Genomic DNA, 70,334 nt, shown 5'->3' on the forward strand with positions numbered 1-70,334 from the left:
GCTGGAGTCACAGGCCACAGCTTAACACAACTGCACCACAGCACCAGCCCCCAAACATAGCTCCTGACTCAGCAGGTTGGGACAGAGGCCAAGAGTCTGCATTTCCAACCAGCTCCCGGATGCTGACATCTGTGACACCTGGGAACTTTACTGCCCGCCTTCTCAGAAGGGTGGAACCTTGCTTAAAATAGTCCTGCTTTGCACCTGGGAACCTTGAGACCACGAAGGCCTCGGTCTGCAAAGGCAACGGAGTCAGTGGCTCCTGGGTGAGCACCCTTTCCACGCAGTGACTGACTGGACAGCCGCCTCAGCTGCTGAGCACAGGGTCCATGAGAGCCCACGATCACACAAGTCCTCCTCTCAGCTCTCCCAGGCCAACAGGCTCCTCCAAATGCAGAGATCGCAAGGGCTCAGCCCATGCACCAGGCTGTTTGCTGCTCCGTAGCCCTGCTGTACGGCTCAGAGCTCAATGGGTGCTGCCTGGAACATCCCCGGCTGTCCTACGCTGTGGCTCATGAACATCAGCACATTTAGGGGTCCAGTGACATCGTCTACCTTGACACATCTTGAAAAATGAGATGGGGGAGCCTGGGGAGTGGAAGAGCTGAACAGAACGGAGACACAACTTGACCTCCATGTTCCCAAAACTTCTTCGGCTGCAGGAAGACAAGAGGAGCGAAGCACGCATGAGTGATGACAGTGTGGGCCAGCACAGGTGGAGAGCAATAGGCAGATTCTGCCTACATGTTGCAGATGGAGTCGACAGGAACTGCTATCAGATTGGAAGTGAGGTGTGAGGGAGAGGAAGGCAAAGCTGGGCTCTTGTCTTCTGGCCTGAGGAACTGGGAGCCCGGAGTTGCCATCAGCGGAGCCAGGGAAGGCTTTGGGTGAAGGGTGAGGTCAGGGATTCAGTGAAGGACGTGTGGCCTCGGAGCCACTGTGCCTGAGACCTCCAACTGGAGAAGTCTGGTGGGCAGCTGGATCTGTGAGTCGGGTGTGGGAGAGTTTCAAGCTGGCAATGCACAACTGGAGTGGGTCGGCACGAGTGAGTCTCAAGATCAGATGAAAGCATCGAGAACAGTGAGCACAGGCGGAGGAGAGGTGCTCCAGAGAACGGGTTAGGTGGAAGAGGAAGAACATGCCAAGGAGACCAAGGAGAAACGGCCGGTGGACAAAAAGCAAGAGGCGGCAGCATCCTGGAAGCCAATGAAAGGACATGTAACGAGGAAATGGGAGTGATCGCTGCGCAAATGCTGCACGGAGGTCAAGTTCAAAAGACTGAGAACAGCCACTGGACCTTGCAAGAGGAGGCCACTGGCGATCTTGAGATCGGTGGTGCTGGTGGAGTGCAGGGAAAGCGCCTTTGGAGCAGTTGAAAGAGAAAGAAAGGGGGCGGTGCCATGACGTAGTAGGCTAAGCCTCCACCTGTGGTGCCGGCATCCCACATGGGAGCTTGTTCGAATCCCAGCTGCTCCTCTTCCCATCCAGCTCTCTGCTAACGGCCTGGGAAAGCAGTGGAGGGTGGCCCAAGTGCTCTGGCCCCTATACCCACTTCACAACAGTGACCCAAAGAGGCACCGAGAGAGAGATCCGCTTCTATTCCTGGGAAGGATACCCAGCCGCTTCAGTCAACCAAGAACGAAATCTCATCGTAGTGCGGAGGGGGCACAGGGCACTTGCCATGGTAAGGAATGGCAGCCCGATAGCCCGACAGGCGTTCTGTAGACGAGCACTGTGCCAGCCGCCTTATCCCGAGATCCTGCACTTCGTTCTAGTCCTCGAGCTCCTTAGGAGAGGCGTACAGCTGTCTCGTTCACAGGCGGGACAGCTGGACTAAAGCAGCTCATTTGCTCAGAAGCATGCACAAGGGGGCGGTGTGGTGGTGCAGCGCGTTAAGCCGCTTGCTTGCCACCCTGGAGCCCCTTATGGGAGTTGCTGGTTCAAGTCCAAGCTGCTCCGCTTCTGATCTAGCTCCCTGCCAATGAAGCCTGGAGAAAGCAGTGGAAGATGGCCAAGTGTATAGGCCCCTGCCACCCATGTGGGAGACCCAGATGAAGCTCCTGGCTCCTGGCTTCTGTCCGGCCCAGCCCTGGCAGTTGTTGCCATTTGGAGAGTGAACCAGTGAATGGAAGGTCTCTCTCTTTCTGTCTCTACCTCTCTCTCTGCCTTTCAAATCAACCAATGCTTTAAAAATGTTTTAAAGGCGCACAAAGAACCCGAGTGTACCCAGCATCAAGGGCCTGTGCCTGTCTCACCTGCTTCGTCTTTGGCTCGTGCAGGAAGGAGAGACCCTCACGGCCACTGGCGGGCTCCTCCTCCGCTTTGGTCTGGTAAGAACCAAGGTCATGGTGCTCTAAGAGGTGGGCACAAAGGTGACAACTTACAGTGCTCTCAGCACGACTTCAGCAAACACAGGAAACGAGACAAACGAGTCTTTCTTTTCTTTATTAAGGAGTCGAGATACACAAAGACTTAATAAAAAGTTACAGAAAAGGCTCAAGCATCATTGAGATCTTCAGGCATCACCCTCGTTTCACAACGGCCACCTGTCAATACTGCGTAACAGAGGCTGGGCACCCAGGGGTGCTCCATAATTCAAGTATCTTTCCTTCTAAGCAAACCCAACGTGGGATTTCAAAACCCAACGGGCTGCTAATGGGGGAAACTGGTTCTGATCGTCCTGTCACAGGCCTCAGGGGCCTCGGAGTTAGAATAGCCACGTGTTAGTGGGCCACGTAGGCCAACCAAGCACTCTCCCCAGCACGTGCCAGGAGAAGGTGCCCGGCAAAGCCCTAATGAAAGCATCTACGCATCCCCTGGGGGCAAAGTGCATGGGCAGTAAGTGGCCATGGCCCCATGGTGGGGACTCCCCCTGGGGAGAAAGGGAGCCCTCTGAGCAGGGTGCCAGAACGGGGAGGGGATCCGAGAGCACACCACGCAGGGCATGGGGTGAGGGGACTGCAGGTAGGGTGTGTTTCAGGGTCATGTGAAGCCTGCACTATTCCCTGGGAAACCAGTGGGCATGCGAGGATGTCACCACGGCCACAGGTCCCAGTGGGACCCAGAGCAGCTGTCGCAGCCTGGCCCTGCCAGGTGACGAGGGAGAGGCTGTATGGGGTGTGTATGCCCCAGGGTACACTCTACCTTCGCCCATCCAGAAGCCACCTCTGTCACTAGGACTCATGTCTGAAAATCAACTCACCTAACCTACAGGGAAAACAGGAGAAACGGGAGACGAAAGCTCCCCATTGGTCCAAAAGCGGAGGCTGCAGGTCAGTTGTCGATCGGTTTCTCCCTTGGGCACAGTGGAACTGAGCTGTGGGCCAATGCAGGATCCATGCGCTGGAAGATGGGCCGGCAGGGGGCGGGGGGCAGACCAGCAGCGCTGTGAGCCCTTGAGTGCAGCGCATTATCTGCTCCAGGTCAACGACCTACCTCCACTGCCGGGAGCAGCTGCTGGTGCCATCGTCCCGTGAGCGGGGCTTCTTGTCTCCTCCGTCTCTGTCAGTGCAAAGCGTCTCCTTCCTCACCTCTCCTGGCCCGCACCCCCAGCTGGCAGCTGCCATCACACACGGGGCTGCGAAGCTGGTGGCTCGGAGAAGTCTAAGGCTTGGAAACAGCTTTGTCCTCCTGCGGTTCAGAATGCCTGTTAGCAGTACAGGACTGGGGGGACTCTGAAGGGCCTCATCTGGAATGTTCTCTCTCATCCTCCCATGCAGAAATACAGGGCCATGTAGACTGCTAACTGTGACCTCCGACTAGCCAGAGTCCCAAGCCTCCTCTTGCGGCAGAATCATCCTCCAGCCGGCGAGCTCGCCGGGTTGGGGACTGTCAGAGGACCCAGGCGCCCCGACGGACAGTAGGCGCTCGTCTTCCCTGGGGCTCTTTCTCCTAAGAGTGGCCAGGCAGCCTGCTGCGGGTGCCCTCGTTGGTTTGGTGGCCTCATATGTGACATCTGGGAAATAAGGGCACCAGCTGTGGCCCTCCCTTCGGGGGCGTGCGTGCTGCTGCCCCTCCCCCCGCCTGGCTGCTGGCACCGGCACGTCGGCCAGACCCGCCTTTCTTCTCTGGTGATGGAGTCCAGTCAAGAGCCAAGAGGTTGCTAAAAGGATGTTCCAAGGCAGCCGAATTGCTCAGTCTTCAAATTCCAGAAAGGGCTTGCTCACCGACTGTCCTTCTGGAGTAGGAAAATGGCTTCCGGTCCGGGTGCTGTTTCACTGACGACAGCACTGAATCGGTCTGGGTGAAGATTCAGCACGAACCAGTTTTCCAGATGGTGTCTGCGCGCTTAGGTCAGAAAGGCAGCAGGCAGCCCACGGGATGGACAGTGCAGGAGGCGACGGGTCTGAGCCGGCCAGCGCCCTCTCACACATCCGCGAGCACACTGCTGACCCCACCCTCCCTGAAAACCCAGCACACACTTTTGCAAAGCCGATCAACTTACTGCATACATTTGCTGGACAATGAAAACTCCTCTTAGAACTGGCACGCTTGTGCCAGCCACTGCCCTCGGCAAAGTAAAACCCCCTCTTCTAACATCTGCAGCCTCAACCTGCAAAGCCCTGGCAGTCAGCACTTCCCGTCTCTCCCGTCCAGGCCACGAGTAGGGCCGCACCCCTCCCCTCCCAGCTGGACCCACAGTCCAGGGCCCCAAGCCACAGTTCCCACTGACACCGGTCCTCTCCGACACTCTACTTTCTTATCGGGTTCAGTTTGGGCACCGCTGGGAGAACAGAGTATACAATAACAACAACATCTCAGACCTGTGATTGGGAGGTTAGGGGGCTCTGTAGCAGTGGGCACAGACCCCTTTAGGAAAACAACAATCATTAAAATAATTTAAAAATCTACAAAAGACGCCCAAGCTCAGACACCGAGGAGCTGCGGGCAAGGGCGGAAGCTTGCTCAGGGCTTGTTCTGTATGTGTAGGTGGACAGACATTTCCACGCCCATGAGGTGAGAGAAACAGCACACCTCCGAGGAGGCGGCTCAGCAGGCTCAACAGGGGCTTCCTCATCTCCTGGGGGAAAGGAGGAAGCCCTGGCCCCCGGGCAAGGCCCGCCCCTGCCGGCTCCCTGCCCTCCCTCCCTGTCTCCCTTCCTGTGCGAGGCCTAGGGCCACGGGTGGTGGTTAGAAAGAGTGCTCAGTGCGGTTAGGTGGTGGAGGGGTCCTGAGGGCTGGCCGGGTCGTGGTCACTGCACCCCGGACCTCAGGCCCGTCACAAGATCACGCACTGCAGTTTGTGGGTGCCAGTGGCCCGGTCTCCCCGCCATTTGGTTTTCTTCTTCTTCTTCTGGCTTTTTTCGGGGATCTGTTGCCTTTTGGAACAATGAAGGACAAACAAGTCAGATTGGCCTCTGCTTCTCCTGGCCCCTCCTCCCTCACCCGCCCCCGGGCCTGTGCAGGTGCTGGGTGGCTGGGCCAGCCGGGGACAAACCGTGGGCGGCTGCTGACCTGGCCACAGGAGGGGGCCCTGGCAGGGTGGTGTCTGTCTCTGGAGGCCTAGACACTGGGGAGGGAGAGGCAGGGAACTCAAAGTCTCCCCCGCTCGGGGGACCTGCCAACACCGTGCTGCGGCTGCTTACATTCACGCCTCAGTGAGGTCGGGTTTCGTGGCGTGTTGCCATTGACATCCGTGTTTCGCATTCTAAGTGAGCCAGCAGGGCAGCTTAGTGAGGGCAAAGGCGTGCTGACACGCTTTCTGTTGGCTTTTCCCAGGTCTGCAGCTGCCCTGGGAACCACAGGTCCCCACTGAGGGTATCAACGCAAGCTTCCCGGCAGGAGCTTCTCCCAGCTGCAGGCAAGGTGCCCCAGGGCAGCTCATCCCGAGAGCACACACCCGGCATCGAAGCCCTGGTGTGCAGGCCCTGCTCTGCCCGTGACGCTGGGCGATGGACATGTGGGGTGTGGACAGCGCGGGGCAGAGGGGATGACAGGCACGCACACTGCTGGAGCCCCGGGTCTGGGTTCACCTGTGCAAAGGCGAACTTGGTGCTCAGTACCCGAGACTCGCTGGCGAGAGGGGGTGGGGTGGAGACAGTGATGGGGAGCGCAGCCAGGGGGTCCTCCCAGCCTCCTGAGCACTGGTGATTAGGGTCTGGGCCGTGAGGGTACGAAGGACTATTCTAGAGGCTCCCGGGTACTGCTGACGACACAGGAGACCCACAGTGCCCCGCCTTCTCTACAAAGCAGACACACGCGGCTCCAGGCCCTGAGCCCTGGAATCAGAATGTGGGGCGTGCAGAGAGGGCTCTGCTCTGGGGGCAGGGGAGAGGCGAGGGCCTCACTTCTCACCACGATGCAAGCTTCTGGATCAAGGCTGCTGGGCTGCAGGGAGCCGCCCTCCAGGGGCCTGAGACTGAAGGGGTCTGCAGCCAGGGGGAGGGCAGGGGCGGGTGGAAAAGGCAGGGGAAAGACACGGAAGGGGGAACAGGAGACGCAGAAGCAGACCCAGAACAGCCAGCCTCGGCCTCAGAGCCAGGGCCGTTGGCAGAGCCCATGGCTACAGCCAGGTGCCCACTGCACGGCACTGCTAGGGAAGTGGGAGGCGCTCACCTAATTACTCTAACGAGGTCATGGAAGGCTTTGTCCACGTTGAGAGGGGGGTCCTTGGCACTCGTTTCTATGTACGGAATCTGGAAGGCAAAGCTCAACTTGGTCAAAGCAACACTGAGATGCCCAAAGCCCTGTCCCCCTTAATAGTATAAACTCTCGGAGGGTCCGAGGGTCCTATAGGCTTTTTTTTTTTTTAATATTTATTTGAAAGTCACAGTTACAGAGAGAGAGAAGGAGAGAGAGAGATCTTCCTTCCATTGGTTTACTCCTCACATGGCTGCAACAGCTGGGGCTTGGCCAGAACCTAGCCAGGAGCCAGGAGCTTCTTTGGGATCTCCCATGTGGATGCAGGGGCCCAAACACTTGGGCCATCCTCTGCTGCTTTCCCAGGTGCACTAACAGGGAGCTGGATTGGAAGTGGAGCAGCTGGGATTCGAACCTGCACCCACATGAGATGCCAGCGCTGCGGATGGCAGCTTTACCTGCTATGCCACAGCACCAGCCCTCCATGTGCTTTTCAAGTCCCTGGCCCTAAGCGTCAAGCTTCCTTGGAGGGCTCTCGCTCTGTGAGGCTGGGACATTTCACTGATGGCTTTGCCAGTCTCCTCCCCCTCCCTAGTCTCAGAGAGGGTTAACAGTTCCCCAAAATAGAATCTCCATGACTTTGTCAGACACTTGAAGACTAACACTGGGTTCATTTTCCAGACTAAAACACTTGCTGGGGGCCAGCACTGTAGTGCAGCATGCCACCCCATATGGGCGCCGGTTCGAGTCCCAGATGCTCCACTTCCAATCAAGCTCCCTGCTAATGAGCCTGGGAAAGCAGAGAAAGATGGCCCAAGGGAAAGCAGAGGAAGATGGCTCAAGTGCTTGGGCCCCTGTACCCAGGTGGCAGACCCGGATGAAGCTCTTGGCCTTGGCCACGGCCTGGCCCAGGTCCAGCCATTGTGGCCATTTGGGGAGTAAACCAGCAGATGGAAGCTCTGTCTCTCCCTCTTTCTGTCACTCTGCCTTTCAAATAAATAAAATAGACCTTAAAAAAAAGAAAAAGCCACACACATTCTGATTCTATGCTTTTTCTTTCCAAGCTCTGTCTCTCTACCTTGGGGGTGATTCCTGCCTGTGTCTCTGGGGCCCGCTGTGACTCTGGTGATTGTGGTGAGTTGTGCCCGCCCCCACCCCCAGCCCAGCAAGCCTCGCCAGCCCGGCTCTTATTTGGACTGTCTGTGAGCCAGGAGCCCAGCCACGTGTATGCAAGGTTTCTGCTGGGGGATCAGCAGCAAGCGGCATGTGGGAGATGCGGCCGAGGGGAGCCCACAGGCTGGGTCTCCGGGGCCAGCATCTACACAACGTCTGGGGCTGGCAGGAGACAGCAAGGGTTCTGCAGCCAGGACACACACCAGTGTCCTCATCTACAGCAGGGACCCACAAAGGCAGGAAGTGCTCGCCCGGGCGTGTGCGGCATCCAGGGGCCACACACAGGCCTCCCTTGATGAGAGGGGAGTAAGCCGACTTATTTGTCATGACTTGTTTCTGATGACAAACTTCACGCCTTTCCATAGAAGACAGGTGCAAAGGAAAAGCATGTGGGGAGAGAAGTGACTGACACTTTGCATGGGGGGGTGGAGGCGGAGGGTTCACAGGAATAAGGCTCAGAGTACAGCCCGACAGCATCTTCCCGAGGTCATGGTCGCCTGGGGTCAGAGGGCTCGTTACAGCTGACTGCTGGCCCAGGGCAGACTGCGACCTTGAAATCCTTTGACCACACTGGGAACCCCTGGTGAGACTGAAAGAAACCTGCCAGGGGTGCTGAAGCAGCTGCAATGCCTCTTCCAGGCTGGACACCATGTCCAGAGGGGAGCAGGGTGCCACCTGATAGATACCTGAGAGAGCCCTAAGGGCCCCTGAGCCAGAAGAGCCCAAGGTGCTGCCCTGGGCACGCCCTGAAGGCAAGCGGGAGAGCACCTGCACCTTCTTCACCTCCCGTCCTCCTGCCAGCACAGGTGGCCCTGGGCCTGGGGGTCTCAGCCCTGCTGCCTGTGCCACACCCAGCTGCGTTGTCCTGCCAGGTCCTCCCACACCGTCTACCTGGCTGGTGGGCCCTGCTCAGGTCAGCAAGTCCTGAAATGAGGGAAAGCCTGGGCAACAGCAGTGCCACTGCCCGCCCCCACACAGCCAGGAAAGGCCCCTGATGGCGTTCCTCACTCTGCACCTCCCAGGGCAGAAGTGCCCCAGCCTCAGTCCTGGCCCATCTCCAGCCAGGCACTTGGGCTCCTGGCCTCAAGGCCTGACACGCCAGTGACTGCCCACACTCGCCTCGGGCCTGACACGGCTGACTCTGCCTGCTTGGTTCCTCCAAGCCCCCTCAAATCTGAAAGACCCGGGACCAATTTCTCAGGGCCTTCCCCGCACACCTACTCCCACCGTCTTCCCGGCACGGCCTGCATCCCTGGTCTTCTGATGATCTCGCACCTTGGACTCATCCTCAATGCCTTTCCTTCCCTCCCTCCGTATCCAGTCTGTGAGCGAATCCTGCCTGCTCTTGGAGACACAGCGGACTCCACTGACTTCTCGTCATCTTTGTGAGCTCCACAGGGCCCAAGTCATCAACCCATACTGGCCTCCCCGCTCGCTCACACCCTTGACCCCTACCGGCTGCTCCCAGCACACAGCTGTCACATTCCCTCTCCTCTTCCCGGTCTGATTCGCTGTGGTGACTGGCCATCTCCCATCTCTGGAAGTTGGCACCAGGGGGTAGGGACCGTTGTTTCCCAGGGCCTAGAGGCACTACTGGAGGAACAAGTGAATGAAAACACGACAGAGGCTCCTCCCTCAGTCTGCAGAGCTGGGCCGCCCGGTGGAGGGGCGGGGCATCTCTACAGCAGGCAGAGGGGACTTGTGTATGATGAAGCCTTTTGAGGGGGAGCCCGGAGACCCCATCAGCACCGTCCAGAGCGCAGAAGGCCAGGCAGCCCAGTGACGGGCCTGTGTGCTCCCTCATCTGGTGGGGACAATGGGGCCTGCTGCAAGGTGTGCCAGTGAGGAGGAGATGACGAGGGGCACAGTGCCGGCCCACAGCAGGCCAGCAGCTGAGCCTGGGCGCTCAGCACAAGCAGGGGCTGACTCGGAGAGGCGGACAGAACCAGCCCTTCTGCCACAGCTCAGTGATGAATCTGTTCTGCCTTGGGGGGTGCTGACCATGGCCTCCAGGCCACCCTGAAGGTGCCTGGTCCTGACCTTAGGGTCTCTAACGACCAAGGGAGGCTGCGTTCTCTCTGGTCCGCTGTCTTACACCAAACTCCCCCACCACGGATGCTCTAGGAGGCCTCTCTGTGGAATGCAGCTGGCCACCCAGGAGGCCACGTTCCATCTGCAGAGGCCAGGGCTGCTGGAGCGATGGGGCGTTAACCCCCCCACACACACACACACATGCACACTCACTCACACACCCACACACCTACATTGTGTTTGGTCGCCATTTCTTTTCCTTGCTCCCTGGTGATTTTCCTCAAGTGCATCAGATCGACCTTATTGGCCACCAGGATCATCGGGAAGGACTCCCTAGGAAATGAAGAAACAGCAGCGCTGTGAAGTCTGTCTTCCCGTTAAGGCTGCGCAACAACACCTGAGGCCTGACACAGCCCCGGCGCCTCCCCATCCTTCCTCCTCCTCCCTTTCCAGAAAGAGGTGAGGGCCTGGGTGGGAGGGGCCTGTTGCAAGGCCAGCAGTGAGGCCCGAGGGGCTGCAGGCCCAGGTAGCGGCTCCCTGCCTCGGGCCCCATCGTGCTGATGTACCAGCCCTGCAGGGCTGCCGGGGCCAGCAGCCACGACTGGTGAGGAGCTCCGGGGACAGGGTCCCACACAGCTGGCACTGCGTAACTGGCAGCTGCAGAATCAGGACAGCTCCCAGGGGAGGGATCGAGAGGCCTTAAAGACTTCCTGACCTCGTGACCAGATCCTTGTCCCAAAGGGAGGGACCATCAGTCTCACGGCCTCTTTGGCAGCATGGCGTATTTTCATTCAAAATACTGTCGTCTGCTGAGTGAAAACACATCCTTCCACTGCTGTGATCCCTAAGGACGCTGCCTGTGTTCCCACGTCTGTCACTCGCATCTTCTCTCTTCAGAGTCCTGTGCTCCTATGTTCAGGATGGTCTGCATCTATCTATTGGAGCTGTGTATACGTATGTGTGCCCATGTGCAAGCACGTGTGTGTGCATATAGGTGCACTGTGTGGGTGCATGAGTGTGTGCGTGTGTGTGTTCGTGCACACCCCTATACCAGGTAAAGGTATTAAAACCAGACCTTTGGTGCTGATGCTGTGGTGTAGTGGGCTAATCCTCTGCCTGTAGTGCTGGCATCCCATATGGACTGGTTCAAATCCCGGCTGCTCTACTTCCAATCCAACTCTCTGCCATGGCCTGGGAAAGCAGTGGAGGATGGCCCAAGTCCTTGAGCCCCTGCTCCTGGCTCCTGGCTTCAGATTGGCCCAGCTCTAGCAGTGGCAGCCATATGGGGAGTGAACCAGCGGATAGAAGACCTTTCTGTCTCTCCTGTTCTCCGTCTGTAACTCTACCTCTCAAAAAAATAAAATAAAATCTTAAAAAAAAAAAGAAACAGGCCTTCAGGTCAGGCCTTCAATGGATTTTTTCAACCTTACTGGGACTTACTTAGTTTTCTATTTTCCTGTTAGTCTTTTTATTTTCTTTATGTTCCTTCTTTGAGATCCAATTAACTGACAACTTGGGCCTAAAACAGACTCCAAATTATTCAACTACTATACATGATGCTCAGGGGAAGAAATGAGCCTGTAATTAGGGGTTTAGAAACCCCAGAGTCACATGTGATTTAACCAAGTATAGTACACACTGGAGAGAACCTCTGCTTTCTCTTTGATCATAACATAATTGGGAAAACAGAGATGTCGCCCACTGGTGATTCCTTGACTGAGGGATGGGAGGGAGCTGAGCCTGGAAGCCTTGGAAGCAGTGTGGCCTGGCAGAAAGAACTAGGGAGTCACAGAGGAACGAATAGGGAGGTCAGTGGGGCAGGACAGGAGTCAGCTCGGCCCCACTGTGCTGCAGCTGCCTCTGAAAATCAGAGAGGCCGACAGAGAAAAGGGATGGGGGACAGAGAGGGAGAGAGAGAAGACAGAGGCCCTGCCGAGCCAGAGCAGGGGGCCCTGGCTGCTGCCCTCACCTGTCCTTGACACGCAGGATGAGCTGGTGGAAGCGGTCCACGTGCTCGAAGCTGGCCTTGTCGGTGACCGAGTAGACGATGAGGAAGCCATCCCCTGTGCGCATGTACTGCTCCCGCATGGCGCTGAACTCCTCCTGCCCGGCTGTGTCCAGAACTAGGGAAGAATAAGGCCACTCAGGAGCTGTCACCAGTCTCCCAGGCTGCTGCTGTCCCCTCTGAGGCTGGGCACGAGCTGTTCCCGTGGCGGGAGGTGGGGGGGTGGGGTGCTGCACAAGCTCCCTGAGACTGATCATGGTTGCATCCAGATGCTGACGTAAGAACACTCAAGGTATACACACATGTACGCACACAGCTAACTGCCAAACAGAAACAAAACCCCAAATTCCCTAATCAATGGAAGAAAAAAACCAGAATAAAGTAAGTGGGACCAAGCCAACAAAAGGCAAAAATACACCTAATAAAAATAAGCAAGTGCAATAAAAAGTAGACATGAAATAAGATGGCAGAAGTAAATCTAATCACAACAAATGCAAATGGCTTAAACTTACCTCTTAAAAGCAGATATTTAATCAAAATTCATCTACTAATACAAAAGACACACATGTAAAACAAAACAACCTGAAAAGGATAAAAGTAAAAGAATAAAAAATAGTATGCCGGAAACAGGCTAACTAAGAGAAAAGAAGGGAATCAAATCAGAAGTCCAGGCCAGGTCATTAAACAGGAAAGGGTTCAAGCACCAAGATGTGGCCAAGTTAATGAATCCCAAGCATCTGAGAACACTGTCTTAAAATATAGACGCATAAAAAATCAATCTTGAAGAAAACGTAGAAAGTGACACATCCCACAGCCACTGAGGGACATCTGAAACCCAGAACAAAAGGCTCCCCCAAACTAATGAGCTCTCCTTCAACAACACGATTTAAAAACTTAATCTGAGAGGGGGAACAAACTTCACCCACCAGCAGTGAATAAGCGCTTCTCAAACACACATGGCCATAGGTTAGGCTGTAAACAAAAATTTCAGCAAATTACAAAGAGGAAAAAATCATACAGGCCAGATTTTGCCTATAATATAGTAAGATTTGAACAGAAACAAGAGTACAAAAGAATCTACCCACTGGAAAATTTTAAAAGCTACATCGCTTTAGAACCCTCTAGTCAAAAAAGAAAAGCAGGCCGGCGCTGCGGCTCACTAGGCTAATCCTCCGCCTGCGGCGCCGGCACACCGGGTTCTAGTCCTGGTCGGGGCACCGGATTCTGTCCCGGTTGCCCCTCTTCCAGGCCAGCTCTCTGCTGTGGCCCGGGAGTGCAGTGGAGGATGGCCCAAGTCCTTGGGTCCTGCACCCCATGGGAGACCAGAAGCACCTGGCTCCTGGCTTCGGATCAGCGCGGTGCACCGGCCGCAGTGCGCCGGCTGTGGTGGCCGTTGGAGGGTGAACCAACGGCAAAGGAAGACCTTTCTCTCCGTCTCTCTCACTATCCACTCTGTCAAAAAAAAAAAAAAAAGAAAAGCAAAGCAGAAATTACAACCAATGTAGAAGTGAAAGACAACGGACAGTAATAAAAGCAAAGCGGTACTTGGAGGAAAATTAAGTTTTAAATGCATGTCAGAAAACAAAACTGAAAGTTAACTCGGCATTTGAATTACAAGTTTAAAAAAAGAAGCATAAAACCAAAGAAAAGAAATCACCAATAAAGATAGAAATTACCAAAAAATGAAAGGACAGTGAATGTAGTTGATATCCAAAAACCCATTGTCTGAAAGGACTGTTACAACAAAAGAAAACAACCTTTAGCGATTCTTATCAGAGAAGACAAGAGAAACACCTGGAATGAGAAAAGGCCTATGCCTGTCGTTACAGATACATATTTCACTATGAGAAGAAACTATGCAGTTTGATAAAAATAGTTTTTCCACTCTGGATGATTTAAGAAATTATAAATGATCAAAGTTGGCTGAAAAAAATATAAAATCTGAATATGCCAATCACTGTGGTTGAAACTGAGAGACAGCCTCTATCCCACGAAAGTCGCTGGGCTCCAGGACAGCAGGTGCAACGGGGATGAGGGACTGGGATCCATCTCGTGTCCACCCCTGCCCTCCGCACACAGACCCTGGGGTGCCTTGGTCACAGGCTCTCATCAGCTCTGCTTCTGCAGCACTGCCCCAGGGAGGCTGCAGACGAAGGGCAAAGCTGTGCTTTGAAGGCATCAGGATTCGGCCGCTCACGACAGGAAGGTCGGAGGACAGCAGAGACAGAAAGTGGTAGTCACCCTGGAGAAGAGGAGCTGCGCCAGGGTGTGGAGGTGAGAAGGGGAACGCGAGGGCCAGAGCCAGCCTGGGACGGGAGGGCAGAAGGAAGCAGACTGTGGAGACAGTCAGTGCTGCGCACATGCACCTGCCCTGCCCAGCCAGGGGCCGGCACCGCAGAGCGGGCATGCAGCAGAGACCCTGGGGCAGTTGGATCCCAGGGACTTTGGAAGCTGAGCCGCACAGTGGGGTCCCAGGCAGATTGCAGCCAGCATCGATCCAGCACCAGCCTGAGTCCTAACTGACTGTCTGTAGAGACCTGCCCCTTGCCCTCTGTTCAGGTTCCCCTGCTAATGAGCAGTGGAGGCGGGATGTGGGCTTACGCCCCCTGAGTGGAAGTCTTGCTCTGCTGTTCACCCCAGCCTGGATCTGAGCCGGGAGCTGGCAGCAGGGTCCCCAGGGCCCGTGGAGAGGAGCAGGTCTAACGGGGGGTTGGGGCGCTTTCCCACGGGCCGCAGAGTTGGAAGATGAGGCCTAAAGGCTGTGCTCCCAGCCCCAGCACCGGCCCCGGTCCCACCTGCCTATGCCAACCTCCTTCCACTCCGCATCTGCACCTGGGCAGCCCCAGGCAGGGGCAAACAGGGGCTGTGCGGGCGTGGGTCCCTTTAAGTCCTGAGCGCCAACTTCCAGGGCCTTCAGAGAATCCCCGCTGTTCTGAACTTTCCTAGTCGCCCTCCCACTCCCTCCGGGACTGCAGCCCACGCTTCCGTACTCTTCGGGCCTGCATCACAGCTTTGGAACTGAAACAGGCCCACCGGGAGACAAACCTCACAGCCTGCCCCCGCCACCCTGGCTGCTTCGCTGCCACTGCCGTTGCTGGGGAAAAGCATTTGCCACGTCCTCCAAGTGTTCCACATAGTGTCACTCCATGGCCTCCATGGCTGTACACCCAGGAGCACTGGAACACTCAGCCATAGACAGACTTGCCCAGGCACGGACCCAGAGCAGAGAACCCAAGTGTCCATCGACTGATGGGGGAAGAAAAGAACTATGATGCAGCTGAAAACTAGAACACTGATCACACTTGAAAAGGAGTGAAACACCACACACACTACACCACGATGAACCTTGGCAACTAAGCAAAAGGCACCAGTCACAAAAGACTACGTGTTGTGTGCGTCCATGCCCATGAAATGTCCAGGTTAGGCAAATCCAGAAAGGCAGCGGTTACTGGGTGCAGAGGCTGGCAGAGGTGGAGGGAACGGGGTGGGGGCGATGGCTCCTGGGGACAGGTGGCTCTGGAGGGGGTGATGAGAGTGTGAGAATGGGGGTTCCAGTCCCCAGTTCGTGGCTGCACAATGCTGGATACAATAAAACCATTACATCCTGATTTAAAAAGCTGTGAGAAAACAGTCTGCCCACTGCTCTTTCTCAGAAACAGGTGTTCCACCTGCCTCTGGCTGCAGCTGGCCGACGGCCTGGCCCCGTTGCTGTTTGAGGCCGCTCACCCATGTTCTGCCCCGTCCCCAGCAGTCCCCTGGCCCCTTGCTATTGGTTTTTATTGCCACCAGGATGGGATCCTGCTATCACTTTTCTCATCTTAAAACATCAAATAGAACCCAAAACAGGGAGCCCCCCACCCCGCTTTGGCCCTGCGTCTCCCTGCAGCTGCCCACCATGTCTCGCCTCCTCTTTGCCAACCTTCCTTGCCTTGTCTGTTCTCATGGTCTGCACGCCACTCCTTCTTGATCACCCTCTAAGCGGCCTGCAACTCCCAGCCATTCCATCAAGCGGCTCTTTCAAGCCACCGGGGACCTCCACCGACCTAAACCCCATGGGCACGGCCCCCTCGGTTCTCCTCCCATAGCAACAGGCTCTGCTCACCTCTCTCGGCCTCTGGACACCAGGCTTTCCCTCTCTCAGCACACTCACCTCCGCAGCTCACCTCCTGGTTTTGCCTGTCAAGTCTCAGCCTCGCATCTGCAGCCCACGCCTCTCCCCTGGCCCAGGCCCCTGACTTTCGTTGGTACGGGTGGCACAGAAGGCAGCTCAGGTGTAATATGACCAACACTAGACTCCTGGTTTCTTCTCCAAAGCGTGCTGTTCACCAGGCTTCCCAATCTTCATAAATGAAACTCTATTCCACCAGGAGGGCCAGGCCAAAGACTCTTCCTGCCCTGTGTCCCACAGGATTCTGTCCGCTCCATCAACCAATCCTGGGGTTTCCTCCTTCAAAACACCTACACCCTCCCACTGCTTCCGGGCACCAATGGCCTAGTCTTCCTCTTACCTGGGCTCCCTGCAGCTCTCCTGGGTCCCCTGCTGCCTATTCCCACGACAGCCAGAGTGAGCCTTTAAAACATCAGCCAGGGGACTGGGGCTGCGGTGTAGCGGGTAAAGCTGCCGCCTGCAGTGCTGGCATCCCATATGGGCACCAGTTCAAGTCCCGGCTGCTCCACTTCCGATCCATCTCTCTGTTGTGACCTGGGAAAGCAGTGGAAAATGGCCCATGTCCTTGGACCCCTGAACATGCGTGGGGGAGCTGGAGGAAGCTCCTGGCTCCTGGTTTCAGATCTGTGCAGTTCTAGCCATTGCAGCCAATTGGGGAGTTAACCAGCAGATGGGAGTCCCCCCCACTTTCAAATAAATAAATAAATCTTAAACAAAAATCAGCCAGGTCTGTCCCCCCGAAGGTTTCCTATTTCCCACAAGCCCTGTAGAATCAGTCCCCTCCAGCCATCTGACTTCTCCTGCTCCCTGCACCTCCACCCCCTCCCCTGCCTCCTAGCTTTTCTATGCCCCCAAACAGGCCTCAATTCCCCTTCTCCAGGGAGCCAGCTGAAGCCGGCCTCAGGACTTTGGGCTCCCGTCCTGTGGACCCGCCGTGGCATGGCTTTCCACGCCATGCCTGTTTCAGAGCATAAGGCGGCCCTTTGTTGGGATATGGTGCATACTTGATGCACCCAGGCCTGCTGTCCACGCCTGCTCCAGCCATACCCTGCCCAGACAGGGGGCACAGGGGAGACGACCCGCAGCCCTCATGACCATGTTGGATGACGTGCCAGCATTCCCTTTGGGTCTGTTCCCAGGAAGGCGCGGGCATCTGTGAAATGGGCATAACCGTTCCTGCCTCCACACTGGCTCTGTGGATTAGAGATCCGTTGAGAGCTCCAGGCAAGGTGGGCAGGGGACACTGTCCCTCTCCTCAGGGAGCTGACAATTTATAGCTTTCGTTTATTCTGGGCTACACCAGTGAGGGTTACCCCCTGTGGATGCAAACCCCACAGATGAGGGCACAAGGGCTTCACTCCGAGGCTGTCTCTGAGCAAAGAGCAGGGGAACCCCTGGGGACATGGGGAACACAGGGGGACACAGCAGCACTGGCACTTGGGAGTGGCCTGGCACAGGGCAGGCAGGGGGATCCCACACTGATCAGCCAGCTGGATGCACGGCTTCCAATGGTGACCAACATGAAGTTCCGAAATTCGGGCTCAACCCCATCTCGCCAGCAGGAGCCTAAGACCTGGCTGTCGGCAGGTGCAAAGGGAAATCACCTGGAGTGTGGGGTGCTGATGAGCGGGGACTGAGCCCAGGCCTCAGTGGCAGGGTGGGGAGGGTCCTTCACTCCTGGGACTCACTGATGGGGCTACGGGGAGCACAGAGCGGGTTCAGGTCCCCAGCTCTGGGGACAGAAGGGAGGGGGCTCTAATCAGTCGTGTGACCCAGAACTCCTTACTTCACCTCTCTGAGTCTCTGTGTGGGTCCGACCAGTCTGAGGGCTGAGGGCCAGGCTTCCCAGGGGTGGGGCCCTCGGGGCACAGGGTAGCAGTGGCCGGAATTTTCCAGTGGGTCGGAGTATCTCACTATCTTATCAACCTTGCAGCAGTCCTGCTTACGTGTGGAGGCAGAGGAGCTCTGCTCACCTGAGTGATCTAATCTCACGCTGCTACCACTGATGTATCTCACTGATCTCAAGCCAGCAGAATAGTTACAGGCTGAAAAGCAAATTCAGGTCAGCACTAACTGCTACCATGCCGTGTGCAGAATGGCGAGAGAGCATTTGGGAGGAAAACTGAGCTCAGTATGAAAAAGGGATTTTTTTTTTAAATGTGAATTTCCAACAGCTAGGGATGGGCCAGGGGCTTCAGTCCAGGTCTCACACATGACTGGCAGGGACCCAAGTACTTGAACCACCACCTGCTGTCTCCCAGAATGCATGATGGCAGGAAGCTGGACTCGGGACTTGAACCCAGGCCCTCTGATATGGCATGTGGGCATATGAACCCTTGTATCACGTGCACACCCTGTGGGAGCCCTGCCCCAGGTACCTGGAGATCAGTGAGTTCCAGGGCTGAGAGCAATACTGATGGAGCCAGCGGGAAGGGTCAGGCCACGGCCTGCAGGGCTGGATTGACAGCCTCCGGCCAGCTCCCTCATGCAAGGAGAGTGGGAAATTCCTCCCGCAGGCTGCAGGCAGGACAAGGGCAAGCCGGGTTGGGAGGACTGGCAGCTCCGCCCGCATCCCATTGGTAGCTGGGGCCTCCGGGCAGGGCCGAAGCGGCTGCGCACAGCAGCCCAGGGCGGAGAGGCCCTGACTGTCCCGTCCCCTCTCCCTGCCCTCCAGCTCGCCTCGCCTCCCATCCCCTCTGAGAAGACAACAGCACTGTGTCTGGGGTTTGGGCAGAAGCCAGGGTGGCTGTGTCCCGGCTTCTGCGGGTGCAGGAGAGGAGCCAGCTTTTGCTCCTTGCAACAACCAAGCCCCAGTGGGCAGACAGCGGGACACACAGGCTGCAGGGCTGGGCCTCGGAGCCCCTAGGTGGAGACTCAAGGCCCAACCCTGTTCTCTGTGATAGAACAAAGAGGAAAGTTCCAGAGGCGGGCTGAAGGGTGGGGCTGGGAGCTGTAAGGGGCCAGAGGCAGTGTTCCCCATCCTACCCTAGAGGCTTGTGCCAGAGCAGGACAGGATAGTCTACAGCTCCACCACGCTGCGCAGCAGGTATGGCCCCAGGCAAGTCCCTGCTCCCCCTGCAGGTCAGACTCCTCAGGCGTCAGGCGAGGGGTGCATACCACAGAGCTCAGAGGCCTGGCAGCCCTGTCCCAGGCACCGGAGAGGTCTGCAGCCAGGGGAGATGAGAGCAGGGACCTGGCTGCCATGGGTGTATGCATGCTCCCAGCAGCATCACTGCTGCCACAAGTGTCCACCCACAGATGAACACACGACCAAGTGAGGTAGGCACACGCCGGAGTCCCGCTCGGCTTGGAAAGCAGCTCAGTCACTCGCTTCGACATGGAAGGATCTAGAAGATACTCAGCCGCAGGCTCAGGGCTTCCTGATTCGTGAGGCGAGAGAACTGGGGCAAGGGGGTGGGGTTGGGCCCCACAGCTGAGAGCCAGGGCTGTCCAAGGTCAGAGTCCAGAAGAGAGGGGCCCGCAGCGCGGCAGGGTAGAGCCAAAGCAAACATGGCTGCCGGGGGTGGGCGCTGGAGGGTGAGGAAGCGGGGTTCCCAGAGGTGCGGCCTTGACCGTGGAAAGTGAGACGAGAGCCCCAGGCACCTGTGGAAAGAACTCAGGGCTGATTTGCTCCGAAGCCAGGGTCCCACAGACAAGGGGGGCCTGGCGCTGGCCCCTGAGGCCACCTGTTGTCCATCACTGAGGTTCTGGGAGGATGCAGGCAACATGGCCCCTTGAAGGAAAACAAGAAAGCAGGGGGCCTGTGGGACCCTCAGAGAGGGCACCAAAGCATACAGAGCTCTGGTGGAAACTCATGGCAGAACCGACACGGGCTGGTTCTGGGGCAAGAGCACAGTGAGAGGAGCAGGCAAGTGTCCACTCATCCCAGCCACCCAGCCTCACGGCCTCTCCCTGGTGCCCCATTCCCAGGGGCACGGGGATCAGCCTGGCACAGGGACACAATGTCCTCATCCCACCACAGCACAGCGTGCAGGAGACCAAACTCTCGAAGGACTCCCCTTTATTTCCTTAAAACAGAGACAATCAGGGTAGCGGCCACAGTCACGTGTGTGCACCTCCCCTATGCTGGGCGACTCCAGAGAAGCAGGCCCTCAGGGCTCTGTGTGCACAGGGAAAGTCTTGGCCGTCCCAGAGCTGCGTGCCCCCAGAGAAAGGTCCGCCCAGAAAGATAGGAGCCGAGTTATACTCAGGTCCACGCACAACCAGCCTTCAGTTACAGCTCCCAAAATGTGAGGTGTCCTTTGCAATGCCACGCTAATGAATACTCAGCTATGATGTTTTCCTAAGAGACCCAAGGAAGTAGTGGGCATGCAAAGCTGGAAATCTAGTGTGTACTCCTGCTAAAGGCTTGGGTAGGCAATGGCCTAAGTCAGCCCTGACGCTGGAGATGGGAGCAGAGGCATAGTGATTTCCAGCCTCCAAGCCACCCCACGCATTGCAAACTCACGCTTCTGGAATGATGCCCCAGCTGCGCCCCTCTCCCTGCAGCCACTGCTACAAATGTTATCCCCAAAATGTCCCGAAGGACACCCTTGAGGGAACCTTTTCTTTTTTCTCAGAAAAATCAAACATCCAGAGTTACTTGGAAAAAAGTTGACATGGCTATGGGGGAAACAATAGGGATTGAGCTCCAACTATGTAACAGGCACAGGGTTATTCTTATGTGCATTATGCAATGCTGTACAGGATACTTTCTGTGCAATCCAGTCTACAACATGTGCAAAAAGTGGTCCCTTTGGGAAACTCTAAGGACACCATATCCTGTGGGCATCCTTCTAATGTGTTTGCAAGTGAAAGGTTCTTACGGTAAGGAACAACCCATTTAACATTTATTTAACTCGGTCTATTCCAAAGTACGTCATATATCCCAGTGGGCGAGGTATGAAACGATATTAGAAAGTGCAGAAGTTGTTAATTTTAATAGTTATATATGTTTATTTTAATGTTTGTTAGAAAAAGAAAATAATAGGACACACTGCACATTTTTGTTCATCTACTCATTCCATGGATGTTCTCTGAGGCCCCACCGTGAGCCAAGCAGTATTGTAGATGCTGAGGCTATCCCAGTCAATAAAATTGGGTTGCTGCTCTTATAAATTTATATTTTAGTAGAGAGAGACAAAAATTCAAATACACAGATACAGACTATGTTTGACAGTAAAAGAATCTTGAACAGAGGCCGGCACTGTGATGCAGCAGGTTAACACCCTGGCCTGCAGCGCCGGTATCCCATATGGGCGTCAGTTTGAGACCCGGCTGCTCCACTTCTGATCCAGCTCCCTGATATGGCCTGGGAAAGCAGAAGAAGATGGCCCAAGTCCTTGGGCCCCTGCACCCACGTGGGAGACCAGAAGAAGCTCCTGGCTCCTAGCTTCAGATTGGCACAGCTCCAGCTGTTGCAGCCAATTGGGGAGTGAACCATCGGATAGAAGACCTTGCTCTCTCTCTCTGCTTCTCCTCTCTCTGTGTAACTCTGACTTTCAAATAAATATATCTTTAAAAAAAGAGAGAGAGAGAGAGCGAACTCTCTGCGAACAGCAGAGTTGGGCAGTGGGACAGAAACCACAGGGTGGGGGGCAGCCAGTGTGCTTGGCTTGTGGGGAAGGACCCCCTGGGTACGCTGACATCTGAGCTGAGCCCTGGAGGAGGTGAGATATTCCCACAGGAAGAGCACTACAGGCCAGGAGAACACCAAATACCATGTCCCTGCTTGGTAACAGGTAGCAAGTATCCCAGGGCAGCAGATGAGCCCCCTGGAAAATGATGCATCTTAAAAACTAGGATATAACTCATACAATATTCATGAAGATTTATTTTAAAACCATCTGAGAGGCAGAGCAAAGAGAGAGACAGAGTATAACAGAGAAAGGAGAAATCTTTCATCTGCTGGTTTACTCCCCAGATGCTCTCAAAAGATGGGGCTGGGCCTGGCCAAAGCCCAAGAGCCAGGAACTCAGTGTGGGTCTCCCACGTGGATGACAGGGACCCAGCTACTTGAGTATCACCTGCTGCCTTGCAGGATGTTCATTAGTGGGAAGCTGGAGTTGGGAGCAGAGCTGGCACTCAAACCCAGGTACTCCTATATGAGACACTGGTTTCTTAACCTCTAGACCAAATACCACAGAAACCTGTATTTTTTTAAAAAACAATCTCAATTTCTTTTCTTTTTTAAAAAAATTATTTATTTATTTATTTGAAAGGCAGAGTTATATAGAGAGAGAGATCCTCCACCTGATGGTTCACTCCCAAAATGGCTGCAACAGCCAGGGCAAGGTCAGACCAATGCCAGGAGCCAAGAGCTTCTTACGGTTCTCCCATGTGGTTGCAGGGGCCCAAGGACTTGGGCCATCTTCTACTGCTTTCCCAGGTGCATTAGCCAGAAGTTGATTGGAAGTGGAACAGCTGGGACTCGAACCAATTTCCTTAGGGGATGCCAGTGTCACAGACATTGGCTTTACCCACCATGCCAAAACACTGGCCCCCATCCTGTATTTTTTTTTTAAGATTTATTTATTTATTTGAAAGGTATGATTACAGAGAAGCAGAGGCAGAGACACACAGAGAGAGAGAGAGAGAGAGAGAGAGAGAGGTCTTCCATCTGCTAGTTCATTCCCCAAATGGCTGCAATGGCCAGAGCTGGGCTGATCCAAAGCCAGGAGCCAGGAGCTTCCTCCAGGCCTCCCATGCGGGTGCAGTAGCCCAAGCACTTGAGCCATCTTCCATCATTTTCCCAGGCCATAACAGAGAGCTGGATTGGAAGTAGAGCAGCCATGTCTTGAACTGGTTCCCATATGGGATGCCGGCACTGCAGGTGGCAGCTTTATGCACTGCATCACAGCGCCGGCCCTCTGTATTTTTTAAATACAATGATTTGGTTCTGCTTCTGGCCAAGATGGAGTAACAAGGACCAGGTTTAAACTATCCCCTGAAACACTCACAAAGCACACAAAATATATGAAAAAAGTCACCAAACAGAAGGGCAGATATCCCTGGCTCTGGGATACAGACGAGGCATGGTACTGGTGAATGCTTAGTTGGTACCCGAGAGAGTTCCCAGGCTACCCCATCAGAAGGGAAACCCAGGGAGAAAAGAAAACTCATTTTACACTAACAAAGGGAGCAACTTGTCAAGAGCATGTGTCAGTCCTAAACGCTGGTGCACTCAATAACAGAGTGTTAAAATGCATGCAGCCAAAGCTGGTGGAAGTCAAAGGGAAAAAACAGGCACGTCCACGACTGTACTCTGAAACCCAACAGTCCTCTCCCAGTGACTGACAGCACAAGCAGGCAGAAAACCAGGAAGGATACAGAAGGCTTAGCAACACCATCAACCAACTGGATCCCACTGAACCCACGGAACACCCCACCCAACAGCAGACGACAGGCGCTTGTCCCGTGCACATGCAAGTTTACCAACACGTTCTGGGCCGCAGTGAGTGTCCCGGAATTTGAGAACCTATACTGTAGGTTCTCTGACACAACAGGATGAAGACAGAGATCAAGGACAAAAAGATCTTTGGAAAATTCCCAACTACTTGAAAAATAAACAGAAATATACTTCTAAATAACCCAAGGGTCAAAAAAAATCAAAAGGGAAATCAGAAAGCACTTTGGACTGCATGAAAATGAACACAACATATTAAAATTTGTAGGATGCGCCTAACGGGGCAGCGGGGAAATTTACAGCACCAACTGAGTATCTCAGAAGAGGACGGATGTCTCAAGTTCGTGACAGCAGCTTCCACTTAAAGAAATCAGAACAAGAAGAGGAGATTAAACCTGAAGTAAGTAGACAAAAGGAAATAATAAAGGTGGGAGTGAAAACCAATGGACCCAAATAAGAAAAATTTGAGGACCCAAAAGTTGGTTCTTTGAGAAAACCAATGAAATTGATAAATCTCTAACCAGCCTCATCAGAAGAAAAAGAAAAAAGCAAAAATTGACAATATCAGAAAAGGGAGAGATAATATCAAATTCCATAGATATTATCTTACAGATTCTACAGAATAAGAGGGGCCAGCGCTGTGGCCTAGTGGGTAAAGCCACGGCCTGCAGTGCCAGCATCCCATGTGGGCGCCAGTTCGAGCCCCAGCTGCTCTACTTCCGATCCAACTCTCTGCTCTGGCCTGGGAAGGCAGTGGAGGATGGCCCAAGTCCTTGGGCCTCTGCACCCATGTGGGAGACCCAGAGGAAGCTCCTGGCTCCTGGCTTTGGATGGGTGCAGCTCTGGCAATTATAGCCAATTGGGGATTGAACCAGTGGATGGAAGACCTCTCTCTCTCTCTGTCTCTCAGCCTCTCCTTCTTTCTCTGTGTAACTCTTTCAAATAAATAAATCTTTTTTAAAAAAGAGAAGAGAATATTATTTTTTAAGACTTATTTATGGGGCCAGCGCCATGGCTTACTTGGTTAATCCTCCGCTTGTAGCTCTGGCATCCCATATGGGTGCCGGGTTCTAGTCCCGGTTGCTCCTCTTCCAGTCCAGCTCTCTGCTGTGGCCTGGGAAAGCAGTGGAGGATGGCCCAAGTGCTTGGGCCCCTGTGCCCACATTCGAGACCAGGAAGAAGCACCTGGCTCCTGGCTTTGGATCGGCACAGCACCGGTCATAGCGGCCATTTGGGGGGTGAACCAAGGGAGGGAAGAACTTTCTCTCTGTCTCTCTTTCTGTCTATAACTCTACCTGTCAAATAAAAAAGAAGACATTTCTTTGAAACACAGAGTCACAGAGAGGCAGAGGCAGAGAGAAACGTCTTTCATCCACTGGTTCACTCCCAAGATGGCCTCAATGGCCGGAGCTGTGCTGATCCAAAGCCAGGAGACATGAGCCTTCTCCAGGTCTCCCACATGGGAGCAGGGGCCCATGGACCATCTTCCACTGCCTTCCCAGGCCATAGCAGGGAGCTACATCAGAAGTGTAGCAGCCGGGATTCGAACTGGCATCCACATGGGATGCCGGCACTGCAGGCGGTGGCTTCACCCACTACGCCACAGCGCCGGCCCCAATAAGAGAATATTATTAATAACTTTATGTCAATAAATTTGGTAAATTTGTAAAATTGATGAAATGAACATATTTTTGAAAGATGCAAACTTCCAAAGATCACTGAAGAATAAAGAGACAACCTGAATGGCCCTGTATCTATTTAGAACTTTAATTTGTGGTTACAAGAGGCCAGCACTGTGATTCATCAGGTTAAAGCCTCAGCCTGCAGCACCAGCAGCCCATATAGGTAGGCACTGGTTCAAGTCCTGGCTGCTCCATTTCTGATCCAGCTCCCTGATATGGCCTGGGAAAGCAGTGGAAGATGGCCCAAGTCCTTGGGCCCCTGCACCTATGTGGGAAACCCAAAAGAAGCTCCTGGCCCCTGGCTTCAGATCGGCTCAGCTCCTGCCGTTGTAGCCATTTGAGGAGTGAATCAGCAGATGGACAACCTCTCTCTCTCTCTCTAATTTTTTCAAATAAATTAAAAAAAAAAAAGACTTGTGGTTAAAAATCTTCCTATATATTGGCCGGCGCTGTGGCCCACTAGGCTAATCCTCCACCTAGCGGCGCCGGCACACCGGGTTCTAGTCCCGGTCGGGGCGCCGGATTCTGTCCCGGTTGCCCCTCTTCCAGGCCAGCTCTCTGCTGTGGCCAGGGAAGGCAGTGGAGGATGGCCCAAGTGCTTGGGTCCTGCACCCCATGGGAGACCAGGAGAAGCACCTGGCTCCTGATTTCGGATCAGCGCGGTGCGCCGGCCACGGCGGCCATTGGAGGGTGAACCAACGGCAAAAGAAGACCTTTCTCTCTGTCTCTCTCTCTCACTATTCACTCTGCCTGTCAAAAAAAAAAATCATCTTCCTATATAGATAATTCCAGGCCAATATGTTCTGATTGGTAAGTGCTACCAAACACTTAAGGAAGGAGTAATACCAAATTCACTCTAATTCTTTGAGGAAATAGAGGAAAAGAGGGTACTTCCCAACTCATTCTATGAGGTCTGCACTACTCTATGGCCAAAATAAGACAAACACATGACAAGACAATATCCCTCAAGAACACAGATGTAACAATTCTAAACAAAATTTCAGGAAATCAAAGCCAACAACATATTAAAGGATAATACAGCATGACCCAAGTAAGGTTTATTTGAGGCGTGCCAAGTTCATTTAACATTAGAAAAAAAGTCAGTGTAATTTACCATATTAACAAACTAAAAAAGAAAAATCCCATGATTATCTCCGTAGATACAGAAAAAGCATTTGATGAGATTCAACGTCCATTCTTGATCAAAACTCTCAGTGAACAAGGAACAACCAAGAACTTCCTGGATGTGACAAAGGACATCTGTTAGAAACCTACGGGCGCAGGTGTGGCAGTGTAACAGGCTAAGCTGCCATCTGGGATGCCCACAAGCCCCATCATAATTTCTGGTTCAAGTCCCAGCCTCTACACTTCCCACCTAGCTACCTGTTAATGCGCATAGCCTGGGAGGCAGCAGGTGGCACTCACACAGTTGAGTCCCTGTCACCCACACATGGGAGACCCAGATGGCTTCAGCCCAGCCCAGCCCAGCCCCAGCTGTTTCAGGCATCTGGGGAATGAACCAATGGACGTAAGATGTCTGTCACTCTATGTCTCTCCCTCTCTTTCTCTGTAACTCTGCCTTTCAAATACATAAATTAACTTAAAAAAATTCCTGCAGCTAGCAATATATTTAATGCTGAAAGACTGAATACTTCCCCCTCGAGATCAAGAACAAGACAAGAGCATCTGTTCTCACCACCCCTATTTGACAATGTACTGAAGGCTCCAGTCAATGAAATAAGGCAAGAAACTAAAATAAAAGCCATCGACATTGCAAAGGAAGAAGTAAACCATCATTACTTGCAGATGTCATTGTCTATGCAGAAAACCCAGTGGAACTACAAAAAAAACCATGAGAGCTAGTGAGTTTAGCAAGGTATCAGGTTACAAGATTGACATGCATACATCTATCATAAGGTTGGTCATTTGGCCTAATGCTTAAGACACCTGCCTAGTGGTGAAGACACCAGCCCATATTGCACTGCTGGGGTTCAATGTCTGCCTCTGGCTCCCAACTCCAGCTTCCTTAAGATGGCAGGTGATGGCTCAAGTAACTGGGTTCCTGCTGTCCACCTGGGAGGTCAGGATTGAGTTCCCATCTCCTAGATTTGGTGTCGGCTCAGCCCAGCAGTTGGAGACATTTGGGGAGTAAACCAGTGGACGGTGGATCTCTGTGTTTGTTTCTCTGCCTCTCAAATAAAGAGAAAATTCAAAAATCTACTGTATTTATATTCTCACAAACTAATATCAAACTACTGAAAACCAGAATTAAGAAAAACAAATGAAAGAAAACATTTACAATGGCATCAATACAGATGTAGGTAAAAAACAATTGACAAAAAATATAAAAGGCCTGTGCTCTTAGAACTACAAAATAAACTGATGAGAAAATTAAAGACTTGAGCTGATGGCAAAGATACCATATTCACAGGTTAGAAGGTTCAACATTGTGAAGATGTCAGTTCTCCTCAAGCTAATCCGTAGATTCAATATAATCTCACCCAAAGTCTTGAATTCCAGAAGTGAACTGAATCTAAAATCCAGATGGAAATACCCAGAATCCAGACAAGTCAAAACAACTGACAAATAATAAAGTTGGATATCTGATATGACCCAATTTCAAGACTTACTATAAAGTTACAGCTATCAACACAGTGTGGTATTAAGTCAGACGAAGGAATCAAAGGAGCAGAATGTGTGGACAGCTGATGTTTAGCAAAAGTACAATTCAGAGGGGAAAAGGGTAATCCACTCAACAAGCAGTGCTGGAATACTGCACAGAAAGATGAACTGTGCTCCATATCTCACAGCAGATACAAAAATTAATTGAAGTTGGTCATAAAACTAAATATAAAACCCAAAACCATGTAACTTCTAGAGAAAGAACATGAAAAACCTCTGTGACCTCAGGTTAGGCATAGATTTCTTAATTCCAAAAGCACGGTCCCTAAAGGTCCAAGCCGATGGACTGCATTCATCAAATGAAAGACTTTGGTCTTTGAGGGACACTGTTAAGAGAACGAAACACAAGCCACAGTGGGAAGAATATATCTGCAAATCCCATCCCCGACGGAGGCCTCGCATCTCAGTGGTGGTTCGCAAAGCTCCCTTCCTAGACCCACACTCTGTGATTGACAGGTCTTTGTTTAAGAGGCAGTGTAAGGTCACAGCCAGTGAGAGTCTAGGGTGGGGGTTCTCCAGCTCCAGCATGGCCGGGAGGGTGTGGAAAAACACAGACTGCTGGGCCTCACCCTCAGAATTTCTGAATCAGCCTGGGCCCTGAGCAAATCCGTGTTTCTGCTAGGCTCCCTGGTGCTGCTGATGCTGCAGGCTGGGCAACCACACTTTGAGACGTACTAATCTAGACCTATTTAGACTCAACTACAAACCCAACGTCAGAGCCAAGATTTCTTCCCCCCTGCGGGACAATCACTAAGCAAACTATGCTCAAAAAATCATTTGTTTCTCTTCGCTTTGTTGTTGTTGTTAGCTAGAGACAGCTGTAACTGTTAATCAGCGCTTCTGATCAGCAAGAAATAACAAACATGACCTCAGTGAGCTGGCACGATTCTAGGCTGCCTCTGTGTTGAATGTACATTTTGGTTCCCACAAAGCTTTCAGGCCCTCTACAACGGCAACCATACAAGGCCTACTACCAACCATCCCGTAACAGAGGCACGGAGGGAATCATCCTCCCACCCACCCAAGCCTGCCAAATTTCCCGCACGCAGGCTTGCCCGCTGGGTCTCACCATCCAGGATGGCCCACTGATTGTCAATCTCCGTGTGCTTCAGGTAGGAGTCTTCAATGGTGGGGTCGTAGTCAGGCACGAAGATCTTCTGGAAGAATTGGATGGTGAGGGCACTCTTGCCCACGCCTCCATCCCCCACGACCACCAGCTTGTACGTGGGGAGGTTGTCACTGGGGACGGCGCTCGTCGCCATGCTTCTGGTGGGTCACACCTGGGGAGGCAAAGCACGTGCAGTGAGGTGTGGGGAAAACAGTCACGGGGTTTTCTCCTTTCTTTTAGAAATTTTTAATTTTGTTTTTTTTTTGTTTTGTTTTGTTTTGTTTTTTTACTTGAAAGGCAGAGAGAGACAGAGACAGATATACAGGGATCTTCTTTCTATCCACTGGTTACTCCCCCAAATGCATGCAATACCCAGAGCTGAGCCAGGGGCCAGGAACTCAAATCTGCCATGTCTGGAAATATCTTTGGTTGCCAAAAGTGAGTGGGTGTTACCAGCATCTAGGAGTGGAGGCCAGGATGCGGCTACACCTCCTCCACTGCACAACAAAGAATTATCCAGCTGCAAATGTCAACAGTGCCAAGGCGGGGAATGAGTCTGCCACTGGCAATGGTGGGGCCAGGTTCTAGGGCCGACTGGAGCCTTAACCGATTGGGGCTGGTGGTGAAGAGGTAACAGCCGAGAAGTGCAGGGTGGCCTTTGGAGAGGCTGGCACTCAGGAACCACGAGGGAACCCAGGCTCTGCCACGAGGATGGAATCCCATGGGTTCCAGGAGCACGAGGTGCATAGCAAAGTGTTAAGCCCTTGAGGAGGAGAGATGGGGAAGAAGTCTGGTTGTGTCTGGGGCCCTGAGCTGCTGAAAGTGGACCCCGCCACAGGGAGAAACCACACCACCTCCTGCAGGGCATTCCTGGGGACGTGCAAGCGAGCCGAGCCCAGGAGCCAGAGCCTGATCCTGCTTCTGTGCAGGAAAGACACAGACCCTGTGCAAGCTGGGAGGGGAACAGGTGCGCGTGTGACTGGGGAACACAGAGCCGCCAAGGGGCCAGGACAGCCCCCTGCATGCTCCACGCCGCTCTGCGTCTCAGCTGCGTTCTCTACCAGGTGAGAGGGCTGGATTAGCTGATTGTTACAGTGGTTTGCCACGAAGGGTGTTAGGCAGAAGCGTCAGGTATGGGGCCACGCTAATTTGCATGGGGCTCCAGCCCACAGTCACTGCAGAGCTCTCCGCGAGCACGAAGCCGGTGCTGTGCTGGCACCGAGGACTTGCCCGAGGAGGGGAGTACGCGCTTGTACATGTGAGGCCAGGGAGCAAATCGGCCCCGGCACAACAGACACCGTACTTGTGACTGAAACCCACGCTTCTTCTCTCATGAGTCCAAGGGTATGCTTGGGTGTGGAGCAAGGTGGCCAAGCGGGAGGCTGGGGGACCACCAGGGCACCCCTCTGTGAGTGCACACGACCAGGTGTAGCTCCCGGCGCTGAGTGGCACGGCAGGGGCTGGCTCCGAGCAGCTATTGGGGCTTTTTTGTTTCCTCAGCGTTTCAGTTTTCTACAGCAGCCACGCTCACGGCAAGAAAGGCCGATTTTGAGCTTCCATTTCCTCCCAGCAGCGACACGAACAAAACACACCAAGTGGGTGGGAAGGTACCGCGAAGGAAAAGTGCTTCTCCTGATTGTCTTTGCAAAAGCAAACCCAAGAGGAAATACACCAGTAGATTACGACACTGAGGACCAGAGCTGGACCTCTGAGCGGGAGCTCAGACCACAAACTATATAATTGCCTGGGACTTGCTCAAGGTCGCCCTCTGCTTGCCCAGGTGGCTGGTTGGATACAGTCAGGGGTGGGGCCGTTCTCTTCACAGTGCCCTGTGCCAAGGGCTGCAGCTCCTGGAGACCATGGGATTCCCTTCCCACTTGGGGTTAGACATCATGGTTAACAAAGCACAGACGGGGTCCTGGATGGGTCAATTCCAGGCTCCTTCACTCAACATTCCTGGCCTGCCACTGGCGGCCAGGGACGACCTCCCCAGCCATACCCATGCCACAGCTCCTCACATGGACTCTCACCCCCACCCAGCTTTGTGGACACACTGTGTCCTGTGCACACACCCAGGACCCCAGGTGCAGGCCAAGAGGGGCAATGCCTCCACCCCATGCTTCCAGGAGCAGAGGCCATATCACACTTGGAATCTTCACTTTTATCCCATGCACAAGGGAGGGACTGCATCTTGTTCCTCTCTGTCCCTCCAGCACCTGGCACAGTACTGGTACCGAGGAGACGCATGTGGAAGGCAGCAGAGGCTCAACACTGGGGTTTCTGAGCCGCAGACACAACCTGCAGCCACGGAGCTGGCCCGGGGGCTAGGACTGTCTCTCCCTGTCTAGAAGCAAAGGTAAGCCCAGGCAGGAAGAAGGGGTTACCAGGGTAGGGGAAGGAGCCACAGAGCACCCAATTCCCGAGGCTCCAGGCCATATCTTCTCCTGCTGGGCAGGAGAAAAAGCCTGGCCAGACGCAGTCTTTACAAAGGAGAAAGGACAGTCAAGGTGCCAGAGGCACCTACCGCAGTCCCATCTAGGCCATAGCAGCCATTTGGGGATGGAACAGTGGGTGAAAGATATCTCTCTCTCTCTCTCTCTCTCACTCTATCTCTAATTTTCAAATAAATAAATCTTTAATAAAACAAAACCAAATGGGTTGGCTAGAGGACCGTACTTTGCAGGGCTGCTGTAAGCATGCAAGCAAACTATGAAATACGCCCAACCCGAGAAGGTACCCAAATATCTGCTCTCGTTCTCTCTCTGCTTTTCTCTGGAGCTCCACAATTCCTGCCCTCTCCTTCTGCCTCACGAGAACTCCCAAGGCCAACTCGGCTCCATCACAGCCGGATCAAACAGGCCGGTGTGGCCCGTCACCCACCACCGAGCACTGCTTCTGTGGGAAAGGCTCCGAGGCTCCAGGCAGCCCCTACACCCAGAAACCAGAGTTTGGAACAGCAGCCACTTGGCAGTGGAGGCGGCAGAGCTGGTTCCCACGGCAACCCTGCTCCCACAGCCCCGCCCAGTCCACAGGCCCAAACCATTGCTCATACTGGAAACTCCTTGCTAGGAGGCAATGCTGCTCCCTCAACGATTTTAATAACATGTGTGGGAAAACCCCAGGCATCTTTACACGGAGAGACCTGCTTTCTCGGCCGCTGGCTGTCTCCTGCTCCCTTTGCTTCCCCACAGTTAGCACCACGTGGCAAGGTCTGAGGTTGTTTCCTGGACGTCAGATTTGTCCCTCTAAGCAGATCATGAGCTCTGTGGGCTCAAGAGCCATACTTAGTCCCTGGCCTCTCACAGGGCCAGCTCGGGGTCCATGTACTGACTGCTGGACACTGGGTGCAGCCATCTGCAGCCTGGCCACTACGCGCCAGCAGCAGGGCTAGGTCTCGTGCTTCTGAAAGAGGCCAGGAGCCCCCTAGAACTGCATGGCTGGGAGGACTGAGCACCTGGGCTTGACCTTTCTACTCAGCAAGTTTCTGCTTTTGTTGTTAAAGATGCATTTATTTATTTGAAAGAGAGGGAGGGGAGAAAGAGAGAGAGGGAGAGAGAAAAGGAGCTTCCATCCACTGGCTTACTCCCCAAATGGTCGCAACAACCAGGGCTGGACTAGGCCAAAGCCAGGAGCCTGGAACTCCATCCGGGTCTCCCACATGGATGCAGGGGCCCCAGTACTTAAGCCATCATCCACTGCCGTCTGAGGCACATTAGCAGGGAGCTGGATCAGAAGCAGAGCAGCCAGGACTTGAACAAGTGCTCTGATAGAGGACACTGGCATTGTAGGTGGTGGCTTAACCCACTGTGCCACAACACTGGCACCAGCAAATTTCAAGCTGTGGTGGGTGGCTCTGGGACCCTTTGGGGACAGTCTTGTGAAAGGCCCAGGGGTTCTCAGTGAGGGCCGGCCTGGGGAGTTAGTAACAGCTTTGACTCTGCATCCAGATAGCCCGTGCTCCATTCATGGCTATAACACGGGCTCGCTGTGTGACCTGGGACAGACGCCTTAACTTCCCAGAGCCTCAGGGTCCCCATTCACAAAACACAAGTGCAGGGCCTCCGGGGAATGTGTGAAAAGCTGGAGGTGTCATCAGCAATGGCATGTTTTCCTGACATGGAACACGCTGGGGCCCTGCTCTCCCTGCCACCGGCCTGGCTCCAGTGACTGAGAACACTTCCCCGGCCCTCCACAGCCTCAGCTCCGGGCACCCTCACCACGCAGGGCTGCAAAGACCTGGGATAGTTACACGATATGGATGCCTATGACAGCAGTGGGCCTATATGCACCCCAAAACGGCAGTACCCAGTGACTAAGACCCTCACCGAGTCTGCCTCCCTTCTACCAGGGTCCTGGATTCTAGGGCTTTGACAGAGTTGTTTCCCAAAAGACTAGTTCCCCAGACTGGCACTGTGGCACAGCAGGTAAAGCCCCATCTGCAATACTGCATCCCATATGGGCATCGGTTTATGTCTTGGCTGCTCCACTTCTGATCCAGCTCCCAGCTGGGAGAAGCAGAAGATGGCCCAAATGTTTGGGCCCACACTGCCTTACTGCCTATGTGGGAGACTCAGATGAAGCTCCTGGTTCCTGGCCTCAGCTTGGCCCAGTGCTGGCCATCGAGGCCATGTGGGGCGTGAACCAGCAGATGGAAGATATTCTCTCTCTCTAACTCTTGAATTTCAAATTAATAAAGATTTTAAAAAAATAGCCTCTGAACAAGATGCCCTTCATTCTGTGCGAGCTGCACGTGAGAAAGAAATGGCTTTGGCCACTGGCACTATCAAGGGGTCTGTGGGCTCCCTGGCTTTGCCACACACCCTCACCGACCTAGCATCCCAGAGCCCTGGCCACAACGGCAGTCATGACCCCTACCAAGCGGCAGACTCTGCTCTGCACTGGCCAGACACCAACAGTTATGCTGGGCACCTTCAGCGCACACTTCATCCCATGGCTGGTCTCCTGCTCTGACCACAGGACCCCAGACTCTGAGGCTGGGCCAGGGGCCAACCCAGAGCACCCCTCACCCCCCTCCCAAAGATGCTGCCAGCTTGCCTGACGGTTTGGCGTTCACTGGTTTTTGTCTACTTCTATCGTGATGTTTTAAAGTCTCCCTTCCCCCCATCAGCAGAACTCTAAGCATTCTGGGTAGGGAGGCGTGAGGAGGACACATGTGCTGTCGCTGGAGCTCTGGGGAGAGAGATGCACCCCCACTCCCATGGAGCGCCATCAGCTCTGGGAAGCTGATCTCTGGTGATGTCTGGGTGTGCCCAGCTCGGGGATGAGGCCACACTGGGGAGGGGCGACCCAACCCAAGCAGAGGAAATGGCTGCACATTCCAGGAGCTGCCCTTCCCTTCTGCACAATTCCCAGAAACGGGCAGCTTCCCCAGCACTGCTGACCTGTGAGCTGCGCAGAGGTGGCGTGCGACCCGCGAGGGGTCCGGGGCACTCGGCGTCCGTAAGGCCTCACCGCTCCCCGCCCCCCAAAGGATTCGCTGCAGCCCTTGCTTCCCGGCTTTGCTGGTCCACGCCCGGCACTTCCAGCAAAGCCCCCAGAGTACTCAGCGCACTCCACGATGAACACCTCACCCCACACGAGGCACGTGTGCTATTCATGCTGTCAAGGACCAGAAACACGGAGTGAGGCTGGCAAGCACATGGCCTGGGGCTGCCCCTCCCACACCCAGAGCCACAGCAGACATCACTAATCAATCCTGGGCCTCTTCCTGGCTGCATCTGGGGATTCTCTTCAACACAGTGGTCTTGGCAGCCAGAACGAGGTGCCTGGTCGAGAGAAAATGGGTTTGCCACCCCTGGTCGAGCCCACTGCCCTCTGGTTCCCTCCAGAGCTTCCTGATTCATGGCCGTCATTTTCCACGGGAAGAGTTCGGGTCTCAAGAGTAGCCTGGCTGGCTGTCTCCAGAGAACTCTGCCACTCAAGTCATTTGATAATCCACAAGGCCCTGTGTTTCTGCAGACCCAAGCTCCTCTTCCATATCACTCCCGGACTGCGGGCAGCAGGGCGGAAATGGTCAGGCAGGAGTCCCGAGCTCCAGGCAGAGACCAGGGGAGGGACACACGCCTTGGGCTTCCTCACCAACCCATCTTTTTATCACCACTGCCAATGCTTGGGCCCTTCCCCGTGGGAGGTGGGGGTCCTCTGGACAGGGCCCGGGCTTAGCCAGCCACCCAGCCAGCCCAGTACCATGAGTCCCGGAGCAGGTGTCAAACCACCTAGTGTACTAACGCCTACAGAACCGCATCAGGAAAACAGGAGCACTTAGCATGAGCACTGGGTCACAGGCTGTTGGAGGATTTTTACCAAATTAACTCTTTTACTTCTCACTATGACCATAGGAGGTAAGAACTTGGGTTATTCCGTTTTACAGTTAAAGTAACTGAGACACAGAGAAGTAAAGCCACTTTTTCTAATGTCACTCAGCTAGAAAGTGGCAGAACCAGGATGTGAAACCGGAGTGTGGGTCCAGAGCTACGGCCAGCGGCCACACTGGCATCCTCTCGTTGCCGGCAGCGGTGGGCACACGTAAGTGGATTTGGGTCAGGGCACAGGCAGCAGGTTCAGGAGCGCTGGAAAGAGGTCAGCAGTGGGTCGGAGGGGAGGGGTCAAGAGCAGAGAGGCCGCCAAGGCCAGGTGACTGCCCCTGTGGGAGGCGCAGCTGGCCCAGTCCCGGCCTCAGGGGCACGCAAAGCAAATCCCGGTCACCAGGCCCTCATCCCTGCCACCCACATGCCCCCTTTTTTTTAAGTATATGTTTTCATTTTTATTCCACATTTAAGGAGACAGAGACTGAGGGAGAGACATCTTCCATCTGCTGGCTCACTTCCCAAAATCCAATTACTTGTGCTATCACCTGCTGCCTTCCAGGATGTGCACCATCAGGAAGCCAGACAGGAATCCAGGTGGCTGGGACTGGAACCAGGCGCTCCGATATGGGCACCCAACCTCTGCACCACACACCGCCCCCACCTCGGAGCTGACTGGAACAGTCTGCCCAACAGGCCCGGGCTCTGGGACCTGAGGGTCGGGGAAGAAGCTGGCCTGCACCAGGCACTCTTGAGTACCTTGTTCCTACGTGGGACCTGTCCCTGCCCCGGCCCACCTCCTTGTGGTCCTCCATACCAGCTGCTCCCTGCCCAGCCCAGGGCTAGCCCCTCACCTAGAACCTCACCAAGGACTCGAACTATGGAATTGGCAGCCTGCAACCTTAGGCCAACCATTACCCCTCCGTACCTCAGTTTTCTTTTTTGTAAAAGTGGGGCCAGTGGCAGCGCTGGCCCCGCAGCTCGGGGGTCCCACTCTACCCTCACCCCCGTCCCGTGGCCCATCAGTGACATGGAGGCTGGGAGGGAATCCAGCGCAGGCCTGAGGGCAGGGCTGCCACTGTGCCCACACTTCCCTGAGTTGGAAGTGGCTTTCTTTGGAGATCTGCATTCTCCGAGCCTGGGGCCCTGTTAATATTTTCCTACCACCAGGGCAGCCTCCCCTGCAGCACAGCGGGGGGTCTCTGCAGCCTGGACAGGAACCTGCGTGCCACTAGGGAGGTCCGCCTGGTGCTTCCCCACCAAGGGAGCCAGCCAGCCTCTGAGCACTCTGGAGCTACTCACCTGGCTGCCCTGCCTCTCCCCGGGCTGATTCCACACAGCCCCTCCTCCTGTCCCTCTCAGGGCCCAGGCACAACCTTGTGCAACCTTGCACAAGCTGGACCCAGCCAGTGCCTCCCCCAACCTGCCCAGCAGCCTGAACATCCTTCTACCTCAAATCCAAGGCCAAGGCCTAGCAAACTGCCACCGTGGCTCCCGCACTGCAGGGCCTGCCCTCTGCCTGGGCCCCCCCGCCACTGCCCAGCATCACTGCTCATCTGCCAATCCCCAAAACACAGAGATCCTCCTGGAGAAGCTGCCTGTGGGTTCCCAGAGCCCTCCCCACTGAGGCCTCTTGCACTGAACCCTGCCACTTCAGCCCGTGGGATGCCAGCCAGGTGCCAGGTGGCAGGCTGAGTGCTTTGTGGCCATTATTTCATGGACAACGCACAGCCACCTTACCAAGAAGGCACTGTTTGGCCTCCAAGAACCAAGAAGGTCAAGGCTTTCTGGGGTTTGTCCAAGGTTGTACAGCCCCAACTGGAGTCTGACCACAAAGCTCTTAGCAGGTCGCCTGGCTCTTGTGGGGAATGTGTCTCCCTCCTTCTCCCCTCAAAGCCACAAGGTGGGCACTGTCAGCTCCCCTGCTAGAGTGGGGCAGGGGCTGAGGGTTAGGCCTTGTCATCCCTGGGCCCCCAAGAACCCCGGCCCAGCTTTCTACATGGGGACAATGCAGGTGATTGCTGTATTTCTGAAATGTGGGTGACACCGGGAGCCACCAGGAGCCTGGCTCAGGTGCAGGGTAGGAGAGAGCTGGGGTGGACACTTGCTGGGGGCCATGCAGGACCCAGGAGAGAGGGGTGGTGGCCCTCAAATGGAGACACCGTGTGAGGAGTCCCACTGAACACTCCTGAGCACCAGCAGGAGAAGCAGTGGCGACAAAGGATCCTTTCCAGACACTCTCAAAGCTCCAAGAGCTCTGAACCCCATCAGCACTCAGGGCCTGGCTCCTGGGCCACCGCTGCCTTCAGGGCTGGAGTGCCCTGCCCCATCCCCAAAGCCCCCCATGGCCACAAGACGAATTCTCCCGTCTCTCTCCCAGGTGACTACGTCCCCGCTGCACAAGTTGTCCTGCAGGTTGTGGCCGCCCAGAGCTGCTCCCCATGGGACCTGTGGCTTTCTTCTGCCCCCTTTGGCAGGTGGCCCAGAAGACGGCAGGGTGGGGACAGAGGAAGCGGAGGCCACCACGTCAGCAGCCCCTGCCTGAGACGGCTGCTTCCTGCTAAGCCCTCCTGTGTGCCCTGGTTGACCCAGCATCTCAACCCTGCAGCAGCACAAAGAAGGGCTTGGGAAGACACAGACATTCCAAATCCACGTGTTGGCAGAGGCCGGATGGGTAAGGGATAGAAGGGAGCAGCGCTGTCCCTGGCAAGCAGAAGCTCCTGCGATCCTGCACCAGTGACCGGGGCGCCACCAAAACACCTGCAGTGGGGCTGCCAGTCAACACTTTGACAGAGCGGCCACAAATCTACTGGAACACACCCGCCTTTTAAACACTGGCCACCAGTTTAAATGTCTGACACACTGAGTAAGCCCAGAAAAATCACGCCAGCCCCAGGGTGCTGGCCACCGCCCCTGGCCCACGAAAGGTGGCCCCTCCAAGGTGGGCTGCTTTTTGCACTGCCTCGGTGTGGCCTGGCCGTGGCCACACACAGCTGTGAGATGAAAAGCAGCAGAAATGGAGCCAAGGAGAGCAGCAGCCAGGGCTCCTTGGCCTGCAGGGGCCACTGCTGCCCAGCACAGTTCCAGGAGGGGACCCCCAGCCCACCCCAAGGGTGGGACACAGCCCAGGGAGTCGGGAGCAAGAGGCCCCTCCAAGCGGGGCCATGGCTCTGATTTGTCTTCATTTATATTCCAAACGTTAAACGCCATGAACGAAGAATGGGAACACTCACGCTTGACCAGAAATGAGAAAGAAAGGCGATCCAGGCTCTCCCCTGGGGTGGGGTGAGGAGATCCAATCTCCATTTTTAAAGAGTAACCAGACTACGGAGAGTAGGCTGGGGGCCAAAGAACAGGGGAACTTCCTGAAAACGAGGCAGGCATGGCAACGAGCAGGCGGGAGGTGCGGCACCTTCCCGCGCCAAGCAGGCCCAGGATGCACAGTGTGGGCTCTGGGCGGCTGTGAGCCTGGAAGCCAGGCGGGGAGCAGGTGCAAAGTCACTCAGGGACCCTCCTGAGCGTGAGTTGACTCCGCCAGGAAACCCTGAGGCCACGCTTTCCATCTCCAAGTGGCTCTAAAGGCTGCAGGGCGTTTCCACCCTCCTAACCAGCCTGGCCAGGTGGGACGGCCACAGCATGGGCAGAGGAGGGGGCAAAAGGCGGAGATGGCAGAGCTGGCATCTGCTCCCTTCCGAGGGACTGCAGGGGTCAGTACTGGCTGGGGCCTGGCTCCCAGCCCTCTGCTTTCACTTTTCAGAAAAAAAAAAAAAATCACCCATCAAAGCATTTGCCCTCTGCTAGCGGGATGAGGATACTTCAAGGAAAAATGGAATTTAAGTTTATTTCAGTATCCAAAAGCTTGGAAATCCATGCCTAGATCTTTCGTAATTTGCACAATACCGCTTTTGCAGACTTCTTCCATAACCTTGAGCAAATCAGAGACCTCTCCGTGTAAAACTCTCAGGGTTGGGAGGGAGGGCAGTGACCACCTGGAGGCAGAAGCAGGCCAGGCTGACCACGGCTCCACCTGCTCATCAGGTCCCGCCCCCCGCCCAGGTGAGAAGACCACAGCAGCAGTGTAGCTTTCTTCCGATTCAGTTACCCAAGGCCAAGTGCAGTTTTGAAACGATGAATATTTGTCTTGACTCCTGAGAGGGAGACCTGCATTCAGAAATGTCTTATTACAGGATATCATTACACTGTTTGATCTCACTATTAGTTATGATTGTGCCTGTGTATAAAACTAAGCTCCGTCGTAGGTCTGTCTGCATAAGAAAAAGCAGTACATACATACATATGGTACTATCCCCAATTTCAGGCAGCCACTGGGGGTCTTGGGATGCCTCCCCATGGATAAGGGGTGACTCCTGTATATTTTCTCACAGCAGGATGCAACCGGTTTTAATCTCACTGTGTCTCTGGTGCGGAACACGTGCCCATGGAAGGTACTCTATAAGTATCTGCTGATCTACAGCATCTCCAGGCCTTGTGGCGACTCGGCAGAATGCTGTAACAGAAAGGGACAGAACTGAACACCTGCATTTGGACATCAGGAGAGAGGTCTGTGTGCGGGCCAGGATCTGGCTAGTAGCGACAGGAAGAAGAACCCCTCAGCTCCTGCCGGCTCTTACTGTGGGCTCATGTTAGATTAACTCTTGAGTGGCCCTTCTCAGTAAAAGGGTGGCCCACAGCCTGGTCCAGGATAGATGGCATCATTGCTCTGCAGCCCAAAGTCGTGGAAAGTTGGAGTTTTCAGATGGTCCGTGGGACAGTGTCCAGGAAAACTGGTCCATGGAAAAATGGCAGTGTGCTGGGTTTGGGGAGACAGCCAGGGAGAAGTTCTCCAAGGGCGTGCCCGGGCGAGAGGAGGATGCCTGTGCTCAGTGGTAGCCTCTGCCCTGCTCTGCGCTGCAGGCGCCCCTCCTCCCACAGCCCTTGCTTAGAGTCTGGCTTGGGGAATGAAGGCGTCGAGGACAAAGCAGACAGTTGACCCTGGAGGCCAGGCGGCCAGCATGGCGCCTGAAATCTGGAAACGCCAGAGTGGGAGGGCTCTCATGAGTCCTCAGGAAAGTTTTCAAGAAAAATTAATGATGCCCTTAGAGACCTCTACAAAAGAAAACTCTTTGGGAAGAAGCAAGAGACGCTGGGGAGCGCACCTCCTTGCCTCCACATACGTGGGCTGAACCCGACTCCCGTATGCTGAAGGTGCAGGGGGCGGGGGGCAGGGCTGGGACATGCCCCCCACCCCTGCCACCCCATCATGGATATGGAAAAAGAGGCTCGTGGAGGAGGGGGCCTCCCTCCATGCCACACAGGCAACCCTCCCACCCCCAACCCCCCACCCCCGGCTAAGTCTCAGCCCCTGCCTGGACACCAGGTGCTGCCACGATCCCCGTTTGGGGCAAGAGCTGCCCTGCCCTCTTCTTGCACGAACAGGGGCTCCTGCAGCCCTCTGCCCATCTCTCTTTTTGGCCCCTACCAACCCTAAATAGCAAAGTCCCTCTGAAGGGCTCTCTTAGAATGGTTATTCTGTTCCAGCGCCAAGTGGCCAGCTCTTGCTCCCCTTCCCATCTCTTCAGCCATCCCCAGTTGGAGTCCAGAAATAAAACAAAGGCTTTGTGTCTTTATTTTCATTTCCTCCCTAAAATCTCAAACATGCAGGAAACACCCACCCAGTCTCTGATAAGTGGACTGGGGCGCTGTCCACCGCAGGCGGGTGAGGCCAGGGGTCAGTGAGTGGGGACGGATGGGAAGGCGAGGCTGGCCGGCCTCTGTGGCCCGGGAGTGGCAGAGGGCACCTGGCTTCCTCAGTGGGTGTGTGGGGCATGAGGCCTTCCGGCTCTGCCGAGGAACCTCAACCCCAGGACCGTGGGTGCAAAGGCAGGGCTGGGACACACATCTCACACTAGGTTGACTGCACAGATGCCCCCAAGGCTCTGGGACAGCGGCTCCTCCCTGCTGCCCTCATCTCCGGTTACAATAAAGCAGGCATTGAAGGAAGAACAGGAGAGCGGCTATTTGGGACTGCTGGGTGGACTCTGAGAGGATGGTACTGACCGACAAAGATGCCTTTGCCACTGCCTCTTCCCTGGGGCACCAGTGTGTAGTGGAGGTGAAAGAGAAAGAGATGAAATGGTGGGTTACTTAAAAAGGGGCGATTTTCCAGATGGTCTGTGGGAATGCTGATGGATAAAGGGGGGGAGGCTGCACTTAAAATTAGTTTTTTTAAAGATTTTATTTATTTGAGAGATTTACAGAGAGACGGATAGACAGACAGAAAGGTCTTCCATCTACTGGTTCACTCCCTAAATGGCCACAATAGCCAGAGCTGGGCCCATCAGAAGCCAGAAGCCAGCAGCTTCCTCTGGGTCTCCCACGTAGGTGTAGGGGCCCAAGTACTTAGGCCATCTTCCCCTCCTTTCCCAAGTCATAGGCAGAGAGCTGGATGGGAAGTGGAGCAGCCAGGACTAGAACCAGTGCCCATATGAAACACTGGCACAGCAGACTGAGGCTTAGCCCACTGTGCCACAGCTCCAGTCCCTAGTTCTGCTTTTGAAAGGCATATAAAATGCTTTGAGGATGCAAGAACCTGTCTCTAAACCTCACAAAACATGGCCCCCCTGAGGAGGTGAGCAGGCCTGCTACACTCCACTATACTTCCAGCCATTCTCCACACAGCTACGCCAGGGACAGCCTAACAGAGTGGAGAGTAGGTTCTTTTTACACCGAAACTTCTCTTTCAAAAGTGGGTGTAGGGGCAGGTGTTGTGGCGCAGCACGCTGAAGCACTGCTTGTGATGCCCACGTCCCATATCAGAGCGCCAGTTTTGAGTCCTGGCCACTCCACTTCCAACCCAGCTTCCTGCTCATGTACCTGGAAGACAGCAGATAATGGATGGTTTGAGTACCTGGGTTGCTGTCACCCTGCATGGGAGACCTGTATGAAGTTCCCAGCTCCTGGCTTCCTCCTGACCTAGCCCCCACTACTGCGGGTATTCGGGGAATGAAGCAGTGGATGGAAGACTGATTCTCTCTCACTCTCTTTCACTCTGCCTTTCAAATAAATAAATAAATCTTGGGCCTATAAACCTAATGCAGATGTCTATTTCTGTATAATTAAACAGGAATTGGTTTTTAAATACGCCCAACTGTCTTCACTGAGGTCTCTGGGTCCGAGCCTTGGCCGACTCTTGCAGCATTTCCATCAGAGGGAGGGAAAGGACCCAGTGGGGTGATGCCTTGCTGGCAACTCAGGGCCAGAAGACATTGCCATTCATTCTCACCACTTAATCGGGAGGAACTGGGGACTGCTTCAGGTCCCACGTCCCAGCATGACACTAGTTCAGATCTCAGCCCCCAGCCATGACTCACCCAAAAGGGAGGTAAGGAAGGCCTTTCCAGAAGTTTCGGAATCTCTGCTGCACAGCTTTAAAAAGCAGTACTTTGCTCGCTGTTTGAACTCAAGCCCAAGCTCCACGCAGACAGGATCTCGCCAGGCTGCCGCTGGGGAGGCAGGCGGTGGGTGGAAAGGAGAGGCGGCCCCAGCAGGGCGAGGAACTGCCTCCCGCCACGGAGCCCGCAGCCTGTGCAGCTGCAGAGTGCAGAGCTGCTCTCCGCCTCGCTCCCGCCTGGCAGAGGAGGACGGGGCACCAGGCACCCAGGGCACGTTCTTCTGGGGAGAGCTGAGAGGACGAGCTGGAGCAGGTGAAGACAGGGACTAGGAAGCACTCCTCCGTCCTCTGGTCTCCTGACTTTAAGGTGGTTTTGTGCTTTTGAATACAAAATGCATCTTGTTAAAGATCATTTTAGATGAGCTGCTAACCAACTGCTGTCGTCTAGTTATAAAAAGAGAATCGTATTTTCTCTCTCTGCCTCTTTCCAATCGCCACACCTACCATTTAAACTACAGTTCTGGCGGCGCAGCTGTGACTGCAGACGCTCTGCAGCCTGGCCTCAGCCCACAATGGTCAGTGCAGGTGTCTGTGGGGTGGCTGAAAAAGGTCAAAGCCAGAAATGAGTCCTATCCTACTCCCCTGTAGTGGCCAGAGGCAGCAAAAGGAGCGTCTCTGAGCCGCCGACACTCTCCCTGAATCAGCTGGAGACAAGGAGCCGCACAGCCAGCACGTGGGCACTCAGCAGCAAGGCTCCCCAAACCCACCCTGAGGACGGGCCCCCATCAGCAAGGCCAAGTGGCAAGGACCATGTTTTCTAGCCCCACCCGCCCTTGGGCAGGATCGAGTGCAGACACAACGGTCACATCTGTTCCTCTGGGGTACTGGGCACACGTGCTTGCTATCCTTTATGAGCTTCTGTTTTTCTTTTTCAAAATGAAAAATAGCTATACAAACTACACGGATGACTTAGAGGTTCAGAGTTGACGAGAAGACCAAGGAGGGCCCTCCCTGCCTCTCCTTGCCAGGCGGGGCCAGGGCTGCACCTCCTCCAAGGCCGCTGCGGCCTCACTGTGGCATCGTGCATGGGCCACTCCCTCCCTCCCCAGTACCACCCAGGCCGCCCCTGGGGTGTTTCCCAGAGCACCAGGAAAGAAGGTACCATGTCATTTTTGGTCACCTAGTTCTGACAACAGCACAGGGTGGCCAAAGGAGCTTTGGACAGACTTTGTCAGGGTCCTTCCTGGTGCTGCTTCTCTCAGGTTGCGAACGTGGGTGATCTATTGAGCTTCCCTGAGGCTCAGTTTCTACACCTATAAAAGGCTAACAGCATCTAACAAAACTGTTGTGAGGCTCAGACATGGCAAATACAAAGAATGTGTCAGGGGCAGCCCACAAGTCTTTGCTGGAGGAAAGATGGATAGGCAGATGGGTGGATGGATGGGCAGGTGGCTGGGTGGGTGGATGGATGGATAGGTGGGTGGGTGGACAGACGGATGGATGGATGGGTGGGTAGAAAATAGAATGGCCATAGGGAAAGGCTGCCTTTAAATCATGCCACTGAGGAGCAAACTGCCCATGCTGGAGAGAAACAAGGCCAGCAAGGGTTCATGCGTGGCAAGTCCAGTGGGACAGGCTGAAGGGAAAAAGGAAAGAACTTTGTAAGGATGAGAGGATCCCCAAAGGGGCTGGTCTCCCTTGAAGGGCAGCAAGTGCCCAGTCTCTGGAAGGGGCCAGTCGAAGCCAAAGACCCTCCCCTAACAGCTGTCATAGACACAGGGGCTCCCCTGAAGAGCTTCCCAGCCTTCCCTCAAGGGCTCATTTTCCCATTTTGGCCCCCTCTGTATTCTACGTACTATTACTAGCTCAATCTTTATCATAAAATCATTAAGAAAAAATACTTCCTAACTTACATTCTTTAGCCTAATACAATGCCTACTTTAAAAGACGAAGCTTGGGCCCAGCGCTGTGGCGCAGAGGGTAAAGCCGCCATCTGTAGTGCCGGCATCCCATATGGGCATCGGTTTGAGTCCTGGCTGCTCTACATCCAATCCAGCTCTCTGCTATGGCCTGGTAGGGCAGTGGAGGATGGCCCAAGTCTTTGGGCCCCGGCATGCACGTGGGAGACCCAGAAGAGGCACCTGGCTCCTGGCTTCGGATCAGCTCAGCTCTGGCCATTGTGGTCATTTGGGGAGTAAACCAGCAGATGGAAAACCTCTCTCTCTCTCTGGCTCTGCCTCTCTGTGTAACTCTGTCTTTCAAATAAATAAAATAAATCTTAAAAAGTATATTATTAAAAAAAAGACCAGGCTTGATATGATACCTGTACTTTTTATAATCCATATAAATCAGTATTAAAATGTAAAGAGCTGCTGCCCCTCCCTCAGCAGCCTGAGAAACGTGCTCTCCTGCATCTGACCACACACACTCGCGAGGCCCCTCTGGGCCCCACACTGCTACCTGAGCCACCTAACCACCCAGTGCTCTTCACTCTCCCGGCCCTTCCCGGCTTCCCAGGCTCACTTGATCTGTATATTTCATCTGATCCCCATGACAACCCCGAGGGCTGGCAGAGAAGTCATAGACGGAACCTGGGCCCAGGCAGCACAGGATCCAACCAAGCCCTATAGGGAGTCACGGAGAGCCAGAACCGGAGCTCAGAGCTCCAGATGCCCTGTCCCACCCTCTCTGTCCCACCACTGCACCCGGCATGGCCAAATCCATTCTTGGTGCTCTCCGAACTCTCACCAGCGATATAAGCCAAATGTAAACATGCTGCTTCTCCGTCGAGGTAGCCTGATGCCTGTCCCTCCAGACAGAGTAGGCTCTGAGACCCAGAAATGTCGCCTCAGCAACCTGTGATGACCCACGTTGCCACCTGCCATCAGCAGGCCCCAGAATGCAGAGGACAAGGACAGGGACACTTCTAAGGAGCTAAGGAATGCATACATGCCTGCTTCATGGCTGGCTTCCTAAGAAAGCTGCCTGGGGTCATGCTGACCAGCTGACCTGAGGGGAGACCCCAGGGGCTCAGCGGTGGCAGCCAGACCAAGAAGGGACCAACCCTTATCACACACTGCTACTCAGAGACAAGATGGGGCACCACAGGAAGCCTGCAGGTACTTATGAGTACAGTATGGCCTTCACCTTGACCTCAACAACGCTCATTGCACTGCTGGAAGCAAGATGTGCTGCTGCACAGCCCTCTTCTTCTGAACCCACAGGACAGGGGTGGGCAGCTGGCGCAGTGCCCAGACTCGACTCGGGATGCCCACATCCCACGTCAGAACGACTGGGTTTGAGACTTGGCTGGGCTCCTGATTGGAGCTTCCTGTGAGTACACACCCTAGGAGGTAGCAGATGATGGCTCAAGTACATGGAAGACCTGGACTGGGTTTCCAGCTCCTGGCTTCAGCCTGGCCTGACCCCAGCTGTTGAGGGCATTTGGAGAGTAAACCATCAGATGGGAGTGTCTCTCTCTCTCTCTCTCTCTCTCTCTCTCTCTCTCTCTATATATATATATATATATATAAAATGAAACTTAAAGAAACAGAGGCCCACAGACTTCAACTCAGGCTGAGCAATGGCAACTGTGCCACCCCATCTGACATCTGATCCCTGTCTCTTCCCTCTCCGGCTGCCCTGACTGGGATGACGGGGCCACAGAATGGGTCCTCGATAAACAGTAGTGGAGCAATGTGGCTTCGGAGCAAGGGCACTCCTTCTGGATCCAGGGCTCCTTTTCAGAGATCCATGAATCCCCTGAATTATGAGCCCAACTTTGGGCATCAAGCAATTTTTTCTGGGTTTCTCATTGGTGTATTAAAGAGGCTCTGAGGACTCAAGCGGGTAAAGCTGTTTCACCGAACCCCAAACTCTCCGCCTCCCAGGTTGCGGCCCCAGGCAAGAACACGCAGGAGTGAGCACAGACCTCACAGCAGCTGAGAGCACCCTTGGGAGATCTGGGCTCTGCCTCACCTCCTGTCATTTGGGCTTTGTAACTTGCAGCCATAAGCATCCCCACTGAGTTGGTGCCACAGGGCCCAGGGGCATTACCCAAGAACCCGATCTCAAGGCTCCAATTCTTGGCTCAGCCCCGAGACAACATTCACCTCCCAGGGAGCTTGCCCAGCGCCTTCCCTCTTCCCATCCCTAGATAAAGGTGACCGTCCCTTATTGCCAGCACCTGGCACATCCTCCAGACACTGGGGAACATTCCAGCTGTGCACGAGAGCGTGCTGCCTTTGGTTCACAGGGCAATGTTTGCACAGACTACACAGTGCTCATGAGCAGATACGTTTTCAATCACTGGCAGGGGGCACATGTTTGGGGGCACGTTATTGGCAGATCACACCAGATGTAAAACACACAACAGAGCCCACATTTCCCTGAGCCCCAAGAGGCTGGTCACCGTGTGATTCTGACTCAGTTTATCTGTCTGGCAGTCCTTCCGGGTTCCAGATGATCACCGGAACTCAAGAACCCACCCCACGAGCAACTGACTTGTCACTTTGCAAGCAGCTCAGATAGTGTGAAAAAATACTAGCACTGGAGCTAGTAATACTGCAACCTTGGTTTTTATCTGTCACAAGATGTTTAACACAAGTTAAGAACACAAGAAATGGAAAATATCAACCACTGGGTACAAGAGCAAAGCTGGGAACCCTTGAAGACCAAGTGGACTTGGATTTCCCCTCCTCCTTAAGAAAATGTCAAGGTCACATCAACACAGCACTGCCCCCTCCACACGCACACCCCCCCCCCCAAAGAGACTATCAGACCATATAAACCCCAGAGCATCAAAGCCCCAGGACCCCAGCCCTGGCAGAAAGAGAGAAACCACAGGGTAAGCCACAGGCAGAGCTGGGGGATCGGCTGCGGAGCGAGCAGTGTGAACCGAGACCTAAGGCTGCAGCCCGTGGCTGCAGCCTTCTCGGCCCCCGTCAGCAGGGCAAGCGATTTACAGGAAATTAGGAGGTTTACAAACTGTTAGCAGCTCAAGTTTCCTCCCGGGGAAACGCTAAGAACGGTCTCCGGGAAAGGGCTTTGTTCACGGCTAAGCCCCTGACACGTGTCAGTTATTAATACCCACAGCTCACTACCACACACTCCCACCAGCCCAGGAACGGCTGCACGGGTACCACACTCCAAGAGCATAATTCACACGGCCCCAGACCCTCGCGCCAGGAGCCAGGACACACTGGTGGTCAAAGGCTCGCCCCTCAGATAGGCACTTGGGCCAGGGAGGACCCTCTGCAGCCTCAGGTCCCCCACGGGGACAACGGCACAGGTGCTGGGTCCCTGTCTGTAAACCCTGGGGGGTACGTGATTAGAGGCCGGCTAGGGGACTTCTAAGCCACACCCCCCTCTTACTCCGCCCCCAGGGAAACCCTGGAGGCGACCATTTCAGCCTTGTCTGTTAGCCTCTGCAGGCAGGTCTGGGCCACAGTGGAGAACCACACTGGACCCCAAGGAGGTTCCCCGCTAGCGGGGTGGGGGGAATCCCAGAACTCTGCCGTCAGGGACCCGGCGGTGAAGGGCTTGGTCCACTTTCCAGTCTGCACTCTGCCCCAGCCCAACACCAGTCACTCTCCAGACTCTAACGGGGTGTCCGGCGCCCATTCCGGCCCCGCCTCCCCGCCCCTGGGAAGTCTTCCCTGACCTCCTCGCACGGGAGCGGGGGTCCCTCAGCGCGCCCACCGTTCCCGGACTAACCTGATCCCACCAGGGACCACGCCGGGGAGTCATTCCCTCTGCGCCCGGGCCGAGCCTGCGGGGCAGGAGCTGGCGCTGTGCCTGACACACACGGTGGGCGCCCAGGGCCCAGTCAGGTCAAGGTAGGAGCCCAGGCCCCAGTGGTGAGCAGAGCCCCCGGGCGCAGGGAAGGCTTGTTTATGAAGCAAGCTGCTTTTGATTATTCGTACGAATCTGACAACTCCCCGGGCGGATCTCTGTCCTCATTAACGCCATTTTAAAGGAGGAGGGGGCGGGGAGGAGCCCCCCACCCCAGTCCCGCCGCCCATCTCCGCGCCGGGTCAGCCAAGGAACCCACGGTGACCACCAGGAAAGGGTCCCCGGAGCGGTGAGCAGGCCCTCCCCTAGGGTCTCGGTCGCGGCCGATTTTCCGGCCGCACACCGTTATGCCGGAGCCCTCCGCGGGGGCAAAAGGCCACGCAGCGCTAGTCCCAGGGCGCCCCCGGCGCGTGGAGAGCGCAGCAGAGTCCGGGGGCGGCCACACCTCCCGCCCCGGAACAAAGCGCCGACCGGGCTGGGGACAGCGCGGCCGGCGCCGGGCCCTCCGCGGCTGCCGGGGGGCACTCACCGCGCGCTGCAGCCCGGGCTCGGCTCCGGCCCTCAGGCCGCCTCCTCCACGCGCGCGCCGAGGCGGCGGCAGCAGCAGCGCCCGCCCGCCCGCCCGCCGGGCCCCGCGGCAGCCGGACTGACGGCTCCCCGCCAGCCGGCCCGCCGGCCGCTCTGCCCGTCCCCGCCCCGGCGCCGTCTTAAAGAGACCGCGCAGCCGCGCGTGCCCGGGGCGCGCATTCCTTATATTGCAACAGCGCCTGCTAAAAATAGAGCGCTGCGGCGGGCGCGGGGGGGAGCCCGGCTCCAGAGCCTCGGCCCGGCCGCCCCCGCGTGTGCCGGGTTCCCGGGACGCGAGCCCAGCCAAGCCCAGCCCACCCGCGCCGCGTCCCCAGGGCCAGACAGGGCGCGAGGGCCTGGGCCGGCCCCTCGCACCTAAGGGGGTCGGCGCCGTGGCGTCGGGAGCTGGCTTTGAGGTGGACGCCGAGCCTCTGGAGGGACCTCCGCGCTCCCCCACCTTTCAGTCTCCGCCGTGGCGCCGCCAATTTGGGAGCCCGGAGGCGGCGTCCCGGTCCTGCGCGATGCCCGCCGCCCTCGGCGAATCCCGAGCCGCCCTCCTTCCAGGATCCTGCCTCCCGTCGCGGCGTCTCCTAGAGCCTCGCGCTGCGAGCCTCCCTCCCGGGCTTCAGCCTCCGCGGGGCGGCTGCGACTGGACTGGCGACACTGTTTCCTGGTTCACTTCTCCCATTCCTCTCCAAGAGCGTGACGTTCCCGTTTCAAAAGTTGAGAGATAATTCACACGCCGTAAAACTCCACCTTCTACCGTGTACAGCTCACGGGGTCATTTAGTATGTTGGCGACACAGTGTCCAGGACATTTTCATCGCCAATCGCCAAAACTGCCCATGAGCAACCACGCCTCATTCTCCCGTCCCCCAGACCCTTTCTGTCTCCTCGGAGTTTCTGTCATGGACATCTATCATGGAACCAAACAGCAGGTGCAGGAGGCTTCCAGGGTGTTGTAACAGGTAGCACTGCCTTGTTCCTTTTCATGACTGAATAATATTCCATCAAAAGTGTGCATGTATTCCCAACGTCTTCTTTATCCAGTCGTTGGCTGATGGATTTTTGGTTTCTGCTTCGGGGCTGTTATGAATAAGCCGCTGTGGACATGCTTATACAAGCCTTTGCAAGAAGATACGCTTTCACTTTTCATTTGGTACACAGTAATTCCCCTTTATCCTCAGAGGGTACATCCCGGGATGCCCAGTGGGTACCTGAAATTGCAGACATAATACCAACCATGTGATAAATGCCTAATATGAGAGAACTCTGCATGTGTTTCAAAATTGTTCTGCACCAATATAAACTTACCTTTTAATTCCATTTTTCAGTGAGTGTTTTGAGGTGCCCTCCTATGGAATGCTTTTCCTACATATACAAACCTATGATAAAGTTTAATTTATAAGGTAGATACAGTAAGATAGTAACACTAATTGCTAATAACATAATAGAAAAATTGTACTGTACTAATTTTCCAGCCTCATTGGTCTTGTGCTTTGGGGCCACTGTGAAGTAAATTAAGTGTAATCAGGACACAATGGTTACCACAATGGTTGATGGGATGCCCGAGGCAGCTACTAAGTGACTAATGGAGGATAGCACACACAGCATGGATACGCTGGACAAAGGGCTGGCTCACATCACAAGCTGGATGGGGTGAGACATCAAGAGATTTCATCCACTTCTCAGAATTGTAACACTTGTGAGATTGTTTATTCCTGGAATTTTGCATGGAATATTTTCAGGCCAAGGTTGACCATGGGTAATCAAACCCATAGAAGGTGAAACTGTGTGTAAGGGGGCTGGGGGAGGCTACTGCCTAGTTGGGAGTGGAATTGCAGAGTTGTATTTAGGACTGCAATAAGTTTATTGAAAATGGAATTAAAAGAGGAAAATAAAAACAATTTTTGAAAAAGATTTGCTTTATCTTATCTTATTTACTTGAAAGGCAGAGGCCCAGGTGGGGCTAGGCTGAAGCCGGAATCCTGGAACTCCCTCTGGGTCTCCCATGTGGGCAATAGGGGTCCAAGGATTGCTCATCTGCTGCTTTCCCGGGTGCATTAGCAGGAAGCTGGATCGAAATGGGGCAGTGGGGACTCGAACCAGTGCTCATATGGCATGTCGGCTCACAGGCTATACCACAATACCAGCTCCCCAAAATATAAATTTTATTTCACCATATAAGTTCCATCATGTTTAAGACATTTTTGTAAGTAATGATACCAATCATTTAGACCATTCCTAAAGAAATGAGGAGTCTGGGAGTTTAACCATGTCAACTCAATCCCTTTTACATTACTAACCAAAAAAAAAAAAAATGGAAGGCCTGTGCCACAGGTGGAGACTTAACCTGCTAAGCCACAGTGCCAGCCCCATAGCCATTGCTTTGTCTTCAGGTTCATACTGGTAATTTCACCTCCTGTTATAATTCTTTTTAAGATTTACTTATTTATTTGAAAGGCAGAGTTACAGAGGAGGAGAGGCAGGGAGAGAGAGAGGTCTTCCACCTGCTGGTTCACTCCCCAAATGGCTGTAATGGCCAGAGCTGACCCCATTTGAAGCCAGGAGCCAGGAGCTTTCTCTGGGTCCCCGATGCAGTTGCAGGGGCCCAAGGACTTGGGCCATTTTCCGCTGCTTTCACAGGCTATAGCGGAGAGCTGGATCGAAAGAAGGGCAGCCAGGATTCGAACCGGCGTCTATATGGGATGCTGGCACTGTAGGCAGAGGCTTTACCCACGATGCCGCAGTGCCGACTCCTGTTCTACTTCTTTAAAGAGATGCTTCAGGGTCTGCTCCCACTTGTTTAAAATTTCCATTGAAAGCTCTGCTCCTGTCTTCAGCTGGTCTGGGTGCAACCTGGAGAGCAGATGTCCTTGATCTTAGTTTTTCAGTCAGAATTGTGAACCTGGCCAGCTGAGCTGTCGGTGGTGGGAGGCAGCATTTCTGATGTTAACTGTCCATGCTCTTCAGTTAAGGCACAGGCAAGGTTAACTTCTTCCTGGCAAACTGGCGTGGATGATCTGCCCCTGCAGGTTTCACCTCCAGCATCATTTTGTCACTTCTTATGTGGGCTGGGCATTTGACCTAGAGGTTAAGATGCCCACATCCCACATCAGAGCACCTGGGCTCTCGCTCTGGCTTTGCTCCCAGTTCAGCTTCTGTGGGCGCTGGGAAGCAGCAGGTGATGGCTCCTGATGGGTCACTGCCGCCCACACGGGAGACCTGGACTGAGCTCCCAGCTCTGCCACTGGGCTTGGCCCAGCTTCCGTCAGTGTGGCTGTTTGCAGAGTGAACCAACCAGCAGATGGGAGATCTGTTGGTCCATCTCTTTTTCTGTCTTTCTGCCTTTGAAATAAAAACTGATTTATTGGGGGTCCCCACAAACTTTGCATAAAGCATGAGTGATTTCACCATTCTCCTCCGCAAGCTTCATCATAAATGTACTGTTTGTCCTTGCTTCAAGTTTATCAGAATTCACGTTCCTCTGACAGGGGTTCTCGTCAAACCTACGTCTTATCCTGTTTAACGCATCGAATCAGAGCCTGTTCAAACATGTTGTAACAAGTTAGTCTGAGATGCAAATATCCCCAGCAGCATTTTGACTCCTAGGTCAAATGCCTGCCCTACAAGTATGTTTTGGTCCAAAACAATTTGAAATCCATGCATGAACTTTTCGTTATATGAATTTCCCATGAACTTTAAGCTTAGCTTTTTGAGGAACTGCCAAGCTGGCTTCCAAAGCAGCTGCACCTTTTCACACCCCCGCCGACCTGTCTGAGGCTTCCAAGGTCTCCGGGTCCTCGCCAACACTTGTTATTGTGTCTTTTTGATGGCAGTCACCCTAAAATCACTGTGCTGTTGTCCCTGTCACTTCTGAGCGGACCTCACTGACGCGCAACCAGCTTTTCATATGCAGGGAGCCCACTCCCTTCCAGTCTAAGTGCTGCTCCCGCCACCCCAGTCCCAGGGGACCTCCCCGCCTGCCATGCGGAAGCTCTCCCTCTGCTACAGGCCACTCTTCACAACACTAGTGAGAGCCGCAGTGCCCCCTGCACTCCTGCTGCCCCCAAAGCTCCATGGACTCCAAGAGGCCCCAGGGTGGGAGAGAGATCGATCCCATCAGAGTGCCTCACTTTGGCTCCTGAGAGCAAGAGCCAGGACTAGGAAGGGCATGAGGAACGGAAATTGGGTCTGGGCTGGGTCTTGCCCTCAGCCTGCCTTTCCCTCTCCCTTTCATTTCCCACAGGTCTTGAGGCAGGTGGCCGGGGGTCTGTGCATCCTGGTTGTCTGTCTGTCAGCCCTCATAGGCCCCCTTTGTCAAAAATACCCTTCCCCCCACTCCTGACAAACACCACGGCTGACTGTTGCCCTCAGCTTAAGCGGAGACAAACCTTACTGATCCATCTTCTTAGGCAGTGGCCATACCTAGGCACCTGGAATCCTCTCCAGGTGAGATTAAACCCTGCAGCTTGGGACTGGACTTCCTCCTCTGCTCTTTGACCCTGAAATAAAGTGGGGGCTCAGGTGCTGGCATCCGGGAGCTTCAGCGAACAGGATCACTGGGCAGAGAAGGGAGGCCTGGGTCTGCTACTTCACGCACATGGTGGTCACTGAGAGCTGAGCACTGGGATAGAGACCAGGCTCCCAGGAAACTGAGTGCAGCAGGCAGTACGCAGCGTGGGAGAGTGAGGAGGGGGTGGAGCTTGGAGGAAGGGGGCTGAACCCAAGGTGGGGCAGGGGAAGGGCGGGAAGAGCTGAGGATGGGGCCAGGCCTGCAACAGCAATTGGCTAGGCTGAGAAGGGAGAGAGAAACTCCTGTGCTGAGGCACGACTGAGCTGAAGGCTTCAAACATTTCCAGCAGACTGGCATGATTGCCCAGGTGTGTTTGATGTATGATAGCAGGCCAGGCTTCTGGCCAAGATTTCAGGCAGGGCTCAGGGCCAAATTCCACGCCCTGAGGTCTAAGGGCAGCCACAGCACCAGGAGCCAATTCCTGCAACAGGGCAAAGGTTTCCACTGCTAGGCTGACTCCGTGTTAGAACCTCCCAAGTTAGCATAAAGCAAGCATGCTTGTACTGCAGTGTTCTGAGCTTGCCTCCGCCCCAGGCTGGCTGAGTGCAGAGAGGGCTCGGAGCAGACCCAAGCTGGTACCTTGTGGTTTTGTGAGCAAAGCTGGGGGCCGGAAGTCAACCAGGTCACTGTGGGCCAGGCGTCTTTGCAGGTCTCCCAGCCTCAGTGTGGTCCATGGAGGTAAAAGGTCCTGAACGCTCACAGTGTGCCAGACACTGTGCACCTGCTGGGTGGAAGGTCTCACCAGCCATGCTTCAGACATAAGGACTCTGAGAGCCCAGTTCCACACACCCACACTACACTACGGGGCCTGGCTACACAGGACAGCTGGACAAGGTGACTAGGGGACTAGCGCTCATTCTCGGCCTGTGGCTGGAATCACATCTTTTGGTGACCCTGAAGCACTCTATCTCCATGTCAGTTGACATTCCTTCTGCGCCAAGGGCAAGGTGCCCATGATACAGTACCCACAAATGATGAGTCTAATCTAATCTCCATTTTCATGGCTTCATCCATCCTGGTCCCATCACTTTTCTTTAGGCCTCCCTGCTAACCCCTCTGCACCTGCCACCTCCTCCAGCCCCATTAGGAGCTGAACCTCCTAAGGATGTTTGCAGGCCATGCCTCACGTAGGCTCCCTCCTGCTCCCTGGGCCCAGAGGAACAGCTTCTAATCTATCTCCTTCTCACTCACGCAAAACAAGAAGTTGTCAGTACTCAGCTAAAAGCTTTGTTTCTGATCAATTGCTTTTCTCCTCCTTGGCTGTTCTTCCACTGAAAGTCCAGTGGCTTTTAAACATTTTAAGCTGCGACCCACTGGAAAAAATAAGCTTTACGTTGCAAATCAGAACACACACACACACACACAAGTTTTATGAAACAATACTTATCTTTACTATCTGTAACATACTTTGATCTATTCTGTTGTATTAAAAAGTGCTGGGAGCCAGCGTTGTGGCACAGCAGTTACATTAACTGTAGGGTTCCATGTCGGAGTACTAGATTGTGTCCCAGCTGCTATGCTTTCTGTCCAGCTCCCTGCCAATGCACCTGGGAAAGCAGCAGAAGATGGCCCAAGTACTTTGGCCCCTGCCACCCATGTGGGAGACCCAGATGGAGTTCAGGGCTCCTGCTTTTGACCTGGTCCAGCCCTGGTCTTTGTAGCCATTTGGGGAATAAACCTCCGTATGGAGGATCTCTCTGTCTCTTCCTATCACTTTCCCTTTCAAATAGATAAATCTTAAAAATAAAAAATAAGTGCTACTTGGGTGGACATTCAGCATAGTGGTGAAGATACCACTTGGGCCACCAACATCCCATACTGGAGTGCCTGGGTGCGAGTCCAGCCTCCACTTCTGGTTCCAGCTTTCTGCTAATGCACACCCTGGAGGCAGCAGCTGATGGCTCCGATCGCTGAGTCTCTGCCACCCACATGAGAGATCAGTGTGAGTTCCTGGCTCCTGGCTAGGGCCCAACCCCGGATGTTATAGCCATTTAGAAAGTGACCCAGTAGATGGGAGATGTCTCTGTGTCTTCTTTCAAATAAAATTTTAAGGAGCCGGCGCTGTGGTACAGCGGGTTAATGCCCAGGCCTGAAGCAGCAGCATCCCATAAGGGTGCCAGTTTGAGACCTGGCTGCTCCACTTCCCATCCAGCTCTCTACTGTGGCCTGGGAAAGCAGCAGAAGATGGCAAAAGGCCTTGGGCTCCTGCACCCACGTGGGAGACCCCGAGGAAGCTCCTGGCTCCTGGCTTTGGATTGGCGCAGCTCCAGCCATTGCGGCTAATTGAGGAGTGAACCAGGGGATGGAAGACTCCTCTCTCTCTCTCTCTCTCTCTCTCTGCATCTCCTTTCTCTGTGTAGCTCTGACTTTCAAATAAATAAATCTTTAAAAAAATAAAATTTTAAAATAAATTAAGAATTTAAAATTGCCAGCAAGACCAACTAAATTGATTTCACACCCTAGAGATGGGTTGTGACCTACACTTTGGAAAGCATTGAACCATATTTCAACCCAGAGTCTCAGAGTAGTGACCCTAGAAATTTGTCACAAGGAGAAAATCAATTCTAAGGGTTTTGAAAGGCATTTTAGAAGAAAAGTTTGAAAAGATTCTTGAGTTTCAAAAGCGAGAGGATTTTCCCTCTTGGGTGGGATTTGGCAGGCTGCGTCAGGCTCATGCTACTAGTTTTATTTATTTTTTTATCTTTAGGATTTATTTATTTATTTGAGAGGCAGAGTTACAGAGAGAGGGAGAGATAGAGAGAAAGGTCTTCCTTCTGCTGGTTCACTCCCCCACATGGCCAGAGCTGGGCTAATCTGAAGCCAGGAACCAGGATCTTCTTCCGGGTCTCCCACATGGGCGTAGGGGCTCAAGCACTTGGCCCAACCTCCCCTGCTTTCCCAGGCCATAGCAGGAAGCTGGATCAAAAGTTGAGCAGCCAGGACTCAAATGGGCACCCACATGGGATGCCGGTGCTGCAAGCAGAGGCTTACCCTATTACCCCACAGCCCTGGTCCCTGATGCTTTTGTTAAAAAAAAAAAAAAAAATCCTACTATAAAAAAGAGGGGAAAAAATGAGGGGCCAGCGTTGTGGCATAGTAGGGTAGGCAGGCAGGCAGGTCCTGGCTTCAGCCTTGCCTAGTTGTGGCTATGGTGGGTTTTGGGGGAGTGAACCAGTGAAGGGAGATCTCTCTCTCTCTCTCTCTCTCTCTCTCTCTCTGCCTCTGAGCCTTTCTAATAATAGTAATAATAATAATAATAATAAAAAGCTTATTTTGGTGCAAACGTAGTTGAAATCATGCACAGTTTTTCCATAGTTCCCATGTTCTAGGAACTTTTTGAAGAGCCTCGTGGTGTGTCCATGCAACAAAACTGCATCGCTGTGCTTTCCTGTGGGGGACTGGCGAGGGACAGCAGCGGGAGCAGGAGGTTGAGCCTGGGTTCTCTAAAAAGTGGGGCCTGAGCGGAGCATGCGCACTAACCCTCGTCAGAGACGGTGACAGTCTCAGAACAGCACAGGTGAGAGAAAAGGCAGGAAGATGGGGGAACAAAGAAAAGGCGGGACGCTGACCTGGGGGCGCCCAGCTCCGGGAGCAAATCCGCGCTGTCTGCCTGGCTGTCCCGCGGCCCGGCCGGAGCCTCGGCCCTCAGGAGCAATCGCCGAGGAAAGCCGGGGAAGAGCAGTCTGTCTCCTTCCTGCCTTCTGCTTCCCAGGGGTCACGGTTCTCTCCAGGAGGCCCCCACTGCACGTGTAGCCGGCAGCTTCTTGGGCAGCCGCTGAAGGGTTTTTACCCGCCGTAGGAGGGTCTCAGGCCTGGGCAGCCAAGGCTGTAGTTCCGGCTTGGCCGCGGGCCCGCTGGGGCTGGGCCCCCTGGGACCCAAGGCTCAGGCAGCTGGTGTGGGAGAGGAGGCTTAGGGGGCGGCCGCTGGGCTCTCAAGCGGGTGACTGGCGGGGGGCTTGGGGACAGGGCTGACGGAAGCTGGGGCGGCCGGAATGGCCGTGCACCCCTGCCGCCACCATTCTGCCCCGGGTCACAGCATGATCAGGGCAGACTTCCCGTCTGCCATGTCCATTCCCCTGAAGTCACAGGTTCAGCCTGCGTGTGGGCTCAAGTCCCAGCCCTTAGGCCTCCTCGGCCAGACCATGTCCTTGTCGGGGGCCCAGTCCTTCTCGCTCCACCTCAGGAGCACGGCTTCTCCGGGATCTGCAGAGTAGTCCTCCACGCTGGGCAGCAGAGTGTCACCAAAGGGAACAGGACCCAGGCCCAGCCAGTAAGGCGGGCACACAGCACGGGCCACTAGGTAGAGAGTGTTGGTAAACGCTGGTAACTCAGCAACCCAGGCAGGGACGGAGCACAGGGCAAAGAGCCTCCGGGGCTCCCATGGGCCCGGCTATGGAGCCAAGCAGCGGGAGCAGGGCAGCCCTCCCACGTGTGAGCGCTGCTCAGAGGCAGGTGTGGTGCACACTGTGAGGCCGCAGCGCAATCAGAGGCTAGGACTTGCCTCCTGTCCCAGGAACGTTGATTTGACTCCACGAGTTGCACTAGCAACGTTTTGAAATTGCATTCCCAGGGATGGTTTTGTTTCCTACGAATGCAAACCAAATCAGGAGCCTTCCGCTTTTTTCCCAATTGCTCTCACACTTTGTTCCTGAAATACCCCTGGGCCAGTGCTGAGTGAGTGCACACTTGCTCCTTTGGGGTTCCCTGGGAACGCGCTGGCATCTGGTCTGTAGAAGGGGTCAAGCAGAAGGGCATGGTGTGGGAGTGGACGACTGTAGGGCACGAGTTGTTAGTGATGAGTCCTGTCCATGTAACCAGTGGGCCACACGGCCAGTGCTGTGCCTGGTCAGAGGTGGGGCAGCTAGCTCTTTAGATGACAGATTTGTTATCGTCTGAACTAAAATGACCTGTTTATTACTTCCCAAATCTTAGTTGAGTGAAGAGGACTGTGTCTTTTGAGTAACTCACATTTCCTGGAAAATCTTACATTTCTGTAATTTACATTTGATACAAACAACAGCATTTGAGGGTAAGAAACAATTTTTTTAATCATAAAACATATTTCTTCATTGGAAAAGAAAACCCTGTAGTGAGTATTTTCTGGAAGTTGGTAAGCCAAGCTTGGGGGTGGACGTTTGGTGTGGCGGTTACAAAGTTGCCTAGGATGTACACATTCCATATTGGGGTGCCTGTGTTCTAGTCCCGACCGTGCTTCTGAGTCCAGCTCCCTGCGCCTGTGTGCCCCAGGAGGCAGCAGGTGAGGGCTCAACTACTTGAGTCCCTGCCACTCACATGGGAGACCTGCAGTTCCCAGCCCCCAGGCATTTGGGGAGTGAACCAGCAGCTGGGATCTCTCTCTCTCTCTCTCTCTCTCCTCTCTCTCTAATAAATAAAATAATTAAAAAAAAAAAAACATGGTGAAGCTGAGCTTGGATAAGAGTCATTCTTGCCGCAGGAACGCTGTCTTGTGGCGCTCTCATTGACACCCTGTGACACACAGCCTCGGCCAGCGTCCTGAGCCTCTCTTCCCATAATCACCAAGCCCCAGCTTGTAAAACAGTGGGGAAAGGATGCTCACCTGCGCTCACGCGTTTTCTTGTGTCTTAGTACCTGGGATGCAACAGCAAGTCAGAGAAAGAGAAATCGCTTGGATGCTGAATGTGAAACGCAGGGCTTGCCCTCCCCAATTTAGGTGCAATGTTCTGAAATCGAACAGTATCACCCTTGTTCACAAACAAGACAGAACAACAGCTAAATCCCTGATGGTTAGAAACGTTAAATGTTATTTTTACAATTAAACAAATACGGATAGGGACGGAGTGTTCCAGAAAGCACACAAATCTTTGAGATAAATATTAGTGAAGCAAGAGGTCCGGGAAGGCCATCTAGAAAGAAGCCCACAGCCCTCTGGGGTGGCCTTTCAAGGAGATTCAGGCCACAAAACTGGAGGAACTCAGTCCTAGGTGGCGAGGTCTCTGTGGCTTGGCTAGCATCCAGCTCTGCCTCCAAAGTTTCTTTTGTTGACTCCAACAGATGGGCCAGGGGTTCCAAAGGGAGGTTAGAAGGTCATGCCCCGTAATTCCCCAAGGGAGCCTCAATAATCCAGGGGCAAAGTGCATTACCTCTCAGGAGGTGCCAAGAAGTGGGGCTAAGATCTATGATTTTGCCTTCCTTGCAAGCTCACAAGTTCTCATGTGGTCCCACGGTTTCCGTGAGTCACGGGAGAAGGAAAGTCTTTCAGTGCAAGCAGGGGCAGCAGCCGGTATCTTAGCCTGTGTGCACAGGCTTCCCAAACCCAGGTCCCCAGGAAACAATGCGAAGAGGTCAGGTAATAAAGCACACAGGGAGCTGTGTTACAAGGGAACAACCCTAGTCTCACAAAACCCAAGCTTTTACACTGGAGAGTATAGTTTTTAAAAAATGCATTTGAAAGGCAAAGAAAGAAAAAGACACAGACAGGCTACTCCCATTTTATGGCTTGTGCTTTCCAAGTCATTCTTGCAATCAACAGAAATACTACTGGCACTAATGAGTGTAGCAAGGTCTCTGGTTACCAAATCCACTTGAAATCCACGTAGTCCTATGTACTGGAAGCAGTGAAAAAAAATAGATTTCACTAATAATCTCATTAATAATTATGAAATACAGATGACTTGCAAGATTGGTTCAACAACTACAAAACAGTGCTGAAATTAAAGAACAAATGGGGGGCTGGTGCTGTGGCACAGCAGGTTAATCCTCGCTTGTGGCATAGGCATCCCATATAGGCACTGGTTCTAGTCCCAGCTGCTCTACTTCCCTTCCAGCTCTCTGCTGTGGCCTGGGAAAGCAGTAGATGGCCCAAATCCTTGGGCCCCTGCACCCACATGGGAGACCCAGAGGAGGCTCCTGGCTCCTGGCTTTGGATTGCCCAGTTCTGGCCGGTGCGGCCATATGGGGAATGAACCACTGGATGGAAGACCTCTCTCTCTGTCTCTTCCTCTCGCTGTCTATAACTCTACCTGTCAAAATAAAATCTTAAAAAAAAGAACAAATGGAAGGATATATATGTTTACAAATTGGGAGACTCAATATTATTAAGATATCAATTCTTTCCAAGACAATCTTCGGGTTCGGTGCAGTCCTAATCAAATTACAGTAGGCTTTTCTGGAAAAATATGAATAGGCTGACACTAAAATGTATACAAAAATCAAAGAACTTAAAATAGTTATAGGAATTTCGAAAAAGAGAAAGTTAGAGAACTTGGGTGAGCTGATTTTAAGATTTACTACGCAGGCTGGCGCCATGGCTCACTAGGCTAATCCTCCTCCTGCGGCGCCGGCACCCTAGTTTCTAGTCCCGGTTGCTCCTCTTCCAGTCCAACTCTCTGCTGTGGCCTGGGAGTGCAGTGGAGGATGGCCCAAGTCCCTGGGCCTGCACCCGCATGGGAGACTAGGAGGAAGTACCTGGCTGCTGGCTTCGGATCGGCACAGCACGCCTGCCTTAGTGGCTGTTTTGGGGGTGAACCAGCGGAAGGAAAACCTTTCTCTCTGTCTCTCTCTCTCTGTCTACCTCTGCCTGTCAAAAAAAAAATTTACTACACAGCAGCAATTAAGACAGGGAAGTACTAACAGGAGGATGGATAAATTGTTTAGTGGGACAGACTGGAAGGTTCTGAAAGAAACACATTTAGATGGCCAGTAGCTTTTTTTAAAAAATTACTTATTAATTTTTTGAGATAGAGCACTAGCTCTGATATGCCGGCTCACTTCCCAAATGCTTGCAACGGCCAGGGCTGCTAAGCCAGCTGGGAACTCAACCCGGGTCTCCCATGTCTGTGGTGCGGACCCCATTATTGGAGCCATGACTGCTGCTTCCCAGCAGGAAGCCAGAGTCAGGAGCCAAAGAGGGGAATCGAACCCAAGGACTCTGATGTGGAGGGGGGCATCCTTCCTGCTGAGCCCAACACCTGCTCCCCCACGGGTTCTTCACAGAGGCACCAGAGCAGTACCACGAAGTCAAGGAGCGTCTTTTCAACAACTGGAGCTCGCACAACCAGAAACCCAGAGGGTGAAAAACAGGAGCCGTAACTCCTATCTCACACCCCACACAAAAATTAATTTGAAACTAACCGTGGTACTCTAAGACTGTGGAATGCATAGCAATGAAAAGGAATGCAAATATTTTTAACGATTGATTGATTTATTTATTTGAAAGAGTTACAGAGGAGAGGGGGCGGGGGAGAGGTCTTCAATCACTGGTTCCCTCCCCAAATGGCTGCATCGGCCTGAGCTGGGCCAATCCAAAGTCAGGAGCCAGGAGCTTCTTCCTAGTATCCCACGTGGGTGCAGGGGCCAAGAACTTGGGTCATCTTCTACTGCTTTCCCAGGTGCATTAGCAGGGAGCTGGATCGGAAGTGGAACAGCCAGGACTTGAATTGGAGTCCATATGGGATGCTGGCACTGCAGGCAGCAGCTTAGCCTGCAACACCACAGGGCTGACCCCAAAGAATTAAATATTGACATATGTGGCAACTTGGACGAATCTCCAGCAAAATTATGAATTCCAAGGGAATTACACTCAATGAGAAAAAGCTGATCCCCAAATGTTGTATGCTGTATGACATCATTTATATAGCATTAAAAAAAAAACTTTAGAAATGGAGCAAGAAATAGCAGTTTGGGGTGGGGCTGGGAGAGATATACAGACAGGAGATGGGTGTGGTTTTAAAGGGCAACACAAGGCATCCTCAAGTTCAAAGTCTTGACTGCGACAAAGAAAACCCTAACCTGCACAGGTGATTAAACTTTACAGAACTTACTACACACAAATGCGTGCAACTAAAACCGGAAACATGACTAAGATGGGTGGAATCTACCAATGTAGATATCCTGGTCATGATCATGTGCAAAATGTCAACACTGGGAGAAACTGGGCAAAGTATTCAAAGGATTTCTCTGCAATTGTGTCTCACAAATGCACAAATATTGCAGTAAAAATTTCAATTAAAAAATGAGATTGATGCGGCTGGCACTGTGGTGTAGTGGGTAAAGCTGCCACCTGCAATTCTGGCATCCCATATGGGCGCTGGTTCCAGTTCCGGCTGCTCCACTTCTGATCCACCTCCTTGCTATGGCCTGGGAAAGCAGTAGAAGATGGCTCAAGTTCTTGGGCCTCTGTACCCATGCAGAAGACCTGGAAGAAGCTCCAGGCTCCCAGCTTTGGACAGGCCCAGCTCTGGCCTTTGCAGCCATTTGGGGAGTGAACCAGCAGATGGAAGACCTTTCTCTCTCTGCCTCTCTGTAACTCTGCCTTTAAAATAAATAAAAATAAATCTTTAAACCCTGGCTTTGAATCGGTGCAGCACGCCGGCCGTTGTGACCATTTAGAGGGTGAACCAATGGAAGGAAGACTTTTCTCTCTGTGTCTCTCTCTCACTGTCTAACTCTGCCTGTCAATAATAATAATAATAATAATAATGTTTAAAAAATGAGGTTGAGGGGTGGGCACTTGGTTTAGTAGCTAAAGCACCACTTGGGTCGCCTGCATCCCAGATTGGAGCGCCTGAGTCTGAGTCCTGGCTTTGCTCCCAGTTCCTGCTTCCTGCTGGTGCAGACCCCGGGAGGCAGCAGCGATGGCTCAGGCAGCTGGCTTGCTCCACACACGGGAGACTCAGACGGAGTTCCCAGCTCCTGGGTTCACCTGGCCCAGCACCAGCGACTGTGAGCACTTGGTGAGTAAGTCAGTGGGTAGATCTGTCTCTGCATCTTGACTTTTCAAATAAATAAAATAATTTTTTAATTTAAAAAAAGGAATTGATACAGATCATTGGCCTAAATGTAAAGACAGCATTGAGTTAATTCTTTTTATTATAATTTTAAATTCTCTCCTGGGATGGTAACTTTTTAAAATAATTCCTAGAAGATATTAAATAAAAGCTTTCTTAATAAATAAATAAATAAATAAAAATTAACAATTCCTAGAAGGAAATAAGAGGAAGAGCTTTACGACTTGGGGGTAGGGAAAGATTTCTTAGGATAAAGAAAGCAATGCACACAGAATAAAAAGTTGGTACATTAAATTTCATCAAGAATTGGGAACATCTGGTCACTCCAGCCTCTCTGGTGACATCAAGTTTGCAGTTGGAAGCAGAGCGTGGCGGATTCCACATCTGATATTTAACCACGTGTGCTTAGAAGCAGCACTCATCACGTTCTCTGGCCAAGGAAAACAAATGAAATGGTTCCATCTGGGTGCGAGGGATGGGGTGGCCGTTGAGGTCCTTGCCTGGGAGACGGCTCCCCAGCGTGATGCTGGCCTGCGAGAGGGGGGCGTGCTTGTGTGTGACACATAACATCAACAGTAATGCTGGCTTCCATGTCAGACACTTTGAAAGACATTCTCTCTCCACAACAGTCCTGGAGGGGCCCCAGTGAATTTTAGTTTTTAGTTGAAAGGCAGCTACACACACTCACACTCACACACACACTCACACTCACACTCACACACACATTCTTCCAGCCCCTGGAACATGCCTGGTAATATCCGTATCTATAACAGCAGGGCTGGGCTAGGCTGAAGTCAGAGCCTGGACCTCCATCCGGGTCTCCCAGGTGGGAGGCAGGGGCTCAAGTACCTGGGCCTCCCAGGGTGTGCAGTAGCAGGAAGTGGAATTGGCAGTAGACCTGGCAAGGTAAACCCTTGCACTCTGATACCGCATGTGGTATCCCAAGTGGTGTCTTCACTCTTGTGCCAATTGCCTGCCCCTCCCTATTTTAAAGATGAGGAGAGACTGGGGAGAGTGAAGTAACTTACCCAAGCCCGCACGGGTACCTGCTGGAAACCGACCCAGGCTCCAGCCCAAGTGTGTCTGACGCTAAAGCTCCCACTTCTACCTCTTCCAGCTGTCACAGGAGGGAGCTGCTGTTTCTGGAGAAGAAAACATTCTGTCTGGAAGCAGGGAGAAGTCAGGTCAAACACCTGTGCATGCATCCTTATCATTGAAGTCAGACAGCCGAAGTCCTCGGGAACACACAGAGCTGGCGTGGGGTTGGGATTTGCTTCATTCTTGCCACGGTCGCATCAGCTCTGCGGTGTTTTGAGAAAGAACATGCTCCGGTGCTCCAGGTTGCTCTCAGAGGATTTCCCTGGAGTTCAGCACCACCTTGTGGCAGTGACCATGACTTGCAAGAGAAAGACTAATCTTTGATTCTCAACAACTCAAATACCTTTGAAGTTAGACATTTTTGCATTAAAACAAAGGAAAAGAAAGAAAATGTCTTTCTCTTAGGGCAGGTCTAACAAAATATAGATGTCTTCAAAAAGACATCTGACTTTTGGACAAAGCAGTCAAATCAGCAATTGATACCGTAAAATATGGAAATGATGGAAGCTTCATTAAGTCAAGCTGTAAAAAACAAGGTGATCTGTTTGAGGGAAAATTGTTGGGGTTCCCTATTGTATAAACCATACCTTTTGAAAGTGGGGGCCAGCGCTGTGGCATAGTAGGCTAAGCCTCAGCCTGAAGCACTGGCGTTCCATATGAGCACTGGTTTGTGTCCCAGTTGCTCCTCTTCTGATCCAGCTCTCTGCTATGGCCTAGGAAAGCCGTCGCCCAAGTACTTGGGCTCCTGCATCCGCGTGGGAGACCTGGAAGAAGCTCCTGGATCCTGGCTTCAGATCAGCTCAGCTCCAGTTGTAGCGGCCATTTGGGGAGTGAACCAGCAGATGGAAGACCTCTCTCTCTCCCTCTTTCTGTCTGTAATTCTACCTCTCAAATAAATAAATAAAATCTTTTAAAAATAAAAAAAAGTGGACAGGGCTGCTGTTCATAACTGCATGGAACAACAGGATAACGTGGGCGTGTCCTAGGCCAACTGGGGACATGTGGTTCCCCTAAACTTGTTTCTGAGGTTTAGCCTGGCAAAAATGTGAAATGCACTCTGTAGTAGAGGCCATGTGATAGGAAATTCTACCCTTGCAGAAAGAAGACAACGTATGTTTCAGCAGGCCGGCCAGAGTGCAGCTTTGGGATGGGAGTTTGGGAGCTGAGCTGTAAGGAAGATGCCAACCCTGCCAGGGCCTGGATTAAGGACGTGACTTGCCTCTGGTCATCCCTGTTTGCAACGCTGCACCCTACGGAGCGACAGTGGTGCTGGGGAACGTTAGAGGACGGAACGCAGGGGAAGAGTGGGTGGATTCAGTGCTGCAGAGGGAGAAGGCAGGATGAAAGCTGGAAGGATGTTCACGCTGCAGTATTCTCACCCTGACAATACAGTTCTCACAGAGGAAGGCTGGGAACCCCATGGCACACACTGCGGTCCCCGGATGGAACCCATTTGGTGTATGCTTTAGTTCCAAGCTTTGTCCTCACTGCCCATTGACTCTGCGGGATAGAATTCCCGGGCTTCTCTCCTCCGTTAAGCCCCTGAACCCTGAGCACAATCCCTAATGGCCTTCAGAGCAATAAGCCCACAATGCATTTTGGCCTTCAGCTGCCTGGCTTTCTGCGATGCTCCGTGGACTACCCTCTCTTTGGAGCTCTCATCACTTTCCGGTTCTCCTCCACCCTGTCTCCAACTGGGACTGCTGGGGCATTTCAGCAGGCTGCTCTTCTTCATATCTCTTCAGGCTTGACAGTCTTCAAACACCTGCCCTGTGCCGTAGCACTTCACTGTGTTGTAATGCTCTATGCATCTCTGCCTCCTTTGCTTCCTCCCAAAGAGCCTACAATTCTCCTTAGGAAAAAGATTGTACCTAAGGACCTTAGCTGATGGCGAGAAATCACAAAATTGTGGAGAAAGGCACGGAAGCTGCTCTGGCTATAATACTTGCATCCAGCCATTCTGGAAGACCACTCAATACGAGCTGAGGACTTACAAAGAGCCAATGAGGAGCACTAACAGGGTTGTTTTTGATTATGTGTTTCAGGAGATAAAAGCCAAAAAATGAAAAATAAAGAACAAAATATGGAAATAAAACTATACTAATTCATATATCCTGGATCCTCTCTTTAACAAAGCCTAAAACTGAATTCTGATTTTCTTTTTACATTTAAATATTTATTTATTTATTTGAAAGGAACAGTGACAGAATGAGGGAGAAAGAGAGAGAGAGATCTTCCGTCCACTGCTTCACCCCTGTCCCCCAGAAATGCCCACAGCAGCTGGAGCTAGGCCAGGTGGAAGCCAGGAACCCCATCTGGGCCTCCCAGGCAGGTGGCAGGAACCCAAGAACTTGGCCCATCAGCCACTGCCTTCACAGGTTCATTAGCAGGAGTTCTTGGAAAAGACCCCAGAGGCACAGGCAATCAAAGCCAAAACGGACAAATGGGATTGCATCAAATTGAGAAGCTTCTGCACTGCAAAAGAAACACTCAGCAAAGTGAAAAGGCAACTGATGGAATGGGAGAAATTATTTGTAAACTTTGCAACTGATAAATGATTAATAACCAGAATATATAAAGAGATCTAGAAACTCCACAACAACAAAATAAACAATCCAGTTAAGAAATGGGCAAATGAATTAAATAGGCATTTTTCCAAAGAGGAAATACAAATGGCCAACAGACACATGAAAAAATGCTCATGATCACTAGCCATCAGGGAAATGCAAATCAAAACCACAATGAGGTTTCACCTCACCCCTGTTTGTATGGCTTTCAAACAGAAATCAATAAACAACAAATGCTGGTGAGGATGTGAGAAGAAAGGTACCCTAATCCACCGTTGGTGGGAATATAAACTGGTAAAGCCACTATGGAAGACAGTTTGGAGATACCTCAGAAATCTGAATATAAACTTGCCAAAAAAATGAAATTAGCATATGAAAGTTATCTGTACCCCCATGTTTATTGCCACTCAATTCACAATAGCTAAGATATGGAATCAACTCAAGTGCCTATCAAGTTAAGACTGGATAAAGAAATGGGATATGTACACCATGGAATACTACACAATGGTTAAAAAAAATGAAATCCAGTCATTTGCAACAAAATGGATGAAACTGGAAAACCTCATACTTAATGAAATAAGCCCATCCCAAAAAGACAAATTCCATATGGTCTCTCTGACCTGTGATAACTAATGAGCACCTAAAAGTTAATCTGTAGAAGTGAAATGGATACTTTGAGAAGCAATGACTATGAACAGCCCTTGTCTTGACTGTTGGGGAACAGTTTCTTTTTTCTATACTATTTGTTGAACTATTTACTTAACATAGAGTTAATCATATGCGTATAAAGTTAATTGAAAATAGATCTTAGTAAAAAATAAGAATGGGAATAGGAGAGGGAGGAGGAAGAGGGGTGGGAGAGTGGGCAGGAGGGTGAGTACAGTGGGAAAAATCATCACGTTCCAAAAGTTGTAATTATGAAATGTATGAAGTTTGTATTCCTTAAATAAAAGGTTTTTGGGAAAAACAAAAAGCAAAACAGAGTTCTGTCCTTGCGTGGTTTCCCATATTATCAACATCTTACATTAGTACGATATTCGGTATATGATTAATGTTAGGACTGATACATTATTATGAATTGTGATTCAGTTGTTTCAGATTTCCTTGGTTTTTATCCAATGTCCTTTTTCTGTCCAGGAGCCCTTCCAGGATTCCACATAACATCTGGCCTTCACATCCCCTCCTTGGGCTTCTCTGGCCCGTGACAGTTTTCCCGGCTTTCCTGGTTTTTCTGTATGACCCAGACAACTTTGAGGAATACTGGTCAGGTGGACTGCAGGATGTCTCTCTAGTGAAATGTTCTGATGTTTTTCTCCTGATTGGCCTGGGATTGTGGCTTTGGGGGAGAAGACCACAGGAGTAAAGTACTATTTTCATTACATTAGGCCAAGGGCATGGGCAACCAACACAATTTCTCACTGTGGTTGACCTTGATCACCTAGCAGAGGTGGTGTTTGTTAGGTTTCTCCACTGTCAAGTTGTTCCCCCACTGGGCCTTTCCATAGTGTACTCTTTGGAAGGAAGTCACCATGCCCAATCCGTACCTTAGGAGTGAGAGCTAAAGCTTACGCTCCCTTAGGGCAGCATATTTGCATACATTGTGAATAAACTGTTACATCTCTCTTCTCTTTTTTGATAATTTATTTGTATCTGCATGAATTTATGGATGTGTATTGATACTTTGGATTATACTCCAACATTACATTATTTTGGTCACTCGAATTCTTCCAACTGTGCCACAGGGGCCTCTCTCGCTTTGCCCCTTTGACATCTGCCAACATGGGTTTGCCTTGTTCTGCTTTTTTGCACTTCTTTGCTTCCTGACACCACAAGCTGCTCCAGGCTCATCTTGTACATTGCTGCCATAGTCCTAGAACCAGCTGTTTCTCCAAAGATGTTGGGTTCCTTTTGCTAGAGAAAGCGGTTAGAAACCGGAGCCTGGATGCATGGTACTGGGGTGTCATTTTTCTTGGGTCCTCCTAGCTTACAGAGCAAGCTGACAATGTCAGTCTGCACACATCTATAAACATTTCTATAGGCAACCATTTCTATCTGTATTAAGCTAAACCTGAGTTCTTGCTCATATCTCTGAATTTAATCCATTACTACCTGGGTCATTTTAGCCTGCTCCTTTTATTTGTCTGTAAATTCCCACGCCAACAGTGAGAAATGTGGCTCCTACCTTCCATTTACTAAACCATTCTGTTTTGGTATAAATGTGTAGTGGCATCAGAATTCTTCATCTGTACCCCACAGGAACCCAGCTTATCAGCAATACTGCAGTGCTAGCGTTTTGTTCATTCTGTCTTTCATCTTACAAACTCCAGCCATTTGCAAAATCCCTGAGCTCAGCACCTTTCCTCCCTCCACCCTCAGTGAGGCTGTTCCACACGCGTGCCAGGTTCTCTGGTCACAGCCTGCATTTCTTCCTGGGATTCCCCAGCTGCCCAATGATGCTTTTCTTAATGCAAACACTAAAATTCACTTTTTGTACAATGAAATTCTATGGGTCTTGACAAACCCATACTGTCACATAAATAGCATGAAGGTATCGGACAGAAAAGTATCATCACCTAAACATCTGTTCTTCTTTAAAAAATATTTTATTTATTTATTTGAGAGGTAGAATTATAGACAGTGAGAGGTAAAGACAGAGAGAGGTCTTCCTTCCACTGGTTCACTCCCCAATTGGTTGCAACAGCAAGCTCTGTGCCGATTCGAAGCCAGGAGCCAGGAGCTTCTTCCCAGTCTCCCATGTGGGTGCAGGGCCCAAGCACTTGGGCCATTCTCCACTGCACTCCCGGGCCACAGCAGAGAGCTGGACTGGAAGAGGAGTAGCTGGGACTAGAACCGGCTCCCATGTGCAATGCCAGCGCCACAGGTGGCCACAGCGCCAGCCCCAACATCTGTTCTTTATCCATAATCCTTTCCCTCATCCTGGGCCCTAAGGAACCACCGATTCTGTGTCTATGTGTGTGTGTGTGTCTCCTCTTCACAGTATCATACAGTTGGAACCATACATGTTGCCTTTTCAGATTGATTTCTTTCACTTAACAATCTGCAGTTTAGGTTCCTCTATGTTTTTTTCATGGCTTGATAGCTCACTTTTTAAAATATTTATTTATTTGAAAGTCAGAGTTACACAGAGAGGACAGGCAGAGGCAGAGAGAGAGGGAGAGAGAGGTCTTCCATCTGCTGGTTCACTCCCCAATTGGCCACAATGGCCGGAGCTGCACCCATCCGAAGTCAGGAGCCAGGAGCCTCCTCTGGGTCTCCCATGTGGGTGCAGGGTCCCAAGGACTTGGGCCATCTTCTACTGTTTTCCCAGGCCACAGCAGAGAGCTGGATCAGAAGAGAAGCAGCCAGGACTAGAACCGGCGCCCATATGGGATGCCGGTGCTTCAGGCCAGGGCGTTAA

General features: G+C 53.1%; 1 protein-coding gene and 1 long non-coding RNA gene across 5 annotated transcripts; both read right to left on the bottom strand.

Moving 5' to 3' along the window:
- Window positions 1-2,429: 2,429 nt before the first annotated feature.
- On the bottom strand, window positions 2,430-49,568 carry MRAS (muscle RAS oncogene homolog). 4 transcript variants are annotated; one of them, XM_051818636.3, is made up of 6 exons: window positions 49,367-49,568; window positions 28,795-29,005; window positions 11,753-11,906; window positions 10,017-10,116; window positions 6,556-6,635; window positions 2,430-5,318 (listed from the first exon to the last, which is right to left on the bottom strand). In XM_051818636.3, the coding sequence occupies exons 2-6, from the start codon at window positions 28,985-28,987 to the stop codon at window positions 5,219-5,221; spliced, it is 627 nt and encodes a 208-aa protein (XP_051674596.1). In that variant the 5' UTR covers window positions 28,988-29,005; window positions 49,367-49,568; the 3' UTR covers window positions 2,430-5,218. The 4 variants fall into 4 exon arrangements, with proteins under 4 accessions (XP_051674596.1, XP_051674597.1, XP_051674595.1 ...); XM_051818637.3 differs by having other exon boundaries at window positions 49,285-49,384; XM_051818635.3 differs by lacking the exon at window positions 49,367-49,568 and adding an exon at window positions 48,872-49,014.
- A 335-nt stretch (window positions 49,569-49,903) lies between these two features.
- LOC138849503 (uncharacterized) lies at window positions 49,904-57,329 on the bottom strand. Its single transcript, XR_011388391.1, has 2 exons — window positions 57,054-57,329; window positions 49,904-50,125 (listed from the first exon to the last, which is right to left on the bottom strand). It is a non-coding gene; the product is annotated as an uncharacterized LOC138849503 (long non-coding RNA).
- Between the last annotated feature and the right edge of the window lie 13,005 nt (window positions 57,330-70,334).

The sequence above is a fragment of the Oryctolagus cuniculus genome, chromosome 4 (genome assembly GCF_051225735.1).
Source record: "Oryctolagus cuniculus isolate XC-2025 breed Fujian yellow rabbit chromosome 4, ASM5122573v1, whole genome shotgun sequence".
NCBI lineage: Eukaryota > Metazoa > Chordata > Mammalia > Lagomorpha > Leporidae > Oryctolagus > Oryctolagus cuniculus.

Bases quoted from the DNA above. Each gene is read 5' to 3' on its own strand.
- MRAS (XM_051818636.3), bottom strand. From the start codon at position 28,987: ATGGCGACGAGCGCCGTCCCCAGTGACAACCTCCCCACGTACAAGCTG. The intron at 10,117-11,752 runs GTGAGGGCAGCA...TTCATTTCCTAG, and splicing joins ATCCTGCGTGTCAAGGACAG to GGAGTCCTTCCCGATGATCC. The intron at 6,636-10,016 runs GTAGGTGTGTGG...TTTGCCTTCCAG, and splicing joins AAATGGCGACCAAACACAAT to ATTCCGTACATAGAAACGAG.